Source organism: Aythya marila (assembly GCF_965140915.1).
Source record: "Aythya marila genome assembly, chromosome: 1".
Taxonomy (NCBI): domain Eukaryota; kingdom Metazoa; phylum Chordata; class Aves; order Anseriformes; family Anatidae; genus Aythya; species Aythya marila.
The window spans coordinates 152,739,607-152,806,722 of record NC_139042.1 but is presented as its reverse complement, the minus strand read 5'-3'; the positions used below and the strand labels follow the sequence as shown (position 1 = coordinate 152,806,722).

The following is a 67,116-nucleotide window of genomic DNA, read 5'->3' as shown; positions in this document are numbered from 1 at the left end:
GATATTTATTGTGTAGGGTTTTTCTTTTTTTCCTCACTCTCTCCCTGAAATCCTTCCCCAGAGGCTATTCAAGGAAATAAATAGCCAGTGGAAAGGGACAATAGCTCGCTGTGGAGTACAAATTATACGAAGCAGTAGGAAATAATAGCAGAGTGAGCAGCTGCTGCTCCGAGAAGGAATGTGTGCTCCCTCCAGCTCCTCTTTGCCTTGAACGGGTGCCGATGCCTGGGCCGCAGTGCAGACTCCCTGGTGCCTGGGGTGCGCAGTGGGATGGAAACATTTTACGCCCCAGCCTCTTCATCCAGCGCTGATTTTTTGGGGTCTAATTAGCGCTAAGCTACTGCTGCAGTGCTGATGGGCTCCCTTGCCTCTGCTTGTGGAGCTTGGTGTGGTGCAAGGCCAGTGGCACGCCTCGCACCACATCTGGTGTGGACACCGCTTTTCTGAGGGACCCTTTTTGGCTCGTATCATCTGCAGGAAGGGAGTGGATTTTGGGGTGTCCCCCCCTTCCACGAGCGGCCCCGTGAAGCCTCACATAGCTGGGGCGGTTGTGCCTCCTTCGCTGGCCTATTGGGAAGCCTTGGATTTTCCTCAGGGCTTCAGACCGAGTTGGCTTATCTCTTGCCCGAGTAATAAAAGAAAATAAATACCGCTGCCAGGGCTGCTGCTGACAGGGATCCTGGCAGCGGGCCTGGCAGGGCAGCGTTCGTTCTGCCTTATGGCTGCCATGTGCTCGTGGATGTGGCTTGCAGCCACCCCGAGCACCCAGGGGTGCTCCCGCTGGCCTGGGACCTCCCCAGGACCTGAGGAGAGGACCTGCTCTGCCCTGCCACCCTGCTGGCTGAAGGCCCTGGGGGTTGTGCTGGTCTCTTCCCCCCTTAAAATGCCATTTTTACGACATGGCGGGGCCTCCTCTACCTCCAGCGATGCCAACATGGGGGTCCCACACCAGTAAGGCCAGTTGCTCCCTGGCCAGCATGAGCATGGGGTGGACTCCCAAGCAGATATCTTGGGCCCATCTCTTTGGGGTGAAGGACTCTTGAGTCCCTTGCACTGGTGACCACCAGCTCCCACAGCCACTATTTATATTTTCCTTGCTGCACAGATCCTCCACCTCCTTTGCAGATGCCCTGCAGCCGGATTTCCTCTCTTTTGGAGATTTACTTTCCCATCATTTCACCGCTTCCCCAGGCTTTCTCCTTTGCAGTGCTTTGGGGGAAATATCAACCCACCTCCTTCCCCCTCCCGTCATCCCAGTTGCCACATCCTATTGCGCTGGAAGGTTTCGGCCCTTTTGGGGTCCCTAAATTCTCTGACTTTCCTATGTGGGAAGGACACCCCCCTGTACGAGTCGGGCCATCTGCACGGAGCTGGCTCCTGACCGTGAGGAGGCTCAGCTCTGCAAACGAAGGAAGTCGCCCGCGCTGGCAGGCTTGCTGCCTTGTTTCCCACTATTGTTCCCAGTGGCAAATAAATAAAAAAAAAAAAAGGGGGTGAACGCCCCTGCTGAACATTTGCAGGAAGGGGGGTAACGTTATCTCAACAAAATCACGCAGCCCCTCTCTGACCAGCCCCTGCCTCTTTCCTGCCCATCTCCCTCCTTGTGTATATTCTGACATCCGCACTACTCGCGGCTCCACACAGAGCTCTCTGCACCAGTGGTGATCCCCAGCCCTCGGGCATCTCCTGCTGCCCCTCCCAGGCAGCTTCACCCTCTGCCAGGGGCATCAGTGGGCACGATCAGGGCGATGTGAACGTGTGTCTGGGTGCCACACAGCAGCAAACCCACTGCCAACCCCTCCCAGCCTGCGAACCACCATCCATGGCACCTGCTCCTGCCATCCCAAAGCTCGACCCCGTGGAGTTTCACCCATAACTTCAGTGACCCCATCAGCAAATAAATTCCCATGGCCTGCTGGGTTTTATGAGCCTCTGCAAATAGGAAATCCCTCCAGGAGAGGAGTGCTTATCAGCATTCATCTCTTCTCACGTCAGGAGCCTTTGGGGAAGGGCAGGAGCTGTCTCCCAGCTGTGCAGCAGTGGGACAAGAGCAGGGATGGGGCTTGGGAAAGGGACTGCTGCTCTCCCGAGCCTTAGCCTCCTTCTCCTTCTTGTTTTCCCACTGATTTCTGGAGTCTGGGGTTGAATTAAGAGCCACAAGAAGGGAAGGAGATGATTGCTTTTTTTTTTTTTTTTTTTTTTTTTTTTTTTTTTTTTAAGCTGAGCTGTTACACAAAGAAAAGAAATGAACGTGGTGGTCACACCTCCACGGAAGATGCATGTCCTCTGTGGGGGCTGGAGTAGCACCACGAAGGGCCCCGTGTGCTGGTGCCTCCACGGGGAATCCACGGAGAAGGCTGGGAGCTGCTGAAGTCGCCCTTAGTCCCTAGTAAAATGCCTGTAAACAGGGAAGCTGTTCCCTGGATCAAAGTCTCCTGCCTTAGCAGCTCCTGGAGGCAGGACCGCTGTTAATGTGTAAGCCACGAGGAAGTGTAGGGTTTATAAGGTCTTCCATTCGAGGCACTTCTGAGCTATATTGCCGGTGGCTTCCTACCTGGTGACTCTGCCCGCCGAGGAAGATGTCTGTAAGGGCTGCTGCTCCTGTCTGCTGTCCCCCACGGTCTCCTCCTCGTGCTGCCGGGTGGTCAGCGAGGCTGAGCCCAGGATGGGCAAAGCCACGGCTCGCTCTACCCTCACCATTTGCGTTTCTTTTGGGTTGGGCTGCTCTGCTTGAACCCTCTGCTCTCATATCCTGCCTTTCCTGGTGCTGAGGACAAGCCTTTTTCTTCTTCTTTCTCTCATGTCTTGTTTCACTTGATGGCTTCGCTCAGCCCAATCCTCCCCTCACTGAGAAGCCCACACAAGACCACCTACTGAGAGCAGTAGATGTTCTCCTGGCTGGGGCGCCTTCCCCAACAGCACGCCTCTCCCTCCTGACAGGAAAAATTCGAGATCTTCAACCTGGATATGAAGGTCGGGGACACCCTGAAGGTGAAGGGCAAGATCTCCGGCGATGCTGAAGGGTAAGTGCGACGAAACCACCTCGAATCACTTCTGGCAGCTGCGTGTGCCAGAGCCACGCGTTGGCTCTCGGCTCTTCCACATCCCCGTCCGTGGCTGACCTCCCTCCTGCTCGCCCACAGCTTCTCCATCAACCTCGGCAGCAGCTCCTCGGACCTGGCTCTTCACTTCAACCCCCGCTTCACCGAGACGGTCGTCGTCTGCAACTCCCGCTGTGGCAATACCTGGGAGGCTGAGCACCGTGACCACCACTTCTGTTTCTCCAGGGACAGCACTGTCAAGGTGAGGGCTCTCTAAGGGTTGTGGGGTGTCTTTGTTGGGGGGAAGACCCAGGTTAGCAGGCTCTTGTACCCTCTGCGCCTCCCTCTTTCTTATCTACATCCTCTGGGTTTTGGGTCCTGGTTGTTATTTCCACTTCCTCTCCAGTTCCCGAACCTCTCCCTCAGCTCTTGTGCCCTCACCGCTCCTAGATCCACGCTGACAATCCGTCCTCCCTCTCCTCCTGCTGGGGATGCTGTCCCCGCTGCTCTTTGACCCCGTTGGATGTCCCAAGATGTGGCCAGGGCTGCATTTAGGAGCAGTCCCCTTCCTGCTGCCGTGGAGAGGAGCCTTATTTCCTCATCCCTGGCTAGAGGTTGGGGAGGGGGTGGAGAGCTGACAGTTCTGAGGAAAGATCCCTTTTATTTGCAGAGGTCAGCGGTAAGTTCTTGCTCTGTCCCTTTGTTCATGTTTATGGCTGACACTCCTTTTTCCGGGTCCCGGTGAGGGCAATGATGCAGCACGTTTGTTCTGCCCTGTTCAGAGGAGATCCGATCCATGTAGCATAGAAGGACTCAGTGGAGGCAGCAGTTAAATTTAACTACTCTGGGTTTACAACCTGAGTAGCTGAAACAGCACCGGGAGAGATCCTATCCCCAGGTCATAGCGTGGGTACCAGCTCGCACCCTCAATGTCAACTGATCAATTCCTCATTTCCCCCTGGAGTGGCTGGTCACCTCCTATTCTCCTCCTCGTCCCCAGCTGCTGACCTTTCTCCCCTTTTTTCCCCCAGCTCGTCATTGAATTCCTGCACGACAAGTTCAAGGTGACGCTGCCGGATGATCACCACGTGGAGTTCCCCAATCGGCACGGCTTTGACAAGCTCAAGTACATGAACATCAAGGGAGGCTTCAGGGTCACCTCCTTCAAGCTGGATTGATGGGCGCCGCTTCCTACATCCAATAAAATCCCAGCTGGAACTCCTTGCTCCAGCTGCTCTGCTTTCTGTGAGGTCTCTGGCTGTGTGGATGTGTGCGAGATGCTAACAGAACCCATTTTTTTTCCCCAACAGCAAAGGAAATAGCTCCCAGATAAGGCCAGGTACTTTTCTAGGTCAGACCAGGATGTGGGGTCGAGCAGATAGCGCACAGGGCAAAGCAGGCTGTAGGTGGGGTGCAGGAGGAGGAGGAGGAAGGTAGGAGCTGAATGCTTGGGAGATGCTGGTGTAACCTCTTCACAATGCACCATTTCTTCCCGCGCCCACATTTTTGGGAGGAGGGAAGGGAACAAAAGCACTGACGCGAGCAATATGGCACTCCGCGCCACAAAAGCGCGTAATTAAACGTTTGGTTTGGGAACCTCAGGGCACGGGTTCGCTGCTTCCTTTTGGCTTGCTCGCCCTGGCAGGCAGGAGGAAGGGCTGCCGTGCCTTCCTGCCAGCACGGTACCAGGAGAAGCGGGGACTGGAGCGCAGGTGTGCCCCCGCATTGGCATTCCTGGCGGCGATAAGGAGTCGTCTCCTCCGGCTTTCCCCTTTTATCTCCCCTCACTTATCTGCCCGTGCATTCCAGCCAGGTTAGCCATTACTCCGGCACTGCCACACCAAATCCTGCTCGGAGGGAAAGTGAGGCAGGGGAGGGCGGAGGAGAGGGTTTGGGCTGGGTTGGGTGGCTCGCCACCTCCCGCCTGGGTCCCTCGCACGGGACTGCAGGCAATTACTGCTGATTATCTGCTGCTGCGGCTCTAATTAAGAAGAGTCTTGCCAAGTCGCAGGGAGGGAAGGCGGGCCTGAAGAGCGCCGGGTCAATCCTGTTCTCAAAGTCCTTGGGGAAGGAGAGTGAAATATGCAGAAAATGAGGAAATGGGGAGTTCGCCGCCTCCAACAGCGCTGGGAGGGAGGACCCGGGAGGTCTGCGTGTGAGAAAAAGTCAATGTCACCTCCTTGCCCTCACAGGCAAAGCCCTAAGTGATGCCGGTGTGCAACAGCAAACTAGACTGGGTGGGATGAGAGTAGAGTAGAAGGGCATCTTACAGAGCCCTCTCCACTTCCCTGCTGCCCTCGCCAGCTTTGGGAAGGGCACCCTGATCTGTTTCGGGGTGCTGGGGTGGGGAGGAAGCTTTGCTCCTCCCCGGGAGCCCTTTGTGCCACGCGGTGCCAGGTGGATAGGGGTTGGCTTGGTGTGTTAGTCACAGCGTGGGGCCGGTGGATCCAGGAACCCCAGAAGTGCTGCGAAATCCTCCAAGGAGCAGGGGCAGCGCGTTTTGTGGCTGGGCCCAGAGCGGCAGACGTGGTGAGGGAGGACGAGAAGGAGGGAGGGAGGGAGGCACCGGAGAAGTTAGTATCAAAACTGCTTTAATAAGGACAATAATAAGTGCACGGGGTACAGAGTGGAGGCAGAGAGGCTGGTCCATGGACCTGGGGCTTTGGTCTGGAGCTCGTGTTACGCTTTGGGAAGCAGAGGGCAGGGGGAGCTCGCCCTGAGAGCCAGCCCCCCCAGCACAGCGGTGGCACGGGCTGATCCTGCGTGGCCCTGCCGGGTGCTGGTGGCCAGAGCTGGGGACGTGTTGGCACTGCCCGGGGCACTGCCTTATTCTGCAGAAGGACCGGGCGGCAGGCGAGCCGTGTGGGAGCGTGACGTGGCGTCATCTCCCCCCACTACGCACACCCCCGTCTGTCCCGGAGAACAAGGAGGGTGCTGTGAGGGTCCCCGTGGTGACCTCAGCCCCCGAGCATCTCGGCTCCACGCGGCGGCACAAAGGAGCTTCTGTGCGTGCCGCTTTGCACGTGGGGCAGCGTGGGGGCCGCTCGTCCCAGGGTGGCCATGGTCACCCGGGGATGCTCGGCGAGGGGCATCGAGCATCCTCCACGCGTGCCCCTGGCACCGGGAGCTGTGGGAAGGGGGGGTGAGCACGCTGGGGACAGGGAGAGGGGGCGAGGATGGGGAAGAATGGCTGCAGAGAGGGAGTCTCCTTGTTCCAGGGGGGTGAAGGGAAGGGTTTTTTCCAGAATTTGGTGCCCGGATGGCCTCACCTCCAGCAGGTCACGAAGTTTCTCCCTCTCCCTGCTGCAAAGGGATCAGTGTCCGCGGGCTGTCCCTTGCTCTGCTCCCTGTCTGTCGCCATTCCCTTTCCTGAGCACATCGTTTGCTTGCTGGGGGGGATGCGGGATGGGGTGGAAAGGGGCTCGGGGGGGGGTTCTTTGGCACATGGGGATGTCCCTTTGGCACCTAATGAGGACGGGGAAGGGCTGCAACACGGGGCACTGTGCTGCACAGCCCTCACCTGTCCCTGCAGCACCCTGCCAACCCTGGGGGGGGCTCGGCGGCATTTGGGGTCTCCTCCTGCCCCCCCTGCACCCCACTGCCCCCAGCCAGAGGCCAGGAGGTCTCCTGTAAGGCCTGACCTCCACCCGGCGATGGGGCACGGGGAGGAGGGCGAAGACCACAGCACCAAGGTCCTTGGAGGGGGGAGCCGTGCTGGGAGGGATGGCCCTTCACACCTTGACTTCATCGTCCTCCTCCTCCTCCTCGTCGGCATACTCGAAGGAGTTGCTGCGCCCCCCCCGGCTGCCACTGTACCCCTCCTGCAGGCTGGGGAGCTCGGCCTCCTCCTCCTCCTCCTCCTCTTCATCCTCGTCTCCTTGGTTCCAGGGGGTCTCTGGGGACCGTCTCGCCGCTGTCACTTGCGACCGCCACAGGCTGCTGCTGGGGCTCTCCCACGCGGCTTGTGTCCGGCCTTGCCGGGCACCCTCGCCCTTCTCCGAGCTGCGTGGGGTGCTCGTCCCCCCGTAATGGCGAGCCAGGACCTGGGCTGCCCGCTCGAACTCTCCCGCCTCGATGGAGCAGTCGTTCCAGTGCCCCTGCCACAGGGTCCCTCCGGGTGCTGCCCCCGGCCCCGAAGCCCAGCCCGGGTCCTCTCCGGCACGCTCGATGGCGTGAGCCTCCCCGTTGGCACGGACGGACAGCCCCAGCAGCGAGCTGGCCTGCCCGGAGCGGTCCCAGAAGCTGGACGTTGCCTTCACCTCTCCGTGGGATGCATCAGGTCCTGGAGGGACCCCATCCTCGGTCCCCTCGCCCTGCGGGACTGTGTGGCTGCCGGGCAGGTCTCGGTTGTTCTCCGCTGCCTCGCTGCCGTTGGTTTCGGAGAAGCTCATCACCTGGAGGAGCTCGCTCATGAGGGACGGCCCCAGGTCCAGGCGGAAGGACAGCAGGGAGTCCGAGCGGGCGAGCTCTGCGTCCCCGGGGAAGGTGTTCTCCTGGGCCTTTTCCAGGCGAGGGACGCGAGGGATGGTGCAAAAGCCAGACTCCAGCCCTGCAAGGCAAAAGCGATGGCTGGTGAGCACAGCTAAGGCGCCGTGGTCCTACAAGTCCATGGGACAAGGGACGCTGCCACTGAATTGGTGCCTGAAGGCCAGGTTTCACCCCCTTACTGGGCACACTGGTGCTGGACTGGTGAGGCCCAGTGAGACACTGCTGCAGCTCGGAGGTGGACGTCTCCAACCCAGAGCCGAGCAGAGGCCTCCAGATGGGCACCAGGCTTGGGGAGACGTCAGTGGGGACGGAGCTGGGCAGGCGGGACCAGGAGATGGCAGCATTGCCTCGGCTTGCCTTTCCCTCTGAGCCCAGTCACGGCCCCTCTGGCTCCCCCAGACCCTCCTGAGACCTTCTGCCACTGCCCCTGGTGAAGAGCAGAGCGACAGCCTCATGCTGAGACCAAAGAGCCACCCACCCGTGCCACCCTTCTGACGCGGGGGGCTGCCCATCATGGGGCTGAGGGGACACAGGGGTCCACTCACCGTAGGCCTGGTGCGTTTTGGAGAAGCTGTTGGAGGCGCTTTTGAAGGAGAACTTGCTGGTCAAACCTCCGCCGCCGCCGTCGTACGTCGCCTCGTTGAGCTGCGGCAGCGAGACGGCGTTCTTGATGATGGGCGAGATGGCGGGCGGCTCGGGCGACGCCACCACCTGGCTCCCGCTGCCCCGGCTCCTCAGCGGCGTCCGTCGGACGTGCCGCAGCGTCCGGGTGAAGAAGTTGTTGGCTTTGGCTGTCTCGGCCCCGCCGTGGTTGCTGAGGAAGGAGGTGTCCCCGAAGACGTCCCCGCCGCGCCCCACGTGCATGGTGTGCCGAAAGTCCCCCAGCGGCGGGCTGATCATGTCGGGCGTCAGCTCCGACTTCAGCCGCCGCTTGCCGTGGGAGCCCGACACCCAGCTGAGCACCGGAAGCTTCCCCAGGCTCATCTTGCACCTCCTCGTCCTTTTGCCTGCCGAAACCCCAAAAAAAAACAATCTCCGGTGCTGGAGTGGCTTGTCACATCCCCGGCATCCCCATCGCCGTGGGGAGCAGCTTGCCTCGGCTTTGATCTGGTGGCAGTGGTGGGCCTACGTAACGCTCATGGAGTCACCCAGTGTGGGGACGTCCCAGCAGTCGGTGGCCTTGATGGGGACAGGTCCTCCCGAGGAGCAGTGGGTGCTGCTCCCTCACCCAAAAGGGGAGGGACGGGGGTGGCCACCGGGGTCTGCGGTCACCCTGGGTGCTGCTGGAAGCTGCCCCTGGGGCTGAGCTGAGGTCTTCTGCTGCAGGAGCTGGTGCACAGATGGGTGGCAGGGCAAGCGCCTCGGTCCCCTAAAGAAAACAAGCGGGAAGGTGAAGCCCTCAGCGAGGATTTTCCCAATCCTGCCAGCTGTAACCCCAGGAATGGCAGAGCTGGGTGGTCCTGGGGGCGGCGAGGTTAAAATGGGAGCATGAGCAGTGCTGTGGGGACTGTCCCCAGCTGTGTCCCTTGCCCAGTGCTCCTTTTGGGGTGGAAGGAACAGCGTCCCCAAGCACGTGCCCTTCCCTCTGCAATCCTGGCTGAAGCTTTCCTCCCCGTGCCCTGCCCCACGCCGCCCTCCTGGGGTGAGCAACCTCTCCCTGCTCCTCGCTATTCAGAGGAACCCTTCAGGAGAGGGTGAGGCCGGCGGATGGCGTGGTTCTCGGGGAGGAGGGGAAGGGAAAAATGTAATATTCGTGTATTGGGTTGCTTTGCCGGGGCGTGAATGTGGCACGGAGCGCCCGGTGCTGGGGGACAGGCGGGGAGGCGGTGGCAGGGCAATGACCGCAGGGCTACGTGGCCTCCCTGGGATCAGGGCTGTGGGACGAGGATAGAGCTGGGTCCTGCCAGCAGGAGGGGACAGGAGGCCAAAAGGACGCACAAGCCCCCCCATCCCTCAGTTTTTAAGTGTCTGGACCCTCATTGCTGCGTGCCTCCACCAGTGTCCCCCCGCTGTGTCCCTGGGTCACCTTGGAGCGGGTGCCCGGGAGGCCGAGGGGGAGGCCTGGGCATCGGGCTGCTCTCCTGGCAGAACACACACATGTTTTTTGTGTGTTTTTTTTTTTTTTTTTTTTTTTTTTTTTGCCTTGCCCTGGCCTTGTTTGCTCACCCAGGGCCCCTCTTATCTGCCGGGGGTTAATGCCTGGGAAGGGAAAACAAACCTCCCCCCGGGAGGCCGCCAGCATTGGCTGCCTCCCCTTGGTGGCAGTGGCCGGGCCGCAGGACGCTGGCAGCCTCCTTTCCTGCCACCCCCCAGCCCCTGCCTCTCTCTGCCCGTCTCTGTGCAAAGCCTCGAGGCTGGGACACGCCGGGCACGTGGCGGATTTGGGGTGGGAGGACGGCGTGGGGGCAGGATCCCCCCCTTGGCACAAGGCATAGGGCTGGGAGGGGGGGAATCCCCCCGCCCCATAGGCCTGGGCTGCCCTGCGGACCCCCATGGGGACTCTCAGCTCTTCCTCACTGCTCCTGTGGAAGGGGGCGGATGGTGCCAGCCCTTTTTCCTCCTCTCCTTTGCCCCCGCTGTGTTTCTGCCCTCCCCTCTGCCCAAGCGTGCTGCTCCGAGCTCGTGATTAGGGGGCAAAGGCTGACCCATGCTCTCCTTTCCTCCTCTAGGCAAGAGGACCCCTGTCTGTCCGTCCGTCCGTCCGTCCGTCTGCCCACCTTCCCTTCTCTCTTCCTCCTCCCTCCCCCGTGTCCCCCCCGCCCCGAAGCCGAGCTGGTTTCCACTGGTTTTCCACTCGCCAGCAATGGCCGGGGCTGCTCCGCTCGCTGGGAAGAACGGAAACCAGCGAGGGAGGGAGGATGGGGGGGAAATAATCCAGATGTCTCGTTGGCTGGAGCTGCCGAAAGCAGCCTCTTCTCTGTCTTCCCCCCCCTCCCCAACCCCTCCTTCTCGCACACACCCCACGGGGACACTCTCAGAAGAGGGAGAGGAGATGTTTGGGGTGGTCTCGACAAGGGTTGGAAAGAGCTGTGGGCGGCCGGGAAGCCTTTCCAAACCTTCCCAAAAACCTCCGAGTGCCCCAAATCTCCCTCTCCCCGCAGGAGGAGAGGCAGAGGCTCCGCCGGCTTCTCACTTTGTTCTGGGACGGGGCGGGGGGGAAGCCGGCAGGAGCGGGGTTTGGGGTGGGAAGGGGGCGACGGGATGGGATGGGGCTCCCTCGGCAGTCCTGGAGCGGTGCCGGGCAGTGGGCGGACAAGCCCGAGTCCAGCTCCCGCGCTGCCTGCTGCTATATATATATATATTTATATCTCTGCCTATAAGCGGGGTATTTTTCCAAGCAGGCAGCCTGGGACGTGGAGGGAGGCTGGCGCTCCTCGCAGTTTAAAGCCATCCCCTCCCTGCTCCCTCTCCTGCTCCGACACCCCCCAAAATTGTGGCTCCCTGGGGTGTTCAGAGCAGGGTGAGGGCGGTAGCAGCTGGAGGGCACCCTGCCCCTTGCCCCCATCCTCAGGGCCCCCTCCTTGCCCCGTTCCTCTCCTCACTCCCCTGTCCTCGCTCCCGCTTTCCCTTATTTCCTCCCCGTTTCCCCTCGCATTCCTGCCTCCTTCTGCCTTTCTTCTGCCACATCCTCCCCGTCTCCATCGCCTCGCCACCCCTCCCGCTTCTCCCACCTCCCCGTTCCCCCTCTTACCGCCCTCTCCCCCCCTCCCTTCCATTCCCTTCTTCCCTTCCCCTCCGGCTCTCCGCACGTCGAAATCAAAACTTTCAGGCTTTACCTCTCACGAACCCAGGCGACTTCTTTTGTGGTTTGGGGTTTTTTTGTCCCGTCCTCTGGCCGAAAAGTTGGGAGACGCTCCCCGTGCGCCCCTCCGGCTGGTTGGAAGGGTGAGCGGCGATGCGTCCCGGCGGGGAAAGGGAAGGGGATGCGTGCCCCCCACCCCTTTTTCACCCCTTTTACCCCCAAAAAGCTGGCTCCCCAAGGCTGCTCGTTGGGTGCCTGACGCCCCGGTGCCACGGGAGCGAGGGAGCGAAGCTGGTGGGGAGGGGACGTGGGAAGGAGGGGGCGGGCTGCGGCACCGCCGAGCCAATCCTCGCCCCGGCACGGAGACCGGAGAAAATGAGATTTATTCCAACTATCCAGGACAGAAAACTTCAGGAACTTCTCTGCCTTCCCCCCCTCCGGCTCCCCGCCCCACTTCCCCAGTGCCATTTCCCTTCCTCCGGCCTTGGGCTGCCTCCTGCTTGCCCCGCTCCCTTTCTTCGGTGAATTTTTTGGGGGAAGGGGAAAAGCCGGGTCTCTGCTGAGCTTGTTGGGGACGCTGGGCAGAAGGAAAGGGCTTTGCGTGATGTGTGTGAAAGCTCTGGTAATAACACAGGGTCATCCCAGCCCGTGTCGGATGGGAAGCCCCCTGACCCCAATCCTGGGGGTGCGCGGTCACGCCAGGACCCATGGGTGGTGTAGGGTGAGCGTTGGTGGGGTAGCAGCCTCTCTGAAGGCAGCGTGGGCCAGGTAGGTGCCACAGGCTCAGGACAAGAAATATGAGGTCAGGACAGGCGTTACGGGGTCAGGACAAGCATTACGGGGTCAGGACAAGCATTAGGGGTTCAGGACAAGCGTTATGGGGTCAGGAGAAGCGTTACGGGGTCAGGACAAGCGTTATGTCAGAGGCACTGTGGTAGGTTCAAGGAAGTGCTCTCCTCCTTCATGCTATGAGTTTCTGCCCACCCATGGGACACCACATCCTGCTGGCATCACGCCTTGTTCCTTGTTTGTCCCCTCTCAGTGCCACCAAGGGGCAGCCTGCCGGTGGGCACAGCCTTGCCAACGTCCCCGGTGACCCCATGGCCTGGAGATGAGGCTCGGAGGCCCTGCTGGAGGGCTGCTTGGCCAGGCACAAGCGCTGCTCGTGGCCCCGTGGAGGAGAAGGGAGGTGTCTCCGCTGGTGGAGGCGAGATGAGACTTGTTGGGGTTGAGCAGGGCCTGGCTGGAGGGATGACAAGATGTCTGCGGAGGAGATGTCAAAATGGAGCCTCTTGCTCGGATCTGGTGACCCCGCCGAGCTGCCCTGTTCAGGATGGGCACCATGCCCTTGGTCATGGACCACCGCTGCTGGCAGAAGGTCTTATTTTGCTTGCACCTCCCCTGGGATCCTTGCTTCCTGAGGATTATCCTTCCCAGGGAGTGACCCCAAGCTGGATTTCGGTGTCTGTGCTGTCTGAGAGAAGGAGGGGAAGCTCTTTGCTGGAGGCAGGCTCCGTGCCACTTCCCAGCAGACCAGCTCGGTGCTTCCCTCTTCGCTCGGAGGCTTGCAGTAGGGTTTTGGCACAGCATCAGCCTCTCGGCCTCGGGCTGCTCCCCTGTGAAGTGGGAGGGTTGCATTTTCTGCCTTCCGTGGAAGCCAGATATGACGGGGAAGACGAGCAACAGCCTTGTGCGTTTTGGTCCAGGCCTCCTTTTAGCATCTCGGGGGGAGACGGGAACTCAGGTCTGAAGTGGACGGAGCTGTGCCACCGGTGGGAAAAGGAGAACCCACGACCTACATCCTCCCAGCCTGCCAGAGCCGTAGTAGGGACCTTTTTCTCACGTGTCCTGCCCCCAAAAAAGCCAGCGGGGTGGTGGGAGAGACTGGGGCAGACCCGTTCTTCCTTCTCCATCCGCTGGGGTACCTCTATCCCCATCCCCGTCCCGGTGCCCTGCAGTGGGGGCTGCGGCGGGGAGCGAAGGCAGCCGCCTCTGCCGGGGAATGCAGAACAAATCTCTTCCAGATGGGGCAGGGGCCACGATCTGCTCCTCGCGGGTCGCCCGCTCCTCCTCCTCTTTCCCCTCCTTCTCTTTCTCCTCCTCCTCCTCCTTCTCCTCCTCCTCCTTGCCCGTGCTCGGAGCATCTTTGCATCCTGGGGCCAGGCCTTGCTCCATTTCCAGGAAAGCTTCTGGAAACCCCCCCTCTTCTGCACCCTCCCCGAGCCAGGCTGTCGGGTTTTACCCCTTCGGGGACGGTGTTGGAGTGGGTTGGAGCCCTGCAGGGTGCGTGAACGCCAGCTCTGGGGCTCGCCCCAGATCCTGGTGGATCAGCCTCACCGGCTGCACCTGGGCAGTGCAGTTCCTAGACCCCTGCCTGACACCAAACCCATCAAACCCTACACCCCAGCCCCTCCTCGTCTTGTCCTCCTCCCTGCGAGCGATGCTGTGGGTCTGGACGGTCTTGCAGAGCCACCACAGCACCCGTGGGTGCCCTGGGCAAGAGCTAATGCCCAGACCCCTCCCAGCCCCATCTCCCCAGACGCCCGGCTGCCTCATTTACCCTGAGTCACCCCCAGCCTTTCATCCTTCTGCAGCCTCACCCCCCCAGGGGCAGCAGGACCAGTCTGGGCATCGGGCTTATCATCCGAGCAGCTGGGTGGCCCCGCAGCTCCCCGCAGGCTGCCGGCTTTGATTCCTGCAGCATCTCAAAGATGGGGCTGAGCAAATTGCCCCCCTCCCCATTTTCCTTTGCAGCCCCACAGGGCGACAAGGGGCTGCAGGACTTCCTTTTGGGGACGAAAAATCCCTTTTCTTCCTTTCTCCGGTGCCCGGGGACACCCCAGCTTAGGGCCGGGACCCCCCCATCCCTGGAAACTTCCCCGGGGACGGCGGGCGGCGGGGAGGGCAGGCGGGCAGGGGCGCCCGCTCGGCGCACGAGCGGCAGATATCCTGTTGCTGCCCAGGCTCCCCAGCTCATATTTCCTCATTAACTGGGAGCGCCGCTCGTTTGCGGGCCACTTCCAGATGTTTCCATTCTCCTCGCGGCGGCCGCATACCGCGCGGGATGGGAGGCGCTGCCGGCAGCCCCCCGCTGCCACAGAGGGGCCGGGGGGGGGGGGGTGTCCCTGCCCCACTGCACGTCCCGCTGTGGGTCCGGGTTCCCTCACCCCGCTGTGGGTGATGGATGAGTCCTGCCTGGTGCCTTTCAGCTCCTGCCCATTGCTCTCCTGGCAGCTTCGGGGGTGATTTCCCCTCTGGTGGCACCCCACAGGGCCCCGCACCGTCCCCATATCCCCTGCACGCGGTGCTGGGGCTGGGAAGAGGGGTGGGACGTTTTGGGAGCCTATTTCTGATTTTCCTCTGCTCTGGAGCAGCGGGGGGCCGAGGGAATGGGAGCGACCATGTCCTGCCTGTGGGCTTCGCAAAGGAGGGGATGCTTCTCCCAGGGGACCCGGGCTGGGAATGCGAAGCCTTGGGGTTTGCCAAAGCCCAGGAGGAGGTAGGGATGAATTCCCAGGCTTGCTGGCAAGCCCATCTCCTCCTATCCCAAATGTTTTCATCCTCCTTCCTCCTCTCCCCCATGGCTTTCTCCTTGTGTGCTTGTCCTGCCCGCAGTGCCGCAGGTGTAGGGGTTTGGGAGGGTGGAGGGAGATGCAGACCCCAAATCTGTGCTCCTTTTGGCACGGACAGGAGGGAAAGGGTGCTTTGGGATGGCTGGGGGCATGCTGCATAAAGCAGGAGCAACCCTGGAACGGCTGCTCGTGGCCTGGAAACACCCCGGTGATTCCGGGCGCTGGGAAGGGAGATGCAAATCTCGATGTAAATATGGGTACGGTGTCTCCCACCACTTGATTCTCCAGTTCCTCCTCACGAACCCTGCGGAGGTGGAGGAGGGACTCGAGGAGGGGTGTTCAGACATCGTTCTCCCTCCCTGTAGGAGCGTGGGTACAGGGAAGGCGGGATGGGGACGAGGAGAGAAATCATCCCTGGGGTGAGGGCATTGCCACGTCCTGGTCCGAGGGACGAGGGGAGCGGGTGGAAGCAGGGCCTGGACGCCTCTTTAATCTTAATGATTTTGCCTGTCCATCCAGCCCGCGTATTTTTGGCCACGGAAGGAAGGGGGTGGGGTGCAGAGGCGGCTAAAAATAGGGGTGTCCCTGCCCATTCCCCCAAGGCGGGCATCCGTCTGTCTGCCTGCCCGCCTGCCTAAGGGGCTGCTGCGGGATCTGGAGGAGGGGAGCAGGCCCGGGCCTCCTCCCCAAAGCGTCTGGCTCCGCTTTTGTTTGTCTCTGGGCCCTACGGGGACAGGAAGAGGCCGCGGGGCTGGGAAACAATGGCTCATTCTCTCGGCGTCAGCGCCTGGCCAGCAGCGATAGGGGACGCGGGCCCCCGGCCAGGAGGAGGCACGGCCTCGGCCGCCCCGAGGAGACGGTGAGGGGCGATGCCAGGAGAGCTGCTGGGACGTGGGGTGCCTTCCCCCAGCCTTCCTGCTGTGTCCCTAACCCCAAACCAGCCTCCCGTGCAGAGGGGAGTGGGGTGGTCTCCTGTAGGTGGAGGAGGCGATGGAGGCACCGACACGCAGTGGGCACAGGGAGCGTGTGTGCACGCTGGGGCAACCCCTCGCTTGTCCTTGACCCTATAAAACCTGCGGGGACGGTGCGGGGATGGTTTTGGCACCCTGCATTGGGAATGCCCCCAGCTGCAGCCAGGGAGGTGTTCCTTTCCGCCCTCGGTGCTGGGAGCTGCCGGGTCCCCTGCCCATTACCTCTCCGGGCATGGTTGGGGTACGAGGAGACGGTGCGAGCACCCGAGGTGGGGCAGAGGTTAGGGGCTGTTTCGCGGGGAGGGGAAAGAAGCACCTCCCCGTCTCCACAGACCCCTTCTCAAGGTCTCGGATGCTCGGGGCTGAACGCTTGCCAGGGCTCCTCTTGTTTACTCAGATGGGAGCTGACACATCCAAGGTCTCTGCTGACTCCACTTTCCCACATGCTGCTGCCGGGCGCATTCCAGGGCAGAGTGGAAGTCAGCGCCGAGGCATGCGAGAGGGCTGGGTTCGGGATGCCATCCTGCCCTGCCCGCTCTCCTCCGGCAGCTGGCACCACGGCATCACCTCTGGCTGCCCACCGGGGCTTTTACGAGCTCGGGCTGGCACGGAGCCCGGTGGGAAAGCACAGACGGGGAGCTGGGAAAGGGAATCTGCCTCTCACCCCGACTGCTTGCCCCGAGGCTGGGTTTTCTCTCCCCTCCAGAGATCTGCCTCCGATGAGGGTCAGCAGCGAGCGTGAGCTGGAGGAGCGCACGCACGCCCTCCCAGCCCAGCGTGGATGCCTTTGGTTTTAGGAGAGAACACCACAGAGCTGCCAGAAATAAGTGCCAGGAGTTAAAGAAGGGTTTGCAGGGACGGGGCTGGTGAGCGGCGCTCGCCCTCTCATTTCGGCTGCGCTCCCCTCGCTTGGGGTGCTTGGGGTCCCAGGGATGCTCCGACCTCTGCTGGGGCATCTGGCACCTCCGCGTCCCCCAGGCTGCTGGGGAAGGTTGGCTACGACCTCTCCTCCTTGGGGCCGGCCCGCAGAGGCCCCTTTATGCCCGGCATCTGGAAGAAGGGGCCTCGTCTCCCTCCTTGGCTGCCGCAGGAAACGCGGAGCCTGGAGGTCAGGGGCCGGCGGCAGCTCCTCCCGTGGGGCCAGCCGCCCGGCGCAGGGGCTTGCATCACACTGGAGTGGATTTGGGGGGGAGGAGAGAGCCAGGCTTTTCCTGTTTATGTGACTAACAGACCCCCGAGAAAGGGAAAGGGCTTGGAAAGCGCCTCGCTCTTGGGCGCGCTCCAGCGAGCGCCGGGGATTGCATCCCCGCGGCGAGGCTCGGCTCCCTCCCAGGGCACCCAGCTCCCGCAGGGCTGAGGCTGGGGCTGTGGAGGTCGGGGCGAGGGGGAAGGCTGGGGCTGGGAAGAGAAGCACGGCTCCCTCTGCATCCCAGCCTCTGATTCCTCTCGTGGCTGTCGGAGCCGACAAAGGGCTCGTCCCCTGTCTCAGCTGGTCTCCGTGGGATGGTCTGGAGGGCCAAGTGGTGCTGGGGGTGAGTCAGGGAGGCAGCTGGGTGTATGTATGTATGCATTATACATATGTATGTCGGCTATGGGAACACCAGACGGGGAGGAATGTGTAGGGGAGGCGTTCAAATGACACATTTACCCACGATGGCTCCAGCACACAGCGGGCAGAAGGGCTGCAGGGTGTCCCGCAGCATCCAGGGCCGCATCCTGCAGGGCATCCCCGCAGCCCTGGTGGTTCACGGAGGAGGAAATAAGGTCCCAGGTGCTGCGCCTTTACTTCGGGCACCATAATTTGCCCCAAATTTGTCAGGTCTCAGCTTGGTAGCCCTTGGCCGTACTGAACGTGGGTTGAGGGGTGGGCTGTGCAACTTCACCTCCAGCAGGTGCCCGGGGAGAGCAGATTCCACCAGGTAACATTAATGGGATAAAAGGGGAATCACGGCCCCTTTGGGGGTGGAGTTGGCATGGGTACAGCATCTCCAGCATGAAAAGGTTTGGGAAAGGCCTCAGCAGCAAGGAGCAAGGAGCCCTGGTGCCTGCCAGGAACGGGCGCAGCCCTTGGCTCCCTGCGTCCTGTGCATGGGCTCCAGCAACGAGGCCACGCTGACCCAAAGCTTTGGGGCTTTGCCCTGGCACTGCCCCAGCCACCTCCTCCCCCAGGGGGTTGGATGGTGGCGTGGTGACACCCCATGGCTCTGGAGCAGTGCTACAAGCGGTGGTGGCACGCCGCTGGAGCTCGGATGGGTTGCAAGGAGAAAAGCCAACACGCCTGCCCGTCTCCACCGGCAGCCCACGCACTCAAAGCCCCAAATATTGTAGCAGCAGAGAGCTTTGGGGAGCTCCCCCTACATCGGGCACCTACGTACCTCCAGCTGGAGCTCTGCTGAAGGGGGCACAGGGGGAATTTCTGTTCTGCACAGAAATTTCTGTTCTGCCATCCTGCTGCCTACACGCAGAGCGCTTGCAGGACGCTCGTTGGGGACGTTGTCGTTCTCCAGCCCTGTTTCCCAGGATAACGCCAAAGCCACATTGCGATGAATGCTTTGAATGTTGGCTCACGTGCAAACCTATCCCCAAATAATTGCTGGCGAGGTGGGAAGCTGTACCTGCTCCACGCTTCTGCTCCAAAGGGGCTGCGTGCGGCGCCCGACGGGTTGAGGTTGATGTGGCCACATTGACCTCTGGTGGCCGCAGCCTCAGCATGCAAGGCAAGCAGCGGGTGGCTTTGGCGAGCTGCTGCCTGCTGCGATTAAAACGCAGCTGGGGTCGTTCCCTCTGTGGGTTCCTTCCCTTATTGCTGGACTTAAGGCAGCCGGGAGCAGGGCTGAGGTGGGAGAGGCGTGCGAGGAGACTTGCGGGCTCAGCCCTGCTGGCTCAGGCTCTTGGCCATGGGCAGTCGGGCAGCTTCAGAGTGAGGAAGCCCATTTTAGGGACTCGAATCCCATGAGCCTGCCCTAATCCAGCTCTCGCTTGCCACCCCCCACAGCTGGATATGCCCCAATGAGGACGGCGATGCGCTGCCGAGACCATCCTGAGAAGCTCCCAGACTCTTCTGCCTCCTTTAGCTCCAGGCAATGGGCGTGTGCGTGAGGGGGAGGAATACTGAAGGAAACATTCACTCGTTTTCCTATCTCCACAGGCATTTATGTGCATTTCCTTCCTGCCAGGAGGGCCGCTCATCCTTTCCGGGGGGCTCATTCCTCCCCTTCTGCAGTCACCTACACCACCGTGAAGCTGTTGGCCTGTCGTGGCTCTGAAAGGCAGCAGGGGGACGAGCAGGCGCTCAGAGCCCTTGCAAAGGCTGTTCATATAAACCCTGAGCTTGGTGAGAGTCAAAAATAGGAAGAGAGGAAAAAAAATAGGTGAGAGGAAAAATGAAAGTGTCTTTTTGTGTGTGCCATCTAACCTGGTGCGAGTGCGCGAGCTGCTCAGAGCAGGCTGGGGTTGAGAAATCTGTTTCACATCCTCCGAGCTTTCTGCGTGTGTTTTTGTTCCACGTGGGAACCAAGCTGTGGAGAGGTTTTGTGACACAGAGCTATGCGTTGGGACAGCTAATGAAGAGAGGGAAAGTTCAAGAGGAGGTGCTTTGGGCTTTCTTTCTAGGCTTGACCAGAGAGAGCACCAGGGACCTTGGCGAACCACCCCCCGAAAACTTCATCAGAAGATACAAGTCTTGGCAAATCACTTGGCTGTGAGGAAAATGGCATATTTTGATGGGGCAAAAAGCACAAAAAGAGGTATTTTTTTGAAAACATTGTGACCACCTCATGTTACCGTGTAGGTAAGGTGTTTCAGGGCAGGTTTGTAACACAGGCAGAAGCATAGGCAGCATTTTACAACGCATCTGAGCTCACCGTCTGCTGAGCTTTACACCGACGGCATTTCATCCACACGATCAGGAATTTAATCCCTTCACCACCTCAGGCCTCTCTAAGGCGGTTTCAGGAGCTCGCCTACCTCCAAGGGTGCCCACCAGTCAGCCCCACACCACAAGCCACTGCTGAAAACCCATGGCTTTGTGGGCTCCATGTGCTAAGCCCTTCCTCCCTCGGTGGAAACATCGCATGGCTCACCGCTCGCTGGCCTGTCATAGGCTTCCTGTGTGAGCCAGCGGTGTTTGGAAAGTCTTACCAGTGCGACTATTTTGGTCAGGAGTTGAAAAGAAAAAACAAAAACACGACAAAAAAAGCCAACAACGAAAAACCACCTACCCACCCGAGCACCCCACGATGACATTCCTGGTGGGAACTCGGCTGTGGCAGCACAGAAGTTGGGGTAATTCGGAAACGTGAGACCTGGCTGTGGTGGCACTGTGACAAACTTTGGGTGTCTGGTACCACGACGGTTCTCCCCCAAAAGGAGAGCTCTTCACCGCTGTGCCCACGTTCCCTGGGCAAAAAAATAAATAAAATGGGATAGGACATCTTCCTTTCAGGAGGTGTCTGCCTGATCTGCTGGCTTTCAGGGGTGGTTTTGTGGTTCTGGGGCACCTGCCCAGCTCCGAGCCCCTCCAGGAGCAAAAGCAGCAGCTAAGGCTTGATGTGGGAAGTGCTGTGTCTGCTTTGGGCTTACTCTGAGTCACGAAGCAGCAGAGCTACTGCCCGTGAGGTCAGGGAGGGTGGAGGAAGAGGTTTCCTTGACACCAGCCTTGAGTCTGTCCCTGTCTGGGTGAATGAGAGAAACCAAGCCCGTTTGGGGCTTTTATCGCGACGGCGAAGATCTCGCCTCCCATCACCGTGTGTTATCCTGCTCAGGAAATCTTTTTCTCTAGACCCGGGCTGTTTGCAAGAGAATAACTAGCAGGAAGACACTGACATGGCTTGAGTCAGAAGTCGTTCCCTGCGGGCAGCCTCGCTCCTGCTTGCTTTCAGCCCACTGACAGCTGGAGGTAAGGGCTGGAGACGGAGCCGCGTCCTGCCCGGAGAGCCCGTAGTGGTCTTTGCACCTCGTTTTTTGGGGGAGAGCTGGGCAAAGTGGGGGAGGAAGGCAGCTGCTGGGATGCCTGGCAGGGAGGATGAGTCAGCAGCGAATTCATACGCTCGGGGTGGCAGCGGGTGGGACGGGGGCCGTGCAAGCAGAGGGGGTGTTTGCCAAAACCGACTGTGAGTGCACGGTGTTTGCACACGAGGGCCGCGAAGCCGTGCGGTGCGAGGAGGAAAATTTGGGGAGCGAGTCTCAAAAGCTGGTCTCAGGCAGTGGTTGTGCTTGCGAAGAGCACGGCAGCATGGGGAAGTGGGCTTGCGACAGCCTCCCTCCCCCCATGACCGCTTTGCAGGATCCCCATGGGGTCCGGAGGGGACGCATCAGCCCCTGGAGGGGCAACGATCCGAGATATTCATTTGGGGTCCAGTGGGAACCCCACAGCTCCTTTAGGATGGGTGGTCTGGCTCCTCATTGAAGCTTGTTTCACACTTTGGCTTCTGTGGTTTCCACCTCTGCCAGACCCCTCCTGGTCCCAGTGGCACGGCACGGGTTTGGGCAGCGGGGGCGGTGGCAGGGGCTAAGCCTCGTGTGCCTGCTGGGATGCTCCAGCCCCGCTCCTGGACGGCTGTGGCAGCTCGGAGAGGGAATGAGGAAGGCTCCTGGCATCTTCCCCCATCCGGGCAGCCCCGTGCAGGGTCAGGCTGGCGGTGCAGGCCCCCGCACGCCGCGGGCAGGGCTCAGTCACCCTGCCCCGGGGGTGCCTCCACGCCCAGCTCCACCCACAGCCGCTGCTCGGGGGCCAAAATTTCGGCTGGGGCACCTCTCCTCGGCCTGGATCGAGCTTTTTTCCAGCCGCTCCTATTTTCTCCCCTTGCTCCTAACCCTCTCCATCCAGCACAAGGGGTGGCCGGGCTTTAATTCCTGGGAGCGCCCCAACCACGGGAGCGCCCCGGCGCTGATCTGGAGCTCTCCTCCCCGGCCAGGGGACGCCGAGCCGGGCACCCCTTTTCCTTTCCTTTCCCCGGCAGGCTGCGGGGAGCTGAAGCCGGCTGCGTTTCGGAAGAGAAGTTGCTGGCGAGCCACATCCTTCCGGAGAGCGGCTCCAGCCCCGGGGCTGTCGGCGGAGAGGAGACGGGAGCGCAGGCACAGGAGGACCCGTCCCCGCCTCGCCCAGGTGAGGAGCAGCCCCAGGGGCTCGGAGCCGGGGGGAGAGGCTGCTTGGGGAAAGGGAAAAGGGGAGGGGAGCCGGCTGCCTGCCCTCCCAGCCGGGCGGAGAACGGAGGGAGGGAGGGAGGGAAGGAGGAGGAAGAGGAGGAGGAGGAGGAAAGGTGCAGCGGGGTGGGGAGAGCGCTCCAGGCACACCTGCAGGAGCGGCGCGGAGCCGGGATGGAAGGTAAGGGGACCCCGCCGTGCGCCCCCAGCTCTCGGGACCCCTCCCGGAGCCCCCTGCTTTGGTCTGAAGGTCTGAGAGGCGGCAGGGCTCGAAACAGCACGGCTGCTGTTACCTGCTCTCGGTCTCCCCACCTACTCGTCTCTGACTCTGTAAGAAACGCGGATCGTTTTCCCTATTCAGCTCCCTTTGAATGGAACTGGAGCGATCCAGATCTGTGTCGGTATTTAGGCTCCTAAGCCCTTTGGTGCCTGAAATCAGACACTTGAGTGCCTTTAGTGTGTCCGATGGTCCTCTCCTCCTGTTACCCTGCACCCAGCAGACCCCGAGCCCCCGTAATTCTGCTGGGAGGACTGACTTCAGCGCGGCTCTCCGGGCCGTCCTCCTCGCTGTGCGAGTTGGCCGGCTGAAATAGCGTGATATCAGCCTCGCCACAGGGGAAAAAAAAAAAAAAAGAAAAAAAAAAAAAGAGTGGGAGATATTCTTCCCTCTGCTTTCACGCAGCGTGAACCTTTGCACCGCCGCTGGGGACGTTTGGTTTGTGTGGCTGGGGTAGGAAGCTGGACGTGGTGCCAGCACCGGAGGGGAGGTGATGGCGCACGCTGGCGAGGAGTTGGCTTTGTCTTGCCAGCTAAAGGGATCTGTGCTGGCTGGGGAAACGGGATTTCTTTGTCAAATTAAGATGGATGGGCTGGTTGAGCTGATGCCCAGGTGGGAAGAGAGCTCCTTGCGGGTTGCTGCTCCATCACAGCCTGCAGGGCTTAATGGGGCAGGCTCACTGCTGCTGTAAGGGCTTCGGGGCCGTTAAGTGGAGGGGATGCATCTTGCTTTGGCTGAGAGTTAGCTTCCCGTGTTGCCGAATGTTTCCGCTTCCACACCCATGTGTGGGAGACTCGTGGAAAACACATTTTTGACATTCCTGTTTGGCTCCGCTACCTGCAGCCAAGCTGCTCCGTGCTGCGGGGCTGAAGGTGACATCTTCCCTAGGCTTCCCACTAAAATGCACTCTTAATTACCCCATGCACCGCTGCCTTCTGCCTCCTACGTGTCTAAGGTGGTAGAGGCCCCATCAAGGCCCCACTGGACCCATTTGTCTATAAGCTGACTTCTGAAGTACCTGAGTCTGGGCGCAAGACTGAATCATTTGCAGGATCATACCTTGACTCATTCCCCTGTACCTTTCACCCCGTGCTCCTCCATCACTCAGACTTTCCCTCCTTTTATCCCGCCAGCCCTGGAGAATGCCTCTCTCCAAGCCTGCAGCCTCTCGGAGCAGGAGGAGGAAGAAGATGCCATCTGGGAGAAGATCGAGAGCGCACGGCACCAGCTGACCCGCTCCCTGAACCCGGCCAAGCTCACCCCCTACCTGCGCCAGTGCCGCGTGATAGACGAGCAGGATGAAGAGGAGGTGCTGAATTCGTGCCGGTTCCCTTGCAAGAGCAACCAGACAGGTGGGAGAAAACACAGACAGGTCTGGTTTGTGGGGGGACACCTGTACGTGACACACAGTGGATGCTCACAGGCTTGGGGTGTTCTGACCTCCTGGTCCCTCACACGGCAGCGCTGCCCTGGCTTTTTTTTGGCCCACGAGATGCTCTGCAGCCAGATTTCCCTCTCCTCCTCTGTGGTGGAAGTAGAATTGGAGAGGCTATTTTGTGTCATGGAGCTGGGCTATGCCTTTTTTTTTTTCTCTGTCACATGCTAACTCCTTATCCCTTACCCAGGTTACCTGATGGACATCCTTCGGCGGCGCGGGAAGCGAGGCTACGAAGCCTTCCTGGAGTCCTTGGAGTTTTACTACCCCGAGCACTACACCCGGCTCACGGGGAGGGAGCCAGCCCAGCGCTGCTCCATGATCCTGGGTAGGGGCAGGCTCTCTGTCCTCCCTTCGGCGGCATGGGAAGGGCCAGCAGTGTGGGCATGGGTGCGTGCATGCGTAAAACCCAGGTTCACGCTACCTGCGAGCAGTGAACCCTGACGGCCCTGCTAAAGATCCGGCAGGAAGGGAACCAAATGGGTGTGTAACAGGCCGAGGGGACTGAAAAGCGTGTGATGGGCCTTGGTGCACTACAAATTTTCAGGCTGCTTTTTTGGGGGTTACCCGTGTCTTGGAAATCGGGACTTAATTCCTCTTTGTCTCCTCCAGACGAAGAAGGCCCCGAGGGGCTCACTCAGTTCCTGCTGGTGGAGGTGAAGAAGATGAGGGCTCAGAGGAAAGAGCACCTGCTGAAGGAGCACCAGCTCCAGGCAAAAAACCAAGCCTTGGAGCAGGAGCAAGCCCGGCTGGAGCAGCGGCTGCAGGAGCTGCTGAAGGTGCAGGAGCGGTGCCAGCGGCTGCGGGAGGAGTGGGACTCCAACAGCGTGGAGCTGCTGAGGCTGAAGGACGAGAACTACATGATGGCCATGCGCTACGCCCAGCTCTGCGAGGAGAAGAACATGGCCGTGCTGCGCAGCCGGGACCTGCAGCTGGCGGTAGGGGGCCAGGAGGTGACTTTTTAGCAGGGTGGGTGACAGTTTCCACAGCCTCTGGGGGGCTGAGTGGGGTGGCACGGCTCAGAGGGGCGCACGTGGATGTCCGTGTGTGGGGTGGTGCCTTGCTCAGCTCGGCTGTTGGCACCTTGAGATGCCCTTGCACGTGGTTTCTGCCCTGGGCACGTACGGCGTGGAGCTGCTCGGCATGCCTTGGCACTTTGGCCGAGAGTCAGCCCATTTTTCCCCCCCCTCCGACACTCCCTGCCGCCTCCTCGTCCTCCGCTGACGTTCCTGAGACTCACGCTGCATACCTGAAGGGATTCATGACGCTGCACTCCGGCTGCCAAGCTCTCACCTCCAGCAAACACGCGCCTGTTTCCTGTCTGGGCAAGGACCAAAATGCCTCGAACCTATTAATAACCCAGCTACTTAGGTGCCTCCTGGCATTTCCCTGCTGCTCTGCGCTCCTCGTGCAGCCCCGTGGGTGCCTCTCAATCCTCATCCCGCTCTGCCCGTGCCAGGATCCTCCCCTGCTTTCTGTCTGGCGTGCCTGCCTGTGCCAGCTCTCCCAGACCCTCTCAGAGCAGAGAGGTGAATTAATTGCTTGCGGGTGACTGTGGGGTGGAGAAACCCCTCTAGGAGCCGGGTGGGCCACGAGGTGCCAGGCCACTTTCCCTTGAGCTCACCCACCTGCCCTGCATTGCCTTCAGTGGGTTTTTCTGCCGTGAATGTTTCCAGGAGCTGGGAAGCCTTTGAGGGGACTCTCAGCTGCTGGCCCTGGCACCATGCAGGAGGCCCCCAGGGTTAAGGCCAGCTGCACTGCGGATGCCCCGAGGCAGCCAGAAAGTAGTCGTGCAAAGAGAGGAGCTGGAGACTGAAAGTGTTTATGCAAAAATTCGATTCACGTGCATCCTCCTCCTCCGTCCTGCAGGGAAATGCTTTTGGGCACAGCTGTGCAAACCTTGCCCCAGCTCAAGGATGCTCCTTCACGTGGTTGCCAGCCCTTGTTTTCCTGGCCTCCAGGGCGTTTTTCTGCCCAGTTTCCACTCTCCCACTGAGGCAGAGGTACTGGGCACGTGTGCCAGCCTATATTTATTCCCTGTTCCTCAGGTGGACCAGCTGAAATGCAAAGTCACCAGCCTGGAGGAGGAGTGCAGCCTGCTGAGGAAGCAGGCAGCCGTGGTGCCCCAGCGGGAGGCGGAGGAGCGGGGCCACCCCGACACCGTGTCCGAGCTGTGGGCTGAGAACCAGCGGCTGATGGCATCGCTGCAGGAGCTGCAGGGCACCTTGCAGGTACCCCCCGGGGCAGAGCTGCCTCGGAGTCACAGACAGCTCGAGGCTGGGAGGGCTCTCTGGAAAGGTCTGGGCAGCGATGGGTCACTCTTCCCAGCTCTGTGACCCTTGGGTGTGCTCACAAGCATCGCTCCGTGCCTTTGAGGGCACAGAAGGTTCACAGAGAAATGATGAGGGGAATCGTGCTGCCACCACCGAGCCACCAAGATGGGCACTTGTCCAGAGGTCCCTCGGTGCCTGCAGTGTGGTGACGCTGCCTCCTCCCCTCCCAGGCTCCAGGCGAGGTCCCAGTGCCGGGCTCTGAGCAGATCCTGCTGGACATCCTGGAGCACGACTGGAAGGAAGCCCAAGACGACCGGCAGGACCTCTGCCAGAAGCTCAACTCCCTGCAGAGCGAGCTGCAGTGGGCCGAGGAGCTGAGGGATAAGGTAAAGCATCCATCACCAACCCCTTCCCCGCTGTGCAGTCGCTTCTGAGAGTGTTTAACGCTCGCTGCTCGCTGCTGCCAGTACCTGCAGGAGGTGGAAGACCTGCAGCTGAAGTACCGGACCCTGCAGAAGGACTGCGACCTCTACAAGCATCGCATGAACACCGTGCTGCTGCAGCTGGAGGAGATCGAGAAGGAGCGCGACCAGGTGAAGTGCTCTCCACCCGCCGGCAGGAGCAGGGCTCTTGTGTCTGCTTGGGGTACCCTCTCCTTCCCCCGTGGGTCTTCTCCAGCAGTGCCAGGGTGGGAGAGGGGGGTTTGTCGCACGCCTCCTCGTCTCACTCTCAGCCTGGCTCCTTGCAGGCGATCCAGAGCCGGGATGGGGTGCAGCTGCAGTACTCCCAGAGCCTGATCGAGAAGGACCAGTACCGCAAGCGCGTGCGAACCCTGGAGGAGGAGAGGGACGAGCTCCTGAGCAAGCTGAGCCAGGCGGAGGGGCTGAACAGCACGCTGGAGGCGCAGCTGCAGCGCTGCAGGGGCAACCGCAGCCTGGGCAAGGTGAGGGCGGTGGGATGGGAAAGCACAGCAAAGAGGGCAGGGCTAAATTTTTTGGGGGGACTCAATGGGATGACGGCTCGCTTCTCTCCCAGATGTGCAGCTCTTCCTACTCCCTCTGCTCCAACCTCAGCAGCACCTGGAGCCTCGCCGACAACCCCGCTGGCTTCGCGAGCGGGCTCGTGGACGCGCTGGGGGACTCTGCCATTCAGAGCATGGTGAGAGCTTGGCCGTGAGAAGCTGCTCCCGTTGGGAGCAGTGGGAAGCTGTTCCCACTGGGAATAATGGGAACCCGCAGCCCTGCAAGGGCACAGAGGTGTTGGAGCAGGGTCAGCGTGGGGTGCCCTAAAAATCAGCAGCCCCACGTAAGGTGTTATTCTCTCCAGGAAGCTCTGCAATCATACCCTGGGGAAGCAATCCTGTTTCATACCCCATAGCAAATATCCTACTGTTTTTAATGGGGTCAGGTTCTTGCCCATTTCCCTCTGATCCTTCAAATCTTCAAACCCTCACCCCCTGAGCCCCCTAAAGCAGGAAGTCCCACAGGCTGCTTGTGCACCTGGATGTACTAAGAGTGAGATTTAAGGACAAGGGTGCTGGTGTAAGCAGGAGTTTCTCTCTCAAGGAGTTTCTCTCTCTCTGCCCAAGGAGGTGACCCCCGACAGCGAGAAGGACATCAACCGCCTCTCCACCTTCCCCTTCCCTCCCTGCATCGGCTCCATCCTCCGGAGGCAGCGGGAGGAGAGGTGCATGCCCTACAAAAGGTGACTGCTGGGGGCTGCTGGAGCCTGGGTCTCCTCTGGGGGGGCCGAGCAGGATGGCTCTGGGAGCCTGGAGTGGGGCTGAGGGTGGGAACTTCTGTGTGGGAAAGCTGAGGGGTTGGGGGTGAAAATGGGATGAAAACAGGCTGTGGAGAAGCTGCTTCCTCTCATCTCACCTTTGTGTCTCCTCTGCAGCTTGTCCTGTGGCTCCTTCAGCAGCATGGAAGATGCAACAGGTACCAGGGTGGGGATTTTCCCCAAAGGACTCATCTAGGATGAAGTGGTGTCTGGAGGGAGAGGGGTGGGAGAGCTGACTCTCCCTCACACCTTCACTTTGTGCAGCTTGTCCCCCCGCAGAGCTTCCATCCGCTCTGTTTGATTTACGGAGAGCTTTGCTGGTAGACAACTCCTTTTGGAGCTGGGGAGTAGGAAATGGAAGAGAGCAATGCCTTCGCCCTGGGGTTTTATCAGTTCTGGGTGATGGGCTGCGGACCTCCTGGTGCTGGCGTGGCCTGTGGTGGATGCTGGTGGCTGATCCCCACGCCATCCTGCGGACACGGTCTCCCCGCAGTGCTCCAAGAGGCGACGTGCCCCCTCTCTCTCCTGCTCTCTCTCCTAGGCAGTGGTTTCGCTAGCATCTCGCTTGGGGCCTTCTCCTCCTCTTCCAGCAGCACCTACGCCAGGGTGAAGTCGGAGATCTGCTTGTCCACGCTCCCCAGCCGCCAGGAGGTCACCAGGAGGTGACTGCTGCTCTCTGAGCTGGGCACGAATCTCTGTACTCTGGGACTGGACTGGTGGAGCCCAGCTTAGCTTCTGTGGGGCTGGCGGGGTGGAGCGGGATGGGGGGGTTCACAAGCTCCATGCAGGTGCCCTGGGGATGGACCATGAGCCCTGCATGATATAAAGTTCAATACAATAAAAATGCTGGAGCTGGGCACAAGGCATGGGGACGTGGTCCTTAGAAAAAGCAGCAAGCTTCACTTGGAGGTGTTTCTCCTTGCCAGGTCCCTGGTGGTGCAGCTCACCAGCATGGGTCCCACCAGCAACCTGTCGCCCCAGGAGAAGAGTCTGGGAGCGGACATCTCCATCCTCGGAGGGAACAGGACAGGGATTTTCGTCCAGTGGGTCAAGCCAGGCTCACAGGTTGAGAAAGCAGGGCTCAAGGAAGGCTGCCGGCTCATTGAGGTGGGTCTGGGAACGGGCTCACGCTGGGGATTTGCAGTGCAGGTGGGATGCAAGGGGTGTGGAGCGAGCCCCGGTACAAACTGGCTTCTGGCCAGCTTCAAGTCCACCTCCATCTCTCTCGTTTCCCAATCCTGCTCCTTGCCTTGAGCTCTGTGCAGCAATAACAGGCACGCAGGTCTCTACACTCAGACCTACCTGTGCACGCAACGGTGCCAAGACTCTCTGAAAGGCTTCCTTCAGCTACGGGAGGAGAAAAAACAAAAAGGAGTCACGAGGATTAAGCCAGCAATATGGCTGCGTGTCCCCGGAGCTGCCTGTCACCTTGTAGTATTGCAGAGCAGCTCGCTTCTCGCACCCCGCGCATGCCTGTTGCAAAACAATCAATTCTGGAGCGAGATCTCGCAGGCCTCCGTGACCCTCTCAGAGAATAATTGCTCTGAAGAAAGCTCCTGGAAGGAGGGAAGGGCATTTGTTTTGGCAGGAACGACACCTCTTGAAATACTGCCACGGCACTCGCATTGATAGCCCACCTGTAACTGGAAAGAAACCAGCCTCCCTGCCTCCGCTCCCGCACATGTTTGTGCACACGCGTTTGCTTTCAAGGCAGCCCAGCATCCAAACCAGAGAGGGGGGGGTGGCTGGCAACAGCTAAATCAGAGGCAGAGGAGGGAATTGGAGGCTGATGAGGATGCTGCAGGGCTTGCCCTGGGGCTGTGCCATCTCTTGGTGAGCCCCGGTGGGTGAGGAGCTCGGGGGGAGCCTCCTCTTCCAGCCCCTGGGTCTAATGGCCTCTGCTCCTTGCCAGCTGAGGGTCCCGTCGCTGAAGGAGGAGGTGCTGTCGCTGGAGAACTGCACGCGGGAGGTGGCCTACCTGAGCCTGCTGCACTGGGATGAGCCCTCGAGCCTGGTCTTTCAGCTGGACCTGCAGGGTGAGGCCCCGGCAGCCGGGCTCTCCTTCCAGCCTCAGCTCTCTGCTTCCCTTCCTGACCTCTCAGCTCTTCTCTCTCTCTTCTCCCGTTTGGTCCTAGGCCACGAGGTGTGACACCGGGGTTGGCCGTAGCTCCGGTTACTTGCCCTGTCCGGTGTGACACCCTCTGAGTTACGGGATGGAGGTACAGACCTTCTGTCTGGCTGCCTCCTCTGCACCCCCCACCCCACCCCATCACCTCAAAAGCTGTGCTGGGAACTTGGTGATCGCGTTGGTGACGCTGCTCTACCGTGCCCCCACCCGCGGTGACCTGCGTCTCTTCCTCCAGGATACCAGCCTCTGCGGGAAGCCCTGGAGGAAGGGAAGAAGTTTTCCGGAGACTCTTTCTACGTCCGCACCAACCTGCCCCTCCTGGAGTCGTCAGACCCCTATGCCCTCTGCGTCAAGTGCCGGGAGATCCTGCACGTCACGGACACCATGCACAAAGGGCGGCTGGAGTGGTACTGCTCCCGCGTCGACCCCCTGACCATGCGGGACCTGGACAAGGGGACGGTGCCCAACTACAGCAGGTAACGGGGGGGAGGAGGAGAGCAGAGGGGTACCTGGGCTACTTTTCCGTCCCTTTTCTCTGTGGTGAGCATCCCCAAGGAGTCCTTGGGGTACGTGGATTGGCCTCTTGATAGCGTAAGATGCCCACACCTGGTGTTGGGAACCAGAGCTGTAGGGTTTTGGTGTCCTTGAGAGACTGGGAGGTTGAGTGAAGGCTTTGATATGCCTGTGCTTCAGGAGGGGCTCTGTGGGCTTTGGGGAAGAGGGTTACAGCTGGCTGTGGTCCCTGAGGTCTCCAGAGTTGCTTGAGGGCCACCTCTTTGTCTTTTCAGGGCCCACCAGCTGTTGAAGATCCAGGAGAAGAGCAACCTGCCCGGGCAGCAGAAGAGCCACAGAAATAACGTAAGCCGGAGAAGCCAGCAGGGAGAGCTTTTTTTTTTTTTTTTAACACATTTTTGTTGGGCTGTGCTCTCAGCTCTGTTGCCTTCCCTTCCTCTTCAGCTAAAGAAACGGGCCTTGGACCAACTGCGCCTGGTGAAATCCAAACCACAGAAGAGCTCAGGCCAGCCCCCTCAGCAGCTGTGGCTGGACCCTTGCTCAGGTGAGCTGTTCCCCCCACACCTGCCCCGTCACCCTTGGGGACCTTGCCATATTTTCACCTTTTTGGCTTTCTCTTCTCCATTTCCACCTTCCAGACCCGGACAGGAGCCTGAAGCCTTACAGCCTGGTGCGCCCGGTGGTGATGCAGACACCGCGCCCTGTGGTGCTGTCACCCAACTGCATCGCCCCGCGCCTCATCAGGAACCTGCTGGACCTGCCCACCTCCCGCCTGGACTTCCACGTGTGCCCAGCAGGTAGGGGTCAACGTTTTTTGGGCAAATTGCAAGGTGTGCCCTCCTGTTCCTAACTGTACCCTGTCCCTTTGGCTATGAGGGAAGCCAGCCCTCCCTTCTGGTCTTTTGGGACATGAGGATCCTCATTCTTTCCTCGAGTGATGTGGCGTTGTCTTGCAGCTCTGGGTGGCTTTTCCCAGGGGTGAAGCCCTTGCCTGAGGTGGGATCTGCAGCTTGACTCCCCACCTGCCCTTCCTCCCCGGGAATGGCAGCATCCAGCCGTCCCCTTCCTTCCACCACCAACGCGAGGCTGACACACCGCTGCGTAGGCAGCTGGGGAATGGGGCTTTTTTTTCCCAGAGGGGATTTTCACAGAGGACAAATCCCTCTCCCTCTTCTCCTTTTTCCATCTCTCTCCTCGCCCATGTTTACAGTTCAGTCTTTGCCAGCTGCGGGACTGAAAAATGAGTCGCTACGCTTTTTGGGGGTGGGGATGGAGGTGGTGAAAAAATCTGTTTTGCAGAAAAAGGATGGCTCTGCCAATTCTGGCCTCCGGGCTTCTTAGCTGAGTGACTTGGCCATATATCCTATCCTACTGAGCCCTCTGCAGGGTCCCCCTCACATTGCACGGGAACATGCTTTGAAGTCATTTACTGCAGCAGGGGACGTAAAACCAAAAACAACTCAATTCTCTCCCGCTAGTTTTGGCTGTTGTGAGGAAAGAAGGTGATCTGAGAGCCCTGAGATGTTTCTCTTTTTCTTTATTGCCTGTATTTTCTCTTGCTCTTCTCTTGCAAGCCAGATAATCTTCCACAGGATCTTGATGCCCCTAAAAGAAACTTGTGAAACTTAACCTGGTGAAATAAAATGATTCGTTTTCTGCCGTGCTTCATCAAGGAGGGGCTGGAGCAGTGGGGAAGGGGGGAATCAGGGCTGGGAGCTGGCTTTGGCTGCTGCTGTAACACAACACAAGAGCTGCTCTTGCCCTGCAAGGTCTTCAGCTGCGATATCTTGCTTTTTCTGCGAGCAGAAAGTGGCAGGAGGCCCATGCCAACGTGTAATGTTGTGTAATTAGACTCGCTCTCCAGAATCCATAAGCACTGGACTCAAGTATCAGCACCGCAGCAAGCGTGCAGGAGCTGAGCTGGGAAGTAGGTGCAAGAGGGATGAAGGGATGATGCCTCCCTTTTCATCCCTCCTGGTCCTCTTGGCTTGCAGAGAAGCTGGCAGAAGAGCATCCCAGCGCTGCCCATGCTCAGGAGCCCCCTGTGTCCAAAAGTGGCCCCCAGGAGTGGAAGGAGAGTGGCCAAATCCGCATGATCCGGGAGGCGATGGAGAAGGTGCTGAATGATTTGGGGAGAGAGGGCCGGGAACGGGGCACCCTGTTTGGGTGGGAGGAAAGGATGGGATGGCTGAGCGGGGCTGCTCTTGGGTCGGGCTGGCTGTGATGAAGTGGGTGACCCTGCTCCTTAATTCTCCCCTTCCCTCTTGGCCCTGCTTGTAAATCCCACATTTAATGGAATTACTATCGGAAAAGCAATGATATTTCACAGTATGGAGTTTGATTTAATGCGGCTGTCAGGGGCTGGGGCTATTTCTTCTCCATTTAAATCAGTAAATCTATTCAATTTCCTTCCAGAATAAACACTGCCTGCTCGAGCTGGGAGTTCAGAGTGTGAGGGATCTAATTAAACGTGAGATATACCCCATTGTGATCCACATCGAGGTCACCGAGAAGAACGTCAGGGGACTCAGGTAAGGCAAGACCGTGCGGTACGGATGGAGGGCATCGCGGCAGGATGGAGAACACCTTGTTCAGAGGGAGAGGAGGTGGCTGTGTTTGAGGATGGGGGAAAAAAGGGCAAAAAAAATCAGCTTTGTGCACGTGAGCGAGCTCTTGTTGGTGTTTTTGCAACTCCATCTCCCCGTGTGAAGGTGACGTTCGTCTCTGTGTCTTCCCAGGAGCTTGCTGGGGAAGCCGGGCCAGCGGGACACGGAGGTGCTGAAGATGTGTCGTGGTGCTGAGCAGGCTCTCCACACTCTCCCCTGCTCCTGGGCCCGTGTGGAGCCCCACGCCTGGAGCCACGCCGAGGAGCTGCCCAAGGTGGTGCGGGGCTGCATCTTCCAGGAGCAAACGCGCCCGCTCTGGGTTGAGGATGGCGATGGCTGAGCTCGAAGTAGCAGAGCCTTCCCCAAGAGCTGTCCTCGGGCTCCTCCAGGTAGCGTGTCCACCTTCCGCTGCAGCAAAGGCACCAGGTGGCCTTGTGGGCCCCCTTGAGGACATAAAGAGTTGGGAGCACAACACGTGTTGACCCACCAGCCTGAGCTTTCCGTGTTTTACTGGAGAGAAGTCTTCCTTCCACCTTTCCTCTGGATGCCTCCTGGGCTGTTCCCCATCACCTTGGCCCCTGGGCTCTGGTACGTGGTCAGATGGGGAGCACGGGGGAACCGTGTGAGCTCAGGCCGTGCAGGAGCATCTCTCTCACACGTACGCATTGAAACCCTTTGCCCATCACCTCCGTCTTCCCTGCCCCGTGGCACCGTGTGCTCCGGGTCCTCCTCTACCTCACCTCCTGCCCCGCGGAGCAGGAGGCACGGCCGCACTGACACTAAGACGCAACCAACCCTCGTTTTATGGGAGCTGTACTTTTTATGGCTTGTAAATTATTAATGGGCCGTTTCACTGGCAACCCGCGTGTAAAGGAGAATTAAATGCCATTCATAACGGCGACGGGTGGCAGGCTGTGGACTCGTGTGTTAATGGGGAGGGTCGGGTGATGCACGGGGGTGTTTCTCTCCTCCTTTAGCTGGGGGCCATCTGCAGGGCAGCAAGAGGTGTGTTGGGAGAGGACAGGCTGAGCATGCCACAGATCAAATTCCCTCCCGTTTCTACTTGCTCTCTGTTTTTCAGCCCCTTCCTTCTCTGCAGTGCTGATGGTAGGCAGGTCATGCTGGGAAAGCTGGGGAAAAGCTCCCTTGATGACCTGGCCAAGGTTCCTCGAGCTTCATATCCCTCCATACCCCAGTTATCATGAAGCAACAAGGCAGCTACTTGTCCTCCTGGGGGACAAGTGTTCGGGGGGGTAGATGATCTTTCCTGGAAGATGCAAAGGAAAATGGGGGCTGTGGCAGTGGAGGACTCAATGGGGTAGGTCAATGGGAGAAGATGGGCCACCAGTATCCAAAGGCTGAGGTCTCCTGCGTCCTCCTCACCCCTGCAATTAGGGGACTGCTACTGCCATGCACTTCTGAAGCTCCAAGCAAAGATTAACTTCAGGGGTCCCCTGTGAGGTGTTATTTCAGGCTCTAAACCAGTTGCCTGTGTCTTTTACGAGGACGAGAGGGAAGGTGGGGGGGGGGGGGAGGAAAGGAAAAAGAAAAGACTTTAACCCGCAGTCACTGAAATGTAGAGCAAAGTCCCAGATCTGCCCTGGAGCAATGCAGCGATGGAGGGGACGGGTGTAACAGAGCTCCCTCCAGCTGAGAGCTCCTGAGTGGAAGCATCCCAGCACAGCTGCCTGGGGAGGGTGGGTGCCCTGCAGGCAAACAAAGCGGTGCTCTTGTTGAGCTGATGAGAAGGCAGGTCCCAAAGCGAGCCCCCCCTCCACCCAGGCAATGGGATTGCAGGGGAAGGAGGCTGGAGCCTGCATCTTAGCATGGAAAAAGTAGTGCTCGAGTACCCAGGGGAAACACTCCCCGGGAGACACTGATTCAGAGCTTGACAGCTCCTCCTACCCCTGCTGGCACTGGAGCCACCACCAGCCTTATGACCCTGGCCATAAAGGGTTGGGAGGGGATTAAGAGCAAGCCCCCCCACTTTGGGTAGCTGCTACCCCCCAAGAAATAAACCAGACCTTTCCACACACCTTGCTGGGCCATCAGTGTTGGTGCCAGGAGGGAAACTGAGGCACAGAAAGGTGGTGTTGGGAGGCAGGTTGGCACTGTCTGGCTCTCCGAGCGCTAGGCGGCACTGCCTTGCCTGCTCCCAGCCTTCTTCAGGTCCTCTTTTTATCTGGCTCGTCTCCCCCGAGGCTTTCAAAATCCAGCTCCAACTAGTCCTGGACACGGGTGAGAAACGGGGCAGAGGGCTCCAAGGCAAACATTACGCCCCCCTGCCCTGCACACCCCAGCCCACCTCATTTTTGTCCCCGGGGGGGGGGGGGGGGCAGCTGCATGCTCTGAGGAATGAGTCACGGGTTAGGTAAACGGGCAGAATGCAATTAGCAGCCCCGGGCATCAATTACCAGCTGTAAGAGCCTTGTACAACCCCCTTGTAAAGTCACCGAGAGCAAATTTTCTCCCTCTGGGGAGGGCAGAGGCCTAGTGGCAGGTGTGTCCCCGAGGGAGGTCACCAGCCCTCTCCACGCTGTCCCCAGGGAGCTGCAGCAGCATGGGGTCACCTCTAGTTTTAGGAGTGTTTTGGTTTGTATGTGGTCAGGTCTGACCTGCTCTGCTGCCCCAAACCACCAAGGTTGATTTGGGGTCAGCCTTGCAGCCCCCAAAGGGCTCTTTTGGGGTTCTTCCACCTGTGTCCCCCTTTCTCTTGCAGAAGACCCGGGGCAGGGATGGGAGGTGCTGCAGGATGCTTAGGAGCCGTGGAAGCTGCCTGGAGCTTCATCTGGGTGGCCAAAATCCTCAGAGAGGGTCATTTCTGGCTCTGGAGCAGTGGCTAGCCATGGGAGCAACCCCAGTATTTGGTGTGGTGGCAGTGGTTCGGTCGTGCCAGCTTCATGTCCCTGTGGTAAATTAAAGCCTGAAGGTGAATGACAACCCCCTGCCCCAAATAGGTGTAAGAAAGCCTCAGCAGTCAAACGTGTCTAAAAATAAAGCCTGCAGGGACCCTCTGAAGGGGTATGGGAGATGCTCTGAAGATGTTCTTGCTCCAGGAGAAGTCCAGGGGGCTTATAGAATAGGAGAAACACATGAGAAGAGGGGATAGAAGCAGATTCGGTGATTTCTGCCTTACAAAAGAAAAGGCTGGAACCAGGGACAGGGCTGGGATCAAAGTGTATGTACGAGGCCTGGGGAAACTGGGTTTTGGTAAGGTGGGGAGGTCTTCCCTGTGTCCCCGCCACATGGTGGGAGTGTGGAACAGAGGAACCCTGATCCCTGCCCTGCCCCTCTTTTATAGGATCCCATCATCTGGCATGTGCACAGCTGGGGGGAGGCTTTGTCACACGGCACACCCTGCAAGCTGTGCCCCCCTCATCTTATTCCCTTTTATTTTTTTTTTTTTTTGGCTATGCCCACAGCTTGTAGCTCCCTCAGGAGGCGCCCTGATTTCAGCAGCTTATGTAGAGCACTGTCCTCCTGCTGTCCCCACGCCTCCGAAGCTGGGGTGGGGGTGCAGGCACCAGCCCCCCCATCCTGGTTGCCTCTCCGTACCCCCATGGGACAGATGGGGAAGGAGCTGGATGTGCCAGTTTCCTACAGGACTTGTCTGGGGTTCTTTGGAGAGGGCGTATGGGGGGTAGCAGGAGACCCAGAGTCCTGTTTTGGGAGGCAGTGTGGGGTAAAATGCAGGGATTCGGAGTGGTGAAAGCTCTGGAGCAGGGGGATTTTGTGCAAAAACATGTTTCTTCCCAACAACAGCTCACCTAAACCTGCACCTGTTCCCCCTTCCCTCCTCCCATTACATTAAACAGGGCTTGGGGCCTCCCAAATAGGACTGGGAGCCCCTCGGGGAGCTGGGCTTTCACAGCAACAGGTTTGTTCCCCCACATCAGCTGCTCGCCACCTGCGAGAGGGCCCAGCCTGGGGTCTTGGCACAGCAGGTGAGGCGAAGCAAACCCCGCTATCAGGCTGGGGGCTGCCCCCCTTCATCCTCCACCCTCCATCCTCTTCCTCCCCCGGGGCTGGTGCTCCGCCCCATGCCCGGAGGCGGGACCGGGGCTGGCAGGGAGCAAGACTGAGCTGCACTGAGGGAGCAGGTGGACGGACAGACAGACCAGCTGCTCGCATGGCACCCAGCTCCTTCCCACAGCCCTGCTCCGGCCCCATGCATCCGCCACGGAGCCCCTGGCTTGGGTGCGCAGGCTGGGGTCTTCTGGGGAACTGATGTCTTCGGTCCGGGCTCCCCCTCGATGGCTCTGATCTCCTCTGGCACCCTCTCCACCCCCAGCCCAGGACCCTCATCTTCTCCACCAGGAGCAGGGATGCTCGTTTTCCTCCTGGTGAGCTGTACCAGCCACCCGCCAGTCGCCCCGGAGTGTTTTCCTGCCACATGTCCCTGCCTCGCTGGGTGATCAAGCCCCCCTCGGTCTGTGGAAATTCCCCTCGCTTCATCTCTCTCCTTGGGGACTGCTGTTGCTTTGGATTTCGGATCTTCACCCACCCCAGTCCTCGGCCTCAGCCTATTTGTTCCTCGCTCTCGGCTCGTCCTGCCCTGCAGAAGGTTTAGAGAAGCGTGGGCAGGTTCTGGTGGAGGTACGTCAGCCATGGGCCGCCGGCTCCTCCGTGGTCTGTCTGGAGCAGCAGTTTTCCTGGTCAGCGTGGCCCTCCTCTCCGTACGGCACCGTGGGGCTCAGGAAACATCTGGGGAAACATCCTCGGGGCTCAGAGACGGGATGCTGGAGAACCCGGAGCGATGGACACAAAAAAGTTCGGAAGATGCCGTGAGAGGTGGAGGCAGGGGGCAGAAGAACCTGCAGATTCAGCCTCCGGAGGAATACAGGACCCAAGGAAGCCTGACCCTTGGAGACGTCTTCATAGCGGTGAAGACCACCAAGAGATTTCACCAGAGCAGGATGGAGCTGCTCCTGGACACGTGGATAACCCGGGCAAGAGAGCAGGTGAGCGTGTGGATTTGGGCTGCAGAGGGGGTGCTTGGCGGTGGGATTGGGGACGGGGTGTCTGTAGGGAGGGACAAAGCCAATGGAAGGGGAAATCGGGCACTGCGGTCCCACCCTTTGCCTCGTTTTCCCTAACTCTCACCTCTGTTCATACCGAATGGTGGGTGCTACCCAGCAAAATGTTGCTTTGGTACCTGGTTGATGGGGAGGGTGGCCAGAGAAGCTGAAGAGTTTCCACTGGTGGCCAGATTGTGGTGGTCAGAGAGGTTGAAGAGTGGGCTCTTCACATGCAGGCTGTGAGGACGAGCGCTCTCAGCAAGCGTCGCCATCCCCTAACCTAATCCTGACTCTTTTGGCTTGAGGTGTCGGGGATTTGCTTTCATTTTCTTTAACCACTGACACCGCAGACGGCCCCAGCCGCACCGGAGGGGGAGCGCAGGTCTTCCAGGAGCCGTCTGAAATGGTGGCCTTCTGCCTCCTTGTGCCATGGGTTTGCGAGGCTTGGCGCTGAGGCTCCCCCTGGTTTAACGAGGTGAATTCAGGCCTCAGCAAAGAAGGCAGATGGGGGTGGAGGTTTTTGGGTAGGAGAGCGCTCGAAGCAAGGCAGGGTTTTCTGGGTAAGGGTGGTTTTCCACTTTCTGGTGCTGCAACCGTCTGGTCTGCTGCGGTTGTCACAGGAAGCCGTGTCCTATTTCGGGCACACTTCCTCTCCTGTCTGCGCGTCCATCTTAGCATCTGAGATACCCTGCTTCCTCCTCCAGATGCACTTCTCCTCCCCACCCACCCGTTCCTGCCCTCAGCCCAACAGCTCTTTGGAGAAGCCAAACCACGCCATGTGCCCACACCGGCATCAAAGACCACCAAAAAGGCTTTTGGAGCAGGTTTGCAAGGAGCCCTTGACCTTGCCCTCCTCGTGTGATTGACAGACAGACGTCTGGCCGTCCTGCAGATGGCAGGAATCAGACAGCAGCTCCCCCATGTTCACCTGGCCGTCTCTTTTTGACAGACAAATGAAGTCCCAGCCTGGGATGAGGTGGTGAATTTTCTGTGCTGCTGCCAGCCCAGTGGGAAATGCTCCACGAACTGAGCAGGAGAATGGGAAGCGAGGGGTTGAATGGGAGGGTCAGTCATTTTTAAAGTGCTTTTCCATTGCTATCAGATGCTGTTGGAAGCTCAGGGCTTTCCTTCCCTCCTGTCTGCTTCCCCTCCCTGCCTCACCCCAAATTTTCCATTTGTTTCTTCTGTTTTTTTACTAACTGGGCTTAAGGGCAGGAGAGGGGGAGAGAGGCAAAGAGAAATACATGGAAGCTAAAAGATTTTTTTTTCCTTTATTTGAAAAGCAAGCAAGCAAACAAACAAATAAAAAACTGTTGGGTTGTACTTGGAGGTAGGGGAAAGGGTTAGTTCTGAAAAATTGACAACATAGAAACCCTTGCTTAGCAGGAAAAAAAAAAAAAAAAAAAAGAGAGAGAGCTCTCAGTTTGCACAGGTTATTTAATTGTCATGTGGCCATGGACAGGTTGCTAGAGCTCCTACTAATGAATTTTTATAGGCTTTAAAACCCAGGTCTTGGAAGCACTGATGTGCAGGAACTGTCTTCTAGGGCTGACCTGCCACCTTGCTCTCTCGCTGGCTCTAACTCATCGCTGGAGACTGATTCAGCGCGTCCCTCTCTGCAGGTAGCCAGTGGGGAAATTTTGGCAGCTGGCTATGCTCCTGATGCCAAGCCTGGCTTCAGAGCTGGTTACCTGCATGGTGTCCTCCTGAAGGAAGTAACCCAGACCTCAAAGGCCAGGCTTAGGTGACTGCGCCAGGAGGCAGGACCAGCTGTGGCCTTTTATGATTAGGAGAGATTGCACAGGAGCCAAATTAAAAGTCTTCTGTGTTGGACTCTGTTCGGGTATAATGACAGAGAGAGGATTTCCCTTGAAATTGCACTGTTTAAGCAGAAGATGTTCAGCTGGTGGGAGGTGGGGAAAGGGAAGTACAGGGTGGGTGCTCTTCCAGGAGCCAGATTGTGATCTCTCTCTTGAGAACTAATCCAGTGCAAACTTTTCGCTGGAACTTGCTGTAGAAATCATTTCAAGCCCATTACTGAGAAAAGGCTTCATCTAAGCAGAAGTGTCAGTTTTGATGGCTGTTAAGGCTGGACAGCATCTTGAAGTGGCTGGAACTCTTAGCCCCCGTGGTTTGGATGAAAATAAGTCTCGATTTCAGGTCTGAAATGGCATTTCGTTCAGTAACACAAACGAATTCTAGCAACCTCCCCTCCTTACAGCAAGCCAAGCATCCAGCTGATGGAAATGAAAACTTTGAATGACCCATCCTCAAAAGTTTTTCACATTTTCAGTGTTGTGAACACAGTGTAGATTTTGAATCTCTTCTCTGCCCAGACACACCATTAACCCTGTTGATGCATTTGCATTTTGGAGGCCGTTTCTTCCTGGAAAAGGGATAGCCTCGGAGATTAATGTGACCCTGGACTGTCAGGTTCCACATGTGTATTCCCTTTTTCTAGTTTTCATTTCTTTGTTTCTAAATTTTGGGCTGAGGAAACCTCAAAATCTAGTGTTTATCCATGATGTGGGCACCTATGTTCATGGAGAGCTGCCAGTCCAAGCCCCTTGGCACCAGCAGCTCCGTATCACTGCTAACACCTCTGTCCATCAGACACCCTTTCCCACCCAGCCACCTTCTCTGCTCCTGCACGGCCCCATAGATGGTCTGGTGGAGCACAGGGGGGTGGATATGGTAGAGGGGCTGCTTCTCTCCAACCCAGCATCCACACTCGTAGCCTCTTTCTTCCAGTTCTGTTGGAGGGTTTGATGTTTCCCATGGTGATGATGCTCCTTCAGCCTTGGGTTCCTGCAGGAGCATATCAGGTGTCTCTAAAACAGCATTCTCCACCTCGCATCAAGAGGAAAGTGGGAGCCTTGGGGTGTTTTCACAAATACAAAACCTAGAAGAAGGTACACATCCCCATTTTAAGTCAGTCAGACATGACGTTGGTTAGGCACATGATTTCTGGATGGTTTTATACCTGTAAGCAAGTCATTTCTAGCAACAATATTTCTGTTTTTTGAAAACATCAGGAAGTTTCAAGGGTTTCGGAACTGTTTTCTTAAGATGAATTATTTGTCATGGTGGAAATTTCTGCCTTTAAATGTGCTAGCAAGGGAAATCCCGTGTCACTGTGAATGCCTGCTGTGCCTGAACCTTAGGGTACAGTTGCCTGACCTAGTGCAACTCCTTCACTTGAGACTTTGCTAATTGCTTCCTGTCCTCTGATTACCTTGGAAATTTCTTAAACCAAGCGGGTCTGTCACTGGGGTCAGGTAGGACTGTGTGCACGGTCAGTTATTGCAATCAGCTGTGGGAGGGGAATTCACCGAGTCACTGCAGCTCAGACATTTGAGACTGTGAGCCCATCCTGCCATCTCTGCTCGGCTGGGTGATCTCTGAGGGTCCTTCACTGCCTTCCTTGCTGTTTATCGATCTAATGTTTAGATCATTTCTCTTCCCACACCTCGCTGGCGAGGGCACATCACCCAACCCAAATGCATGGGATGCAGGGAGATGTAGAGGGAAAGAAACTCAGCTCATCAGAGCAATGACAGCTCCTACGAGCTGGTGTCCATCTGCCTTGTGCCTTTTGTCCCTGCCCAGGTGCTGTTTAACCAGCCTGCAGGCAGCTGGTGGAGAGACTGTTTAAGGCTTGTGCCTCCTTTTTAATTTCATGAAAGCTCATTTTCTGCCTGAGGAAAGCTTTTCTCCCTGAGCCCTGATCCCTGGCTGGCCCTGAGGAGGGGGTGACATGCCACATAATGGCAGAGAGGGGGATTAGAGAGCCTGGGGGTGGAGGAAGAGGAGGAGGAGGCAGGCAAGCAGCAGGGGGCTGTGCACACTTATCACACAAACAGATGTTCTCCTTTCAACTCGAGCATCGTTCAACCACAATGCATGCATTTTTTCTGCAACTGACACCAAAGCCAGGCCTCCCTCAACCCCTTGCTTGGTGCTGCAGGTCCTCTTGTCCCTCTTCCCAAGGCTTCAGGGGGAAAAATAAAGCAACATGAGCAGGGAAGGTGCTGGCGGGGGGATGTTGGGTGGCAAAGGAAGCGCTGATCCTGCTCAGGGCAATGAGCAGCCCCTGCAAAGCCCATCCTGTGCATGGGGAGGAAGCAGCACAAAGCAACAGCAGGGCAAGACATGCAGTGTTGGGGTCTGTGTGCATCTCCTGTGAGGGTTTGGAGAGGTTTAATTGGGAAGGGGGAGCAGTGAGGCAGCTCCTGTCCCTCTGTTCCTCTGCTGCCTGGTGCCTGGCATGGGAGCATGGCAGCAAGGCCTGCCTTGGGGTGGGTGGCCAGGAGCAGCACCAGCTCCAGGCCTGGCAGTAACCTCGTTTTCTCATCTCCCCAGACGTACGTCTTCACCGATGAAGAAGATGATGCCCTGAAGAGGAGAATGGGTAACCACCTTTCCCACATCACCACCTCACTCTTCTTGCCTTCAGTTTCTAAGCTTGCGTGGCCTTTGGCTGGCCAGACAGCTGGCTCCAGGCATGCAGCACAAGCACCCAGGGAGAAAACCTCACCCTGTACCTTGTCTGGCCATGGGCAGGGTGGAAGTGCAGCTAGCAGGGGACCTAGCCTTGGGCAAGATGCTTTGCTTTCTCCTGGCTTCTTTTCCTAGGTTGGGGGAAGGATGGGACTTCTGTGGCTGTGGGCCACAGTGAGGTGGTGATAAGGGAGCTGCTCTCTGCGAGGTGCAGTGGTGGCAAGGGGAAAGTAGAGTGCGGAGCTGATGACTAAGCTCTTGTCCTTATTGTACCATTTGTGGGGTGGAGTCTAGCTATAAGAATCACAAAATGGTTTGGGTTAGAGCTCAGAGAAGGGTTGTGTGTAGTGAACTGCTTGGGGTTGATGGGGGAAGAGGCAAGCAGGTGGGAGATGCCCACATCATGGCAGGCTTGGATCAGGGGGGGCGAGAGGAAGCTGGGCGTGAGCAAACCTCTTCCCTCCTGCCCAGAGGTCCTCTCCGTGGCCATGTGGGCCAGCCTTGAGCCCCAGACTTTTTTTTTTCCCCGCAGGTGACCATGTGGTGTTCACCAACTGCTCCACCGAGCACAGCCACCCGGCCCTCTCCTGCAAGATGGCCGCAGAGTTCGACGCGTTCCTGGCCAGTGGCCGGAGGTGAGCTGGGGCTGCTGCCTGAGGGAAACCCCACGGGGCTGCCGGCACCTCCTTACTGCCATCCTCTTGTGTCTTCGCTCCCGTCTCCCTCCAGCTGGTTCTGCCATTTGGATGACGACAACTATCTGAACCCTCAGGCCCTCCTGCAGCTGCTGTCCTCCTACTCCCCGACGCGGGATGTCTACCTGGGGAAACCCAGCCTGAACCGACCCATCCGGGCCTCCGAAACGCTGCCCAACAACCAGACGGTATGTTTTATTTAATACTGTGGCTCATCAGCTGGACCCTGATGAGAGAAAGGTCCCAGGAGCAAGAGACATCAGCTGAGAACACGCCGGTCCTGTCTGAACGCAGTAACATGCATTGACTCACTCCAGTCTACCTAGAGGAAGGGAAAGTGATGTCTCATGGTGCTGCTGCTCCGTTGGGTGCCCATCTGCAAGGAGATCAGCCTGCCTTGGGATGGATCAGCCCTGCTCTAGCAGGCTGGCAGAACTCAGCCTGGATTTCCAGCTAGCCTTCCTTAGCATGCACGATGTGATTTGGCCAGTGGTCTCTCTGCCTCTGCTTGCTCATTTTTCTCTTTGAGCTCAGAGTGCCATGAGAGCAGCCTTGCTCATCCTGGCTTCCCAGCCATGTGAGATCAAAATTGGTGCTGTACTACTACCACGTCCCTCTGGGCAGCAGTTTTGGGGTGACAATAGGGCTCTGTTTATCTCTGTGTCAAAGCTGGGTTTCCAGCATTCCCATCTCCAGGAGCATGATGTTCCTCTGAGCCTCTGCCATTGATTTGTTCTGCTGTTTCTCTCCAGAAATCCGTGCACTTCTGGTTTGCCACAGGAGGGGCCGGGTTCTGCATCAGCCAAAAGCTGGCAAGGAAGATGGTGCCTTGGGCCAGGTGAGCTGTGCAGCCGGTGGGTATATGAGCCTTTGGGGATTAGGAACACAGACACACAGTGATTCCTGGCAGCGTCAAATCTGAATTTGTGTCTGTGATGCTTGCAAGGATGTTTGCAAGGGTGCAGAGTGCCACGCGCTTCAAATCTGTAAGCATGTGGGACTGGAGGAAGGATGTAGTGGGTGGGTCTCCCACCTGATTAAAAAGAGACAACAGCAGGCACGTCAGCAGACGTGATCATAGGATGACGCACTCCCTCCTCCCCAACTCCTTTCAGCTCTTGGTTATTCCCCCACCCTCCTTCCCTTTTATTTCAGCTTCTTCTGGTTCTTTTCCTAAGTGCTTTCCCTGTCTGTGTATCTCCCCTCGCTCTTCCTCTTTCCAATCTCCTCTGCCTCCCTCCTGAACTAATTTTCCGTTTCCCCACCCCAAACCCTCTTACAGTGGCCACTGTCATTTCCTCATCTTGATGCACAGAGAACAGGTCCCGGGGTCTTGTGTTAGCCCAGCCTACAAGAAGATGTTTTCCAGGATGCCCTAGGTTGTGTAACAGGCTATATGTGCATATATCAACAGGAAACATCTGTGCCAGCCTTAACCAGATCTTTGCATAGCCAGAAAGACAGATCTGATGTACACCAGGTGGTCCTGTTTTTGCTGGTTTAGCTGAAGGCCATGATACATGTGCTGTGCTAGACCCAGACAGGAAAATGGTCTGTGATCCAGGGAAAAATTAAAGTGGCATGGACAGAAAACACCTAATCTGTCATAAAGTCTGCCACTACTGTGTTAAAAGGCTTTAAACCCATTTGAACTAGCTGAGGGGTGTGTTAGAGTAGACGGCGCTTTGTGTCATGTGGCTGCTTCCAGTTACAAGAGCCCTGAAGCGAGGTTTACCCTGTCATCAAAGCAAGTCTGTGGTGCTGCAATAGGGTGAAGCCAATGAGCAGCTCATTTCAGCTGAAAGATTGTCCCGTTCCCTCTCCCTCCTGGTCCTGGCCATGCAGTCCTGCCATTTCTCTTGTGCTGGCTTGTCTGACCCCTGAATGACTCAGTGCAGCTCACCAAACAGCCGGAGAACTAACTCGGCACAGCCTCTGCCAGCTCTCTGAATCAGCTTGCTGAGGATATATATCAGGGACAGTATCAAATACTTGGTGGGACTGCATGGCTGGGTGTGGTTGAAGAGCAAACACACTCCTATGTCTACAGGTGGGACTGGGGGATTTCTTGCCTTGTTCCAAGGTTTATTCTGGTTTTCAGTGAAGTGGTTGCCTGTATCTCCCCACCTCCTTCTCCTAACCCACCCAGCTCTGCTCTCTTCCAGCGGCAGGAATTTCCTGAGCACTTCAGAGCTCATCCGCCTGCCGGATGACTGCACCATGGGGTACATCATCGAGTGCAAAGTTGGTGGGCAGCTGCTGCCCAACGCGCTCTTCCACTCCCACCTGGAGAACCTGCAGCTCATCCCCACCTCCCGCCTCACGCAGCAGGTGAGCAGGGGAAACGGAACAAGAGAGAGGTGTGCGAGGAAGGGGAGAAGCAATAAGGAGCAGAGGTTGCCTGCAGCACAGGTGACAGTCACAGTGGCCAAGGGTCAGTGGTGGGGAACACGGGTACAGGGAGTGATGGGAGGACTTGGGGAACATGGCAAAAGGACAAGGAGAAATGCTCATTTTGGGGGAAGGGGGCTTTACACCACATCCTCCTTGCATGGGGAGATAACAAGGGGTGTAGGGGGCTTGGAGAGGGCCAAGGACTCAAGTGACGGACCATTATGGGCAGGAGGAGAGGAGAGGTGGAAGGCAGAGGCCAAGCCAGCAGAGAAGGAAAAAGAACACGAGCTTTTGTTACCCAAAGCAAGTTCCTTGCTCCTGAGCTCACCTCCTCACCCTCCCTGCTCCTTTCTCCCCACCCCTCTTTGCAGGTCACACTCAGCTATGGTGTCTTTGAGAACAAGCTCAACGTTATCGAACTCAGTGGTCCCTTCTCACCGCAGGAAGATCCCTCAAGGTACGGGGCATGAATGATCTGGGCCACTCCGTGGTTTGAGCTGTCGGACAATAGGCTGGGAAGGGGAGGCAGCTAAATGGGGTGCGGGAGATCAAGAGTGAGGGACAGAAACCTTGCAATCACATGGCTTATCGGGTGAGGAGCACACCAGCATTAAGACGTTTGTGAACACTTACAAACTTTGAAAACCCTATCGGATGAACGGAAAGAAAAGAAGTATCGTAACATTTTATTTGGACAGTTACCGAGCCAAAAGTTTTACCATTTATTTCACACTGAGAATGAACAAGCTAACCTTTTACCTCTGGGACAGGAACTGAAATGTTCTTCTAAACTCAGGAGAGGAAATTGTGCTTTATTTTACTTTGCTTTGCTGAGGAAATTGAAGGGAGAAAAGAAAAAGGTTTACTTCAGGATGACCGCAAACAAAAGCGTTCTTTGATTTACTTTCTCTGGTTTGAGTGAATAAACCTAAAGCTGCTATTTGCAGAGCATGGGTAAGAAGTTTGTGGCTGGAGATAGCAGGGGTAGGAAGCCACCAAGCAATGAAAAGACCATCCAGAGAACCACGTAGTGGGGGCTGGTGATCTATGGGCTTGGGATACATGGTCCAGGGCAGGATTGAGGTGTTGGAGGGAGGCTTGGCTGCCCCACTGTGCCAAGACGAGACACCATAAGATGAACAGCCAGTCCTCGGGCACTGTAATGCAGGAACAGCATCTGGTGTGGGTGGGATGTGGCACGAGGGAGAAGTCTTCCATTCTCTAGCTTTGCCCTGCAGTAAAAACTGCCTCCTGATCCTCCTTCACTCTTTCCCCAGCAGGTTTCGATCGCTCCACTGCCACCTCTACCCCGACACCTCCTGGTGCCTGCAGGCTGCTGGCTGGTGATGCCCAAGCCCCAGCTACAGTGGGTCCTGCCGACCTTGTGCCTGTAGGGGGTGAGACACAGAAGAAGCTCAGCGCTCCCAACTTCCCCTTTGCTGTGGCAGTCTTGGGTCCTTGATGAGTACCGGTGATACGGGACAAGAGAGATCAGTGCCAAAGCAGAAAAAGGACTGGGTGGAGATGGGCACGGCTGCTGTGGATTCATCTTGCTGGACTATAAAAGCCCTGGGTCAGGGTACCCAGTGCCAGGCTGGGGTTCGCTGACAGCATACGTTGGCTCCAGCCTCTCTGAGCAGGCTTCCTTCCTCTGTACCTGCTTGTGCTTTCCCCATTTCCCACTTTTCCCAGCCACAGCCCCTTGGCTGAGTCTCTGCCTAGTTAAACTCTGACTCTGCCCTCCCTTCAGAAATGGAAAATGTGGCCATTTCTGTGCTGAATGAGTGCTGGAAAAACACAGTTCCTGTCTGGCTGAGGGGAGACGGGCAGGAAATACAAGAAATCAGGAATCCCCCTTGGCTAGGACAAGGGAGAGGATGCAGAATGGGGAAGACAGTAGGACAGACAGAGATGAGGATGGTTCCTTTACTGAACATTGAAGGCTTGATCTTGGATGGCCCTGCATTATTCCTCTCTTTTTACCTTCCTGATATGGGGTCAGGATAATCTTTTGCTCTAATTACCAACCTGTCGTCTGAGATTAGACTCCAATTCCTACCTGCGAGAGAGGAGACACAGAGGATTAGAACTGGCTGAAAGAGAGGAGAAAGGAAGAGATGGAGAAGGAGTGCTCAGGAGCGGATTAGAGGTTACAGCTTTATAATCTTCTCTGTGCCCCGACCGAAAAAAATTAAGTCATGAAGGAATGGAAACAGCAGGGCAAAGAGCTTTTTATCTCTGCATTTCTTTCCTCCAGATGCTAAGAGCTGCTTTCTGCCTTCCTGCTGTCCCTGCTGAGCGCAACAGGGAGAAGGAGCCGGCCCAAATAGGTTACAAGCTCTCTGGCACATTTACGGGGAGCCCTCAGCTCTGCCACAAAAGCTGGGCAATTCTGCTCGATGGGGAATGAACTTTGGCACCATTTTGTCCTTGGACACATGGATAAATGTCTGGGGGAGAGCGTTGCAAGGAAAGCTGGAAGGCGAAGAGACTGCTTTAGATGGCAGGTGGCACCACAAACAGGTATTTCTCTTTAAAGAGTGTTTCAAAACAGGCTGCTGGGATCTGTGAGAGATTCCTGTAATCTCTGGATGAAAGAACAAATGCCCTTTCTCCAAAGAGCTGCTCGGCTTTGATGCTGCTGATCTGACTAAGCCTGCTGGTGGGCTGGAGGAGCCAAGGGGGACTCTCGCTGTGCCTCTACCATGCAAAAAACGGGTCACCCTGTCACCCCGTCCCACCCTCACCCCCCAAACAACAGCATCCCCTACACAGCATGCACAAAGCTTAAAGGTAAGGCATCAGAAATACCTTCTACCTCAGCAAGGAGGGACCTAGAAATAAATGAGCACTTTAATTACTGGCAAAGAAGAAAGCAGGCATTTGCGGAGCTGTTTTCCAGCCCGGTCATTCTTGTGGGCATTAGGCAGCTTGTGAAGCAGCAGAGAGCTCTGCTTTCTGCTCCTGCACAACGTGCCTTTGAACTGGAGAATCATGCTGAGCAGGGGCAGGGGCTACTTGATGCCATTGACCATTCCTGGAAAACTGCAAAGCACTGGGCTCACACAGCTACGTGAAATGGAGCTCAAAATAGAGACAAGCCGGGTTTTAGAAGGTAGCTGCAGCATAAAGAAGTCCTGCCCAAAGGGCAAATGATTTTGTTTGAGCTTATCCAGAAGACAAAAAATGTTTCCATGAGAAGAAATGGGAGTCTTCAAGAGAAACCTACACTACTTGGATGTTTTGTTTTTTGCCCATTCAAGTTCACAGCTGTGTTGTTAACTGAGTTGTGGCGTTAAAATGCCAGCCCTATCTGTAGATGCCCTGACAGTGGTTAAAACACAATGAGATTCGGGTACCTGGGGAAGAAAAAGCTGGTCCAGTACACTCGCTTCTCCAGAAACTGGAAGCTTGCATTGGATCCCGGCCTCAGCTGGTCTGAATTGGCCTGGTGCCTTCTTCATGGCTGAAGATCAGATGTTAAATGGGTTGGGTCCTTGAGCAGCCACATGGGGATGGGTTTAAGACCAGGCTTTGCTGCTGGAGCCGTGCCACTTCTATGGGAAAGGTCTCAGAACGAAACTGAGAAGAGACGAGAATCTGTCTGGGGCAGGGCATCTCTTGGGCTGTAGAGTAACAACTGACAGAAAAGTCCTGCTATGCCTGTGACGACAACGTGCTGCAAAGAAAATTGTTTCTCAGAGTTGGCGAAAAAAAAAACAACACAACCCACCCAGGGTTTCTCTAAGAACAGAGAGACAGCTTAAGGGGACATTCTCCTCTTGAAATCTGATCAACGTTAAAACCTGAGTTAAAATTAGTTTCAGGAATGGTTCTTGCCCCTGGGGCTTGCTGTCAGATGTTGTGGTTTTACAGTCTCATTTTCCTAGTTTATTAAAATGTTTAGCTGCTTGGGAAAATGAGAAACAATCTTCTGTGAAACTTTTCAGGGGACGGTCTTTTTTTATTCTCCTTCATGATTTTCTGATGTAACAGTCAAAGTTTTTGGAAAGGCTCCATTGAGCCAATTAAAATGTTGTGTTTTTCTTTTTGTCTTTCCTTTTTTTTTCTTTCCCTCTCTCACATTCCCATTTCTCGTTGCAGTACAAAATATATATATATCCCAAGAACCAACAGGGATGGAGAAGTGGTCTTTTGATTTTACTGGGGAAAAAAAAAAAAAAAGGGTCAAAGTCAAAGGTGTTGGCTTGACCCAGCTGTTGTACAGCATTAAGTGTAGTTCAGGATTTCAAGTAGAGAGACCTCAGCCTGCCCAACACCATAGCAACGAATGCTATTAATGATGTTTAAGCTGTGTACGGAAGATTCAGAGAAAGGGGAAGGAGGGGAAAAAAAAGCTAGTTACAGTATTTGAAATGTAAAGTATTAAGTGAGGCTTTCATGTTAACAATGCCCTTTTTTTTTTTTCTAATGCTTTCCCCTTAGCTGTGAATAATTTTTATAAGGGAACCCCTATTTGACAGTGTAAAAAATGCTAATGACTCTCCTTTCTTCAGGGGAAAAAGAGAAGTTAGTTGAAATAGGTGGGAAACTGCAGTTGTTGTTAAAGGCTTGAAGGGGAGAGAGAGAAGAATAGCAATGCTAGACAATGCTTCTCTCGCTGGTGCCAACTCCTCTTAACAGCTCTGCTGCCGAAGGAAAACACATTTCTGTGCCTCTCTGAGATGTACCAGGCTTGTACCCAGGCTGCAGCCGCAGCTCTCTCCCCAGGCCTCTTTTGCTGAAGATGCAGCCCTCAAAAGACTAACAGTTCATTAAACAGAAGCCAAAAGGTGAGAAATGGGCATGGGGAAAGACTGGAAGGGATGGAGCCACCAAGAGGAGCCTTGGAGGTGGACATGGGAATGGAAGCTGTGCGTTGATAGTGCTGATCTGGGAGGTGCTCAGCAAGAGTGGGAAAAGGGGGTCCTGCTCCCCCAAGTTGGTTTGGTTGGCCCCAAACCTCTTCTCTTTCTTCTTTTTCTTTGTTTATTTATGAGAAGCTGACGTGCTTTCATCTGCCATTTATACTCAATTCCTCGCAGAGGATTTGGCCTTTTAATTTTGAGTCTCCCTGTGCCTGTACTTACAATGAAGGCTCTTCAGGCAGTCCCGGGGTGGGATCAACAGCATTTTTCACTCATTTATGTCTTTTGTTTTCCCCAAACAACCCCACAAGACAGCTGCCTTGTCCTTTCGCACCGCTGGCCACCAGGGCTCTGCACACCTGTTTTTGACTCCCGGGCCCTAATTTCGTGTTTACAGCGAGGCAATTGGGTCCCGTTTCTCAGCTGAACCTGAAAAAAAAATGCTTTAATCTCCCGTTTCTGTATCCATAGTGACAAAACTCCCATGTCTGTGCTCTACGGCTCACTCTTTCCTTTATTGTCCTCCATGAACAGTGGGCTCCACGTGCAACTCAACCCGGGGACTCGCTGCTGTAGGGCAAAGTGTCAGTCACTGCTTTGCATTGCTTAGAGGCACCGAGACTCACGGTGAGGAGAGGTAGGCTCTGTCTGAGCTGGTAAAATCCCTCTGCCCAAAAGTACCTGTGAGTCAGAGATTGAAGTCTCCAGGAGGGAGCACGGTGGGGACGATCTCTGTTTCCTAGGGTGCTGCTTGCACTAGGAGGGCCGAGCCGCTGTCGCTCAGCTGGCGTTGCCTCCTGGAGGCTGTTCCTTGACAGCCTGGGCTTTTTGTCGCTCTTCTTTGATCCAGCTTGGACTCCAAAAAGCCGGGAACTCATCTGTCTCCTGGTTTGAACTGCGTGCGATTAATTACAGACCCCGAGAACGGGCTGCTTGCCTATCTCTCGTGTTCAAATTGCCTGCCAGGATTTTGCAAGGCTAAGGAGCCTCTTCAGATGTTGTGTCTGACTGCTCCTCGGTCAAGCCTCCCTTGGTTTTTTGCTGGTAGCTGCGTCTGATTCACGGTGAACTTGGAGAACAAATTAAAAAGAGCGCTTTGTGTGTGGATTTGATGGCCCTGACCCTTCCGCCGCTGCTTAAAGAGAAGACAGTGTTGATTTTCTCCAACACAAGAAAAAGAAGTGGAACTGCACAGGGAAATTGGATGGGGTGAGGATACTGTTGTGCTGAAACCTTGCTTTCTCCATGCCACCCCCAGGAGCGGGGCAAAGGGAGAACCTGCAGCTGGTGCCTTTGGCCGCAGTGCATCCCATGGAGAAAATGCCATGAAATCTCTGTTGTTTTGCAGAGAATCCAACAGCCCTGGTCATGAGCCAAGGCCAGCTTGTTCTTGGTGATGGACAGAGAGAGAAACAGGGCTGCCCTAAGCCCGTACAAGCAGAGATGTGGTGGGGAAGGCTTAGGGGACCGATGGGACAGTATTGCCACAGCAGAGCAGGGGTGACGAGATGATGTTTGGGATAGGGAGGAGCAGGGAATGCGAACAAAGGTCCCTCTCCATCCAAAAATGCCATGAAGGAGCTGAAGATAAGCACACGGGGAGGAAATCTATGTCCTCTCCATGGCAAGTGTTGAATGCTGGCCTGAGGATTGGTCCCTTGAGAGCTAGGGGTTCAATGAAAAGTGGGGAAAACTGGAAAGAAAAAGGCAAAAAAAGACCCTGGCCCTTAGTCACCACCCCACCTCTCCCACATTGCGACGAGCTTTGGCTGCAGCGAGGCTGACTGCGGAGGCTGGCCAAACTCTCTCCATTTGTGGTGTTTTTTCTTTGTATGCTGGGCAGAGAAAACTCCTCTCTGAGCTCTCAGAGACCAGCGTCCCAAATACCTGCAGTGGGGTGCAGGCAGACAAGGTCTCGGAGCAGTTGGTAGGGGGAGCAGGGCCCCCTCCTTTTTTTTTTTTTTTTTTTTTTTTTTTCTTTTTTTTCCCCAGCATCCAGCTAATGTTGGCCGGTGTCTGTTTTTAGAAAAAGTGGCAGATTCAACAGCTGAGCTGCTTTTCCAAAGGGACATCTAAAACAAACAGCCTGCCATCTGCTCTATTGTCCTGGAATAGCGGGCTCGGAGGGTGGGGGGGGAGAGGGAAAGGAGGGGAATGAAAATTGGGGGTGGGGGGGAGAGGGTGGGAAGGGGGAGAGGAAAAAAGAGGCAGGGAGGTGAGGAAGAGCTCTGGGGAGCGGGGAGAGGAAAATGAAGGTGGAGGATGAGGGAGAGAAGGAGGTAAAGGCAAATGAGGAGCTGTGCGAGAGCAGGAGGGCGGCGAGGGGAGAGGACCAGGAGAGATGCACGGGGGCAAGCAGGGCAGGCACCGCCAGCACCCCTGGCCCTGGGTGATGCTGAGGCAGAGCCTGACTGCCAAAGAAACAACCTGAACTTAGTGGCCTGGATAATCGCTCCCCTTCCACCCACACAGCCCCCCCTGCCTGCCTGCTGCACACCCCCCTGCCTCCGCCTTGGCTTTTATTGAGTGCCGCAGGGCAGGGATTGAACTCCAGGTTTGGCAGCAGAGTAAATAACAGCAACGCTGGCCTCTCCAGCCCAGGAGGGAGGAGGAGGGCTGGTTTTAATCAAAGGTAAATAACAGTCGGGATTCTCTGACCCTTAATCCAATTTCCTAGAACTGGAAAATAATGTTCCGACTTAGATCCGCGGTGCTGGCCCACAGGAGAGGGGCGGCTGCTCAGCCAGCCAGCTGCTGGGCACTGCACAGCCAAGCAGACCTGACCCTGGGGGGATGCCACGAGGCTGGTGGCTCATCCTGGCTGGCCTGGGACCGTGCTGAGATTATCTGACTCCTCCTGGTGCGTTTCCCTTGCTTTAAGCATCCCCCCGAATGGGGACGGCTTGCACATCCCTGTGAAATGTGGGCCCAGATGGATAGAGGCTCCCTGGTCCACTTTGATGACAGGAGTTGGACCCAGCTGGTGCCCTGCATCTGCACCCCTGAAGGGCATTTTACCTTCCACAGTGCAGGAGAAGGGGGATTATGGCACTGTGCTTGCTGTCATATAGTTGTGGCAGGAAGAAACACATCCTCCCACTACAAGGCAAGTGTTGGGCAGTGCTCAGCCACTTCCAGGAAAGCAGGACTCAGCACATGTAATGGTTTCTTGGGAAGACAAACACCATCATTCCCAACATCCCTCCCATTCTTCCTTCTTTGCCCCAGCTTTTATTGCTGAGCACGATGCCATACGGTCTGGAATAACCCTTTGGCCAGGCTGGGTCAGCTCTCCTGGTCCTGTCCCCTCCCAGCTCTTCATGCACCCCCAGCCTCCTCACTTGCAGGGCAGTGGAAGCAGCAGCAAAGCTCTTGGCTCTGTGCAATCACTGCTCCACAATAACTAAAAATATTGGTGTGTTATCAGCACTGTTTTCATTAAAAATCCAAAACACGGCATTGTGTGAGCCTCTACGAAGAAAATTAACTCTATCCGGCCAAAACCACGAGAAAAGAAATGGTTTTGTTGTTATTAGTCTGGTGACACAAGGGGCTGCAGCAGGACCAGCTACCTTACAACCCTTCTGACGGATGTTCTTGCAACCAAAAACACGCTGTTCTGGTACAGACTATTGGTGTCGCATTGGAAAACCAGGTTGTTACCGGGTTGATTTTGGAATAAACAGGTTTCATGATCACTTTTCAGGCTAAACCCTTTGTAAGCCTCAAGGCCACGGAGAGAAACCTCCTCACCAAATGGACAATAGGATGTCTGGTCCTTATGCTTCACCCCCACTCACCCAGCCCTGCCCTTAGTGAGTCCAGCCCCAAAATTATTGGCCAGAGCGAGGAAGAGGAAAAACACTTTTTACGTTTTTCTTGATGGTGTGTTTCTTTCCTCTCTGCTCGGCTCATTCCCTGGGATTCCGTGGCCCCTGGGACGGAGCCAGCCCCCAGCTCAGCACCATGGACAGGGTCGGGTCTGATCCACCTCGCCTGGTCCTGCCTTGCCTTGTCTTCCCCTACCTCACCTCATCTTCCCTTCCCCTGCCTTTCCTTCCCTCTCCTTCTCCTGATTTTGGCCCAGGCTGGCGGGCAGCCTCCTGGTGTGGCACGGCTCTGCCTTGGCTCACAACCTGCACCAGCCCCCTTGGTTTTATTTTTTTTTTGCTCCTCGCTTCAGAACAAGCGCACAGTGCTACAGCTCTGTGTGCAGCTGCTCTGAAACTGTAGCTTAGATCTGGGTTATTTTTTGCAGATAAATCCTCTTTTCTATCAGATTTGACATCAAGCAATCCCTCCAGATCCCTCCCCTTCTCCCTCTCTGACTTCCCCCTTCTCTTTCTGCCCTGTGTTCTCTTTCCTTGCATCTGTGCCCTTCCCTCTGTATTTCTCCCTCCCCTTTCCTTTCCCATAGCCAGCTCTCAGTGAATATCATTTCATCTGCTCTCTTTTTCCCTGCTCTGCATCTCCACAGTACTCTTCATGTCTCCGCTGCCCTCGAATGTATGTATTCAACTGATTTCCTCTCTTTTACTGTGATTATTTTTCCACTCCCTCTCCTGTTGGTTTCTCTGTGCTCATTTCCACAACGCTGTGAGTGTATCAGAGAGCTGGCTGTGCCATGGAGTTCTGCATGTTGAGATTAAGCTCAAAATACCTGCGAGGTGCTTATTTTTGGGGAACCCTGTTACAGCTGAGGGAAAACGTGGGATCCTCTGCAGGGCACGTAACTGTTTCACAGCCTTCCCCTTGCCTTCCAGCTGATGTAAGGAGGAACTTTTAGGGTGGTGGAGGCAAACAACCATCGCAGTGAAGGAATTAAATACACAGGCAGCTGGAATCACTGGCTGGTGGGTGGTTGGATGGTGTAGGGCTCTCATAAAATCAGTTCCCATGTCTCAGAAGAACTCTGGTCTTCATTTCCATCACGGTCTGTGCCCACCAACATGGGAACGGGGCAGAAGACCTGGAGGGAAGAGGGAGCTTGCAGAGAGATGTAGTCCACTAACCTAGTGCAGATTTCCATCTCTCTGCTCTTGTCCTAAGAGTCTAGTCTGGGTGTCTTCTCCCTGGGAGCTTTGCAGGCTGGTGTGACCCTGAGATCTCCCCAGCAAAGGTCCCCAACACTTTGCTGCAGGACACCGATAACGCGCATTGGTGTTTTTTGGTAGGATCTGGTACCTAAAGGGGAAGAAACCTGACGAGGACTTCTGTGATACTTGGAAGTGATCCAATCTGGGATAAAGGGATATCAATTTCAACTGCAGAAAGCCATTTTAATTTACAGGATCTCAGGGAACTCCCAGCCTGACACCGCTTTGCTTGGGATTTAGCCAGGGTAGCATGGAGGATGGGATCCAAGCCAGCACCGTAAGCATCTGGATTCCAGTAGGGAGGAGAAAGGAAGGATTTTTTGATCATCTTTCACTTGTTTTGTTGCCTTTTAAAACTGGACAGGGTAAAAGGACTACAGCAAGTTGGGATTTTGTAGAAGGATCTGGAAGAAAAGCAGTTTTGTTCCACCTTGGTCCTTCTCCAAGCTGCACTACATCATCCAGAAGAGCTCACAAACTGTTTGGAAGGGGCAAGGGGCTTTCTGTCAGGCTGGAGTTGTCCTCTGTAAAGTGACATTTCATTTTTAACCAGACAAAGCCTTTTCTGGCCTGTGATTCTTCCAATGTTTTGGGTTAATAAGAGCAGAGGATGGCTCAACGCTGTCTGGGGTTCAACATTTAGGTGGCTGGGGGAAGGGGAGAGAGGGCAGTGGTTTCAGCAGGATCTGGGGAAAAGCTGAGGGGGTGGAAAGCCCAGTTCTCGCTCCACCTTTGATGCCATCAGTTTACTTTCATGCGTTACTCTCAGCAAGGCCAGGGAAGAATGCTATTTCCTAGCTTCTTCCCTGGCAGACAGCTGAATTTCAGGACCAGAAGCAGCCCCAGTGAGGGTGGCTACACCATGTGCTAGGCCCATGTGGAAGCTTTTTTTGTTGGACTGCATGCCTAAGCAATTTCAGTGTCTTCTTCCAGGGCAGTTCACAGCATGGTTCCGCTTGCTGAGGCTGCAGAACACCTTTGTTTGCTCTTTTAAAAACAAATTCCTTCCCCTGCCTATGTGTGTGTGTGTGTGACTTTTTCTTTCCCTTTTCTTTTTGTTTGTTTTGTGTGTGTTTTTGTTGTTGTTATTGCTATTTCATAATATTTACAACTAGCCTCACCAGGCTCAGCTGCCTACCCGTGGCACACGAGAATAATTTTCTTCTCAGGGACCCTCCTCCAGGACTTACCTGGAGATCCCCTCAGCTCCTCCAGACCCCCTGGCACTCTCTGCACCTGGGACCCCGCTGCACCTCTCCCTCTTTTGTTCCCCAAAACCTCAGCACGGCACCCCAGCCTCAAACCCACGCCACCTCCCCGGGTAACCCAGTTTCCACCACCCGTTCCCAGCTAACCATCTCTCTAGGGGGTAACCAGACCCGGTACTCAGCATTTCTGCAGCACTGGAGCTGGGAAGGAATTTGGAGAGAGAACTGCTAATTAGCTCCCGTCTCATCTGTCAGGTCAGTGTTATCCTGCTTGAATGTCTTAGATACCAAGGCACAAAGTGACCAGCTCCACAGAGGGCCCTGAACTCCTCGGATTGTAATCTCTCCCTCCTTCTCCTCTATGCTGATAGCAATAGAAGGTCACCTCTGTAGCTCTGGAGACCAGAGAGAGAGCGTGCCAGGTTTTCTGCTGGTGTAAATCAGCACAGACCCACAGGCACTTCAGACCCCTGCTCTGCCTACGTAGTCCTAGGAGGTTTTTTAGCACAACCTGGGACCCCACAGGCAGGTCTGCGTGTGGCCGTCCTGTGGGATGAGCCCAGCCTCCCCTGCCCGTTTCGTGCGGCAGATTGGGGTCGTCAAAACACAGGGAGATCTCCAGGGGAGCTCTGGAGGATAATTCAGGGTGAAGAATGAAGGCGTGCACGTTGCAGCGGGCGAATGGCCGGGATGCTTTGCTCCAGCACTGGGGAGAGTCATCTGAAGCAGCGAGGATGTACATAAGTGAGGTTGGGGATGTGGAAGGCTTGGACAGTCCAGCCAGTCCAGAAATGGGACCAGCAGAGGGCACTCCGATACTGCCGCTCGCCCACTGGACACAGCCCTTGGGCCGGGGAATGGGGCCAGCCCCAAAGCCCTGTAGCCCACCTCGGCTTTGCTCTGGGTGTAAGAAGCAAATGGGATCGAAGTGCAAGCCTGCAGCCCTGTGTCCGTCATTACTGGAAGGGGAAGGGGAAATGGGTGAGGAGGCTGCAAAGGGGACATGTCCCTGGGACTCTCCTGCTCCCATTATCTGCCCCATGGGTTTTCCACTCCCTCGGAGACCATGGGTGCGATGTGACTCTGGTACAGGGCAGCTGAGGGGAGGCAGCACCCTTGGAAGGACTGCTGAGCCTCAGGTTTAATAACAAATGCGTACACACCAGTCCCCAGGGGCTCATGCTGACACTGCCCCTCCTTCCCCTGCTGTCCTGGTGGTTTCCTCAGCAGGACCAGCTCTGGGCACATCCCAGCCATCCCCACCTTGCCTGCCAGGACAGACTTTCAGGTGGAAGATGGTCGAGGCTGAAGCCTGGGCAGCTGTGAGGATCCCCCTTACTGGAGAGCATCGCTGCCATTTCAGCACTTTTGCTCGTGGTGTGGGGCGGCCACGGCAATGAAGAGAGGGGTCTGGTGAAGCCCAAGCCTCCTTGTGAGGGAGGTGAGGTGCCTGGCAGAAGCTACTTGGGAACCCGGGATTCCCTGGAGATTTTGGGGGATGGTGAGGGTGGGGGGTGGTCTCCTGGCTCCTCTGCAGAGGTGACAGGAGCTGAGCACCTTCCTACGTGCTCGGAGAGCCTGAGCGCCTTGCTGCTGTGCTGCAATAAATCTGGAGCAGCGATAAATCGGGAGCAGCTGGCTGAAGTTCCTCCAGGGTTCAGAAGAAAACACATCCAGCCTGATGTGCTCTGTTTGCCCACTCACTGTGTTTTTAATTGGGATGTTTGCAGCTCGGGAAATTGCTTCTCAGACTACAGTACCCACAGTCCTTCACCGCCGGTTTGGCACAGTCCATTAGGGCAAAGCAAAACCCAGACCTCTCTATGGGGTCCCCTTACCTGGCCACGCAGGCAGCTGGAGATCTGCCAAGCCTGGCCCACGGGCAGATGTGCTTTTTTGGGAAAAGACAGGTGAGATCAGCGAGTGTGAAACTCAGACGTGGCTCCCTGCTCTCTCCCAGACGCCACTGCCAGATCCCGGTCCTAGAAGGTAGGGTCTCCCGTGCCTGTTTCTCTTCCATTTCTGCCAAACTCCATCCAGAACTTTTTCTAAATGAACCCTGAAGTCCAGTTTGGGAGAGATCACAAGGCAGAAACAACAAGCATAATGAACCATATTTAAAATGATATTTTTTCTGCCTTTGGAGTTTGGTTAATTTATAATCTATAAAAGTCTCTGCATAATTGTGTCTTGATTAAAATGGTATAATTAGGCGCTCTGGATCTCTCTCCCCTTTCCCTAAGATTATTTCTGTCTAATTGCTTTAATCTGTGTTTTCATGCACCCACTAGAAAATCAAAGCATGCTCCCATGAGGATGCGGGTGAGAGTGAATAAAGCTGACGACTCATTAAGTGCAGCAGAGAGAGGAAACTGCATCTAAATCACCACTACATTAACGAGGTAAAATAAAAAATCGAAACGAATAAATAACAAAGAGAGAGAGGATTTTTTTTTTTGTAAACCAAAAACAACAACAAAACAACCTGACATAGATTTTAATATTAATTAAAAACATATTGAATAGCAAATTGTCTGTCATTAAAGCCAACTTCCTCCATTGTTGGTGGAGAGGGAAAAGGTCTGGGGGTTGTAGTTCTCCAGACTGGGTGGAGGGGGCATCTCGTGCAGAACAGGGTCAGAATAAAGGTCACTGAGCAGGGACCGAAGGAGCTGTGTGGGAAAGGTGTCAACCCAACTGGGCAGCTTGAGAGCAGTGCCACAATTAGCCTGGATTCGAGTGAGAACTGGATCAGGCTCCAGGGAGAGCAGCATGGGACTCCTGCTAAAGGTACTGGCTGGCTCCCTGCATTTCTGGGGAGGCTTGACATGTCCCTCAAGAGCTCGCCAGGTCCATCCCCTGCCCCAGGACCACAACAAGCTCACCTCTCCCTTCCAGGTGACTTCTTACCAGCGATGCTCAAGCTACAGCCTCCGACAGCTAGCCCCAGTAACCTACAAACAGGTCACTTCTCTCCAAGGGAGGAATCTTGAAAACAAGGTAACTTGAAAAAGCTTCTGGCTGTGTTTGTGTCTTGTTAACATCTGCTCTAGTCTCCCGAGGACAAGCCAAGGCAGTGCTGTCTTCTGGTCCCTTGCTCTTCCTTGCTAGGGAGACTGTGTTGTTGGCTATTTGCCTAGCTCAGGCACAAATGCCCACACGTTGCAGCGTGGAGGGGCTGTCTTTTACCCCAGACGTGATAGCACAGCTTTTCCTCGAGCTATAGACACACAAATTGTGGAAAGTGAAGGTGAAAGAGTTAGAACGTGGCAAGGAAGGCCAAGAACATTGCTTGACCAGTGAACAGGAGCTGTTGGCTCCGCGGAAAGCTCATCCCAGTGGCATTTCCCAATCCCAGCTGCCCCAAAGCTTTGCCCTGCTCCATCAAGGTGGCACTTCATGCAGGGGTAGGGACACAAATTTAAGTGCTCTGCTTGGTCCTTGCCTGACAACAGCTCTTGGTCCCCCAGGCTTTCCCTTTCAGCATCCCTTGAGGACCAAGCATGGAGGGAGGATCGATGGTCACATCAGCATGGCAGACGACAGGGTAATACTGAAAAAGAAAGCCAGATCAGCAGCCTGCAGCCCTTGAGTTCAAGAAGAGCCTAATCTAATTAAGTGGAGACCACTATCAAATTACCAGCTCTCTTTTAATGTAGCCATTTTAAGTGGTTCAGTGTATTTATAGCAGGCGAGTTAGGGAGGGCTTTGCTCTCTTGAGGTTATGCTTGTGTATAAGGCAGAGATGCACAATAAAGTTAAGACTCCTGCGTGGACTTAGTTCCCGTCTCCAGCCTGGAAAACATCATGCACAAGATTTAAGACACCGAAATCTTCTCCCAGCCAGCCTCTTCCCCTGCTTGTGGAGGGAGTGCGTTTCTGGGTTGCTTTTTCTCCCCTTGCCCCAAGCCAGCAGCACAGAAGTCTCCTTTCGGGACTGAGCTTCCCTTAAAGCAAATGTGTCTTGTGCAAGTATCTCGGGTCAGTCAATTGCCGTGGAAAGTCAAGAGGAGGGGCTGGCTTGCTCTGGTCAGAAGTCAGCAGACCGTTTCCTGATGAATTTTGGTGGGAGTGGAGCTGTCACTGGTGGTCAGAGAGCGAGTGCTCTCAGCCCCGCAGCCTGGCGTGGGCTGCTGGCTGCTGGAGTGCCCCCGATTTGTCCTCCCCTTCTTACTGTCTCTCCGGCAGCCCTCTCTGCTCCTCTCCCTGTAATCCCATCTCTGGGGGAACTCCTGTGTGGCTGGATCTGTGTCAGACGATCCCCCAGGCTCGCGGGAGGGAGGAGGTGGGAAGTGCTCGTTAGGAGCAGTTTCCATGCAGAACAACAGGAATAATCCTTCGCCTTTTATCTGAAGCCTTGGCGAACATTAATTCATTAACCTCGCACCATCACCCTCCGAGGTGGGGATTATTATCCACAGGATTGGACAGATGGGGAAGCTGAGACAAAGACGAGGCGATCGGTGCCACCGGTTCCCCCCTGGTCCTCCTGTAAGCCATCCCTCCTCTCCCAGCGAGGGGTGAGCTGGCTTCTTTGGGGCACCCCGGCTGTGTCAAGGACAGACCTAGCTGGTAGCGTTCATCTCTGGCTCTGAAAGAGCTTTTTGTGGGGTGCTGAGCCTCGTGCCTCCATGCCCTGCAGGCAGTCACCACGGGAGGGTTTGACCTGCCCTGCATGAGCCCATGGCACTGCCCTTTCTCCAGGCTCCCTGCATTTTTCTGTGCTGGCCAGGTCACTATTTAGATTATCGCTGTAAGCAGAGAGGAAAAAAAAATAGGAAGAGGGGGAGAGAGAAATGGAGAAATGGAACAGTGCAGAAGACCTAGAAACAAGCGACCTTTTTGTCTCCTTCATCACCCCCATCTCCCTTCCCACTGGGATTTCTGCTCCTCGTGATGTTGTGTCTCGTTCTTGATGTGAGAGATTAAAACCCAAGAGATTAAAAGATTACTCAAAGTGGATGAGATGGACTTTGCTGGGGCAGACCTCTGGGAAACCTGGCTCCGGCTTTCCCCATCTTCCCTCCCCTCCCCTTCCCCTCCCACCCCTTGATCTTTCGAGATGAAAAGGCCCTTGCCTTCTGACGCTTTGAGCGTCTTCAAGGCTGCTCTCTGATCCTTGCTCAGAGGCAGGTGGAGAGAGAAAGGATAAGTGTGGGACTGGGGAAGCCAGTGACACGATGTCCTGGCTGTCCATCTTCATGGGATGCATCCCTCCTGCGAGGTACCTGCCCTCCCCAGGCAGCGTGTCCATCCATCAGGAAAGCTCTGCAATGAGATAAAGCTCCAAGACATCCCAAACCCTTTGCAAAGAAGGTACTTCTGGCAAAGGGATTGTTCAGCAGCGAGTCGGATGTGTTGGGGACGTAGAAACAAACGTGTTTGTTGCGCTTTGCATTTCTTCCTTGGGACACTGGTTTTTCCAGCCTGGCTCCTGCCAGTGGAGCCTTTGAGGGCTTGAACTGCCCCACTGTGGCTCCAGACCAGCCCTGGAAAACCCAAAGCCTTTCTGCCAGAGGGGGATTCGCTGCTGCAGCCTTGGCTGAGCTCACTCTTGCTCTTCAGGACGGCACAGGAACCGATGAGGAAACTTGTGCCTTTGTAGGAACTCCTGCCTTTGCAGCTGACAGCTGTCAGTCTCCCCAAAACCATCCCTCCCCTCCCTGCTCCCGCAGCCCCACGAGCAGGGAAGGAAATCTGCCAGCTCAGTGTCTCTCCCTCTCGCTCTCTCTTTCTCTGCCTGCGAGGAAGTTGCAGGGAAATAATGAAATAAAAGCCAAGGCCCAGAGAAAGCTGATTCATCTGCAGCCCAGGGCCAGCGGCCGGCTCCAAGCGGAGCTGTAAAATCAATCTGTCACTTCTCACCGCAGTAGAGATCGGGGGAGAGATTGTGACTGCAGCGAGGGCAGAGCCCAGCCTCCTCCCGGGGACCTCTTTCCCCAGCTGAGGGACCCTTTTGCACCCCTGGGGGGGCACAGAGAGATGGAAAGGGGAAGAGGCAGAGAGGGAGAAGGGCGGATCAGCTGGCCCTACAATCCTTCCCCACGCACACCGCCTGGAGATGGGGGATGCTGAACGTGAGCTCGGGTGTCCCCCAGCCTGGCAGCAGGGGGTTAAAGCATGAGTTTTGTTCATCACCTTCCTGACTCCCACATTCTGGGCTGTTCTGGGACTTTACAGCTCCCCGGCATATGTTGGCATCACACCGGGGAATTGCTCTAATAGGGTCAGCTCCCTTGTTCACCCCAACAGGAGCTCCGGTTTTATGGGGTGTAGCAGCCCGATAGAGCAGCAGCTGGGCAGAAATGTGGGCAGAAATTCCCCCAGGGCGATTCTTGGGGCTGTTTCCAGCCCTGTTAAGATTACTTAAGGGCAGAGGGTGGTGGTCTTGGTGGCATTGGCACAGAAGAATTAGGAGGTGAATATTCTCCTGTAGTGCTGGCCAGGGAGCAGAGCACCTCTGCAGCTGACTTCCACTAAAGTATCTGTGACGTACTTTAGTGTTTTTTTTTTTTTTCCTGGTGAAGGATTTTTCTTTTTTCTTTTTTTTTTTCCTTGTGAAGTAACAAACAACCGAGCCTTTTCAGGGCTGCTGACAAGGACAGAGCCTCTGCAAAATAAACATGGGGGCGAGCTCCCCTACCTTCTGGTTGATCATCTGCCATGGGATGAATAAGCTTTGTGGGTCCGGCTTTGGATCAGAGGGAGGACCCAAGTGCCCCACACCACTGGGGATGCGGTGCTGGTGTCTGTGTCTTGGTGCTCTTCTGTCCTGCCTGATTTAAGAGCTGTTCGTGGGTCAGTGGGAGAGTAAACAAGGACGGTTTGACCCCCATGGATCCCAAAGGTCCTCTCCCAACACTTCTGAGTGCAGAAGGCACCTGGGTGAGCAGCATAGCCTGGGGGAGACCCATCCCGAACAGCCTCTGAGACGGTCCTGGAGGACCTCAGCTGGGAGCACATCCCACATAGATTTGGAGTTGGAGACCTGTTCTCTAGCTTCAACGCCCTACAAGATCAGAAAGTATTTCTTGGAGAAGTTTTTTTTAAAAAAACAAAAAAAAGAAAAGAAAAAAGACGGAAGCAAGTTTTTGTTCCTTCATTTTTTTAGCTTTAAATGAGCTTGGAGGAAAGCAACCCACAGTCATAACCCCTGAAAATGATCAAGGCAAGGAAACTAGAGTCTGTAGTTTCCGTAAGAAGCTTCCTTCTCCTCTTATCTCCGGTCAAGCAAATAGCTTGGACATTTAACCCACTGGGAAGAGACATCTGCTGAAGGTCCAGGGAGCACCCAGAAGCATCCTCAGAGCTGCTCGGCTCTTGTTTCTCACAGAACCATGAAATGTTTTGGGTTGGAAAGATCCCATCACCTGGTTCCAAACCCTGCTGCCTCTCTGGGGAGTGTGCGTGTGTTTTCCCACTCGGCTTTGTATTTTTCTGGGAGAAGAGGAACAACAAGCTTCCTTCCTATCATTCTCCACAGGGCTGATGACCTTGTATATTTGTAGCTAAGGGACCAAAGCGTTTCTTGGTGCTGTCTAGGTGTGAGGCCTGGGGCTGGCTTTGTGGCTTTGCTGTCCAGTCCCTGAGGCCACCATACGCATGTGAGAAGGTCGGTGGCAGCCCCATCCTTGCTAGATTTGAGCTGTGTGAGGTTATTTCTCTCCCAACAGTGAGAAATATGTATGGGGGAACAAAGGAACCCTCATAAAGGTTTGCAAGTATGAGACGGGGTAATTACATTGCTTCTGTATTTCTACAGCACCTAGGAGGATGAGGCAGGTCCACAGCTGCAGCAGGAAATCACATCACGTATTTAATAACAGTGCTGCTTGCAGCCAGGTGTGCGTGGCAGAGTGATTTCTCTATACCTCACGCTGCACGAGGAAAGCCATTCGTTTCCCATCCGAGGTTACATGAGCGTGCATGCCTGTGCTGGCAGAACCCAGCATCTGCTTTCCCAGGAGCCGCTGCAAGCGTGTTTGCATTGATGCTCAGGGGAATGTCTTCACCCAGCTGCTCTGCACGCTTGTGTTTGTGTGAAGAAGGGGTGCAGGCAGTGTCTGCTCAGCTGCATGTGAAACTTTTGGAGCATTTTGCTTTGATGTTGCAACCTCCATGTGTGCCTGAGCCATGGACACACTTGTCTGGCATGGGAACGCGTGGACACGGGTCGGTCATGAGCAGATGTAGGTGTCAGGGCAGGTTTCTATCATCAGAGCAGGCAGGGGCCAGAACAGCCTCTGGGATGGACCGTGAGACGTTTCTGAGCATGGCCCTGCCATGTGGCTGCCTGGAACAGCAGGAGGCTGGATTTCCCATCCCAGGAAGCCGGTTCCCATCCGGCATCCTATGTGCCCAAGTTTCTTGGCAGCTGTTGTGTGGCTGGGTGAGACTCCACAGCCACGTCCCTCCACAGCCTCAGTGAGTGCGAGGGATGCCGGGCACTCCTCTCAGTCGTGGTCTGCGTGCCCGTGCAGGAGGCTGTAGGCAGAGATGATTTACCTCTAGCCATCCCATACACTTGCTGGGAGAGCTTTGGGTCATTTCTCAGGCGGTTTCCAAGCCGGTGTCGCCCCTGTTTAAATAAGTTTATTTCCTCCTGGAGGCGAGATCTCCATCCGTGACAACAGGCGTGCGTTTGGCACGCGTACACGAGGGCACGTTTCCCACGGAGGTGCGTGGAAATGTCCGGGATGCGCAAACGCTGCAGCGGCACGCACCGCGCTGCACTTTACCCAGCTTTTTTGTTTTTTGCACACCTTGTGCATGCAGTTTGCATCTACCCGTGGGATCCCGGGGCTGCTGCGTGTGCGCTGCCTCCCGGAGCTGTTGCATTTAACCCCCCCGGAGTTAAAGCACCCCCCGCAGCTGTTGCATCTCCCCGCAGGAGCTGCACCGCGCCGGGGGCGCGCACGATTCCCCACGGCCGCTGCTTGCGGGCGCGCTCCCGGCCAGCCGCTGCCTCGCGTGTGCGCGCCTGTGCGGGGGCGCGCAGCCCCCCCGGAGGCCGTGCCATGCCCGCCCGTGCCCCGCGGGCAGCCCCCCCGTGTCCCTCCCGCACCGGAGCGGGGCTGAGCCGGGGAGCGATGGAGAGCGGAGCGAAGGCAGAGCTCGGCTTTTAAACGCCGATCCGGCCCTTTTTGCCCCCTTTTTTTTTTAATTTTTTTTTTTTTTTTTTATTTCCTTCTTCCCCCACACCCCCCCAAGTGATGCGGCTGCGGAGAAAGCAGCAAATCCCCCGGCTGTGCGCGCCCTGCCCGGGATGCTCCATCCCCGCCTGTGCCGCCCGGGTGCCTGCGCGGCTGGGAGCGCTGCCTAGGGGCGGCGGGGCAGGGGAAAACACGGCTTGAAGGGGGGGGCACGGGCCTGGGGGGGCCACCTCCGAGGGGCTGCAGGTGGCTTCGAGGCAGGGCTTTGGGGCTCCTGCCGCCTCGTGGGGCATGGCACGCGTGGGAGCCGGGAGCGCTCGCCCCTGCGGGAGCAGGTAGGTGCGTGTGCATGTGCGTGTGCCACATTTGGGGCGTGCGGCTGGCTGGCGTGTCCCCTGTTCTCGCCCTCTCCGAGAGCTCGGAGGGGGAGCAGGGAGAAGGGGGGAGGACGGCTTTCTCCCCCCTGCCCGAGCCCCACGGTTGGGTGGACGCCTCCCACCCGAGGATGAAGGCGAGGGGTGAGTGCGAGGAGGTGGGGAGGAGAAGCGGCCGGGGGGGAAAAAAAGCCCAGATGGGGAGATGGGAAGGGAGAGAGGTGCTCCCCTTCAATGTGTGTGCCTCTGCGTGTGTGTGTGTGTGTGTGTGCAGTGCTGGGGCTCGGGATGCTGAATAGGTCCAGGGCTTGCAGCTGGGCTTGAGTGCTCTGCTTCTGTTCAGACTCTGCAAGAGGAGGGGATGCGTGCGTGTGATGGATGTGCGTGCGTGTGTGTGTATACATTTGTATGCACAAATAAATCCGTAGGTACATGCATATCCCCCATAGATATAGCTATAGATGTGCAGACACCTATGGATATCACTCGCAATTATGGTGGGGAGAAAAACACAGCCTCACCCTACAGCCCCCTGCCTCCTTGCAAACTTTGTCGGGGAGCCTTTGCAGCCGGCGATGCTCCTACATGTGTGTGTGTGTGTGTTTGTGTGTGTGTGTGCACGCGCTGCGCGAACGTCTGCCTGGTTTGGATGCAGGGGAGTGAGTAAATCTCTGCTCTGCTCTCACACCGCTCTGCTGGGAGGCTGGCTGGCTGCAGAAAAGTCATTGCGTGGCGTCTGGCGAGTGCGTGTGCGTGGCGGTGGTGGCGGTGGTGGGAGCCGGCTGTTTGCGTAGGGGCCCAGGACAGCTCCTCGGGTGCATATGTATGTGCATGTGCATCGC

The 67,116-nt window shown here is 56.5% G+C and overlaps 4 protein-coding genes across 5 annotated transcripts; 3 read left to right on the top strand and 1 right to left on the bottom strand.

Annotated features, from left to right (window-relative positions):
• Positions 1-2,247: 2,247 nt before the first annotated feature.
• On the top strand, positions 2,248-4,285 carry LGALS2 (galectin 2). The gene is made up of 4 exons (XM_082780211.1): positions 2,248-2,585; positions 2,941-3,023; positions 3,144-3,303; positions 4,073-4,285. The coding sequence occupies exons 1-4, from the start codon at positions 2,580-2,582 to the stop codon at positions 4,217-4,219; spliced, it is 396 nt and encodes a 131-aa protein (XP_082636337.1). The 5' UTR covers positions 2,248-2,579; the 3' UTR covers positions 4,220-4,285.
• Positions 4,286-6,473: 2,188 nt separating this feature from the next.
• CDC42EP1 (CDC42 effector protein 1) lies at positions 6,474-11,597 on the bottom strand. The gene is made up of 3 exons (XM_082780198.1): positions 11,306-11,597; positions 8,075-8,898; positions 6,474-7,590 (listed from the first exon to the last, which is right to left on the bottom strand). The coding sequence occupies exons 2-3, from the start codon at positions 8,511-8,513 to the stop codon at positions 6,773-6,775; spliced, it is 1,257 nt and encodes a 418-aa protein (XP_082636324.1). The 5' UTR covers positions 8,514-8,898; positions 11,306-11,597; the 3' UTR covers positions 6,474-6,772.
• A 10,508-nt stretch (positions 11,598-22,105) lies between these two features.
• CARD10 (caspase recruitment domain family member 10) lies at positions 22,106-33,827 on the top strand. Its single transcript, XM_082757498.1, has 21 exons — positions 22,106-22,139; positions 23,369-23,587; positions 23,861-23,998; positions 24,283-24,608; positions 25,719-25,901; positions 26,174-26,329; positions 26,411-26,536; positions 26,692-26,886; positions 26,979-27,101; positions 27,532-27,647; positions 27,840-27,880; positions 28,264-28,384; positions 28,649-28,829; positions 29,635-29,758; positions 30,086-30,326; positions 30,639-30,708; positions 30,808-30,907; positions 31,002-31,160; positions 32,358-32,479; positions 32,779-32,894; positions 33,102-33,827. Exons 1-21 carry the CDS (start codon positions 22,133-22,135, stop codon positions 33,307-33,309), a joined length of 3,072 nt encoding a protein of 1,023 aa, XP_082613624.1. The 5' UTR covers positions 22,106-22,132; the 3' UTR covers positions 33,310-33,827.
• Positions 33,828-37,057: 3,230 nt separating this feature from the next.
• On the top strand, positions 37,058-49,604 carry MFNG (MFNG O-fucosylpeptide 3-beta-N-acetylglucosaminyltransferase). 2 transcript variants are annotated; one of them, XM_082784504.1, is made up of 8 exons: positions 37,058-37,930; positions 42,350-42,398; positions 43,020-43,122; positions 43,217-43,370; positions 43,935-44,020; positions 45,348-45,513; positions 45,948-46,033; positions 46,854-49,604. In XM_082784504.1, the coding sequence occupies exons 1-8, from the start codon at positions 37,577-37,579 to the stop codon at positions 46,921-46,923; spliced, it is 1,068 nt and encodes a 355-aa protein (XP_082640630.1). In that variant the 5' UTR covers positions 37,058-37,576; the 3' UTR covers positions 46,924-49,604. The 2 variants fall into 2 exon arrangements, with proteins under 2 accessions (XP_082640630.1, XP_082640631.1); XM_082784505.1 differs by having other exon boundaries at positions 46,857-49,603.
• Positions 49,605-67,116: the final 17,512 nt, after the last annotated feature.

Bases quoted from the DNA above. Each gene is read 5' to 3' on its own strand.
- LGALS2 (XM_082780211.1), top strand. The intron at 3,024-3,143 runs GTAAGTGCGACG...GCTCGCCCACAG, and splicing joins ATCTCCGGCGATGCTGAAGG to CTTCTCCATCAACCTCGGCA. The intron at 3,304-4,072 runs GTGAGGGCTCTC...TTTTTCCCCCAG, and splicing joins CCAGGGACAGCACTGTCAAG to CTCGTCATTGAATTCCTGCA.
- CDC42EP1 (XM_082780198.1), bottom strand. From the start codon at position 8,513: ATGAGCCTGGGGAAGCTTCCGGTGCTCAGCTGGGTGTCGGGCTCCCAC. The intron at 7,591-8,074 runs GTGAGTGGACCC...TTTGCCTTGCAG, and splicing joins CAAAACGCACCAGGCCTACG to GGCTGGAGTCTGGCTTTTGC.
- CARD10 (XM_082757498.1), top strand. The intron at 27,102-27,531 runs GTGAGAGCTTGG...TCTCTGCCCAAG, and splicing joins ACTCTGCCATTCAGAGCATG to GAGGTGACCCCCGACAGCGA. The intron at 29,759-30,085 runs GTGAGGCCCCGG...CTCTTCCTCCAG, and splicing joins CTTTCAGCTGGACCTGCAGG to GATACCAGCCTCTGCGGGAA.
- MFNG (XM_082784504.1), top strand. From the start codon at position 37,577: ATGGGCCGCCGGCTCCTCCGTGGTCTGTCTGGAGCAGCAGTTTTCCTG. The intron at 42,399-43,019 runs GTAACCACCTTT...TTTTCCCCGCAG, and splicing joins TGCCCTGAAGAGGAGAATGG to GTGACCATGTGGTGTTCACC. The intron at 44,021-45,347 runs GTGAGCTGTGCA...GCTCTCTTCCAG, and splicing joins AAGATGGTGCCTTGGGCCAG to CGGCAGGAATTTCCTGAGCA.